This window comes from Vicugna pacos, chromosome 28 (genome assembly GCF_048564905.1).
Source record: "Vicugna pacos chromosome 28, VicPac4, whole genome shotgun sequence".
NCBI classification, from domain to species: domain Eukaryota; kingdom Metazoa; phylum Chordata; class Mammalia; order Artiodactyla; family Camelidae; genus Vicugna; species Vicugna pacos.
Genome location: NC_133014.1, coordinates 11,114,851 through 11,175,798, shown reverse-complemented (window position 1 = coordinate 11,175,798; position 60,948 = coordinate 11,114,851). Strand labels below are relative to the sequence as shown.

The following is a 60,948-nucleotide window of genomic DNA, read 5'->3' as shown; positions in this document are numbered from 1 at the left end:
TCAGTAAGAACTGAACTTTCTAAAGTCTAAGAAATAAAAATTAATGTATTGACATGAAGAATTATTATCAACCACTGTTCTCGAGGTCTTGGAGCAGCAACTTTAGTCCCCGTGCCCAGGAGCTCATGAGTCAAAGGCAGAGTCTTCAGGAAACAGCTTTTGTTTGCTCTTAAGCAGTCCTGGTGCCCGGAGATGTGGGCCCCAAAGCAGCTGGACAGGAAAACAGCCCAGTCAACTGTCTTCTCTGTAATTGTGATTTGGGGTGTCAAGATGCTTAATTCCCATAGATGTGAAAAGCAGGTATACACCACGCCATCACCCAAACATGAGAGTGCTCCTCCGCACAGGGGCCTTCCAGGATTTCACACACTGTTCCATGTTGTGTGTGGTAGTTCTCAAATGTGATGGGTAAGACAGGGGTCCATGGAAGTCTGTTCTCCCAGTTCCACAAACTGTGAGATTATTGGGTTTTCTTTTTGAGAACGCTCTCAATATGCTCTCAGAATCCTTCTGGACCGCCAGAATGACATCAGGACTCGTATTTGAACTTTTGTCTGTAAGCTCTCATCTGAGATAAATGACATTTCAGGGTGGCAGAGTGCCTACATGAACAAAGAATTCACAGTAGAGAAAGGAGATGGGGGAGCTGAATCATCCCGCAGCCTGGTAGGGTGGAGATACCGCAGCACTCAGAACCATCATCATGTCACAAGCAAATGTGTCATCAGATCCCAACTGTCAAATGTAACAATTGACAATGTGACAATTGACAATATAACAATATCAACCGGCAGATGTAACAACCTGTCACCATTTATTAGCAGTGGGTATAGTACTAAATATCCAATGCTAACTCTTCGAGTTGATATTCCAGAACTAATTAGCTTAGTGCCCACTTTAATGTTGGTTTTTGTAAAACTGCGTGCTCAAAAGATGCTTAATTGAAGAAGAAAACTTTTAAAAATTAAGACACACTGTATTAAATTGGTGCTTACTGATTGCTGACTAGCACGCCTAGTAGAGATTGTCCAAAAGTTAAAAAAAAAAAATTTGTTACTGGTGCAATTTTGCTGATCATATTTAAGCAAACATAATTTTCTACATTTGCAGCATGTGCCGAAATAAGACATCTATTATACACAGGACCAGATCTCAGCAACATCCTTCCACAGTTATACCCACAGTCAGTTATTTCATTTCATCAGAGTGTATCATCTGAAGCATGGCTGGGGGGAAAGCTAGGCTCTCTGTTCCAAGAAGACTCCACCTTACTGCAATTTTTAAAGGGAGTATGTGGCTAGTGAGCATGTCTAAGAGGAAAAGAAAGCCCGGCTATGAGACTATACAGAAAGTGCTCAAACAGTGCCCTTTTACGTGCATAACCCCCACCCCACCCTCTCAGCACTGGCCCTTCTCCCCAGAGCTAAGCCCCAGTCCCAGGCTCACCCACCGTGGTGTCCTCATTCAATGGCTTTCGCTAATTTCAGCTTACTCTTTGTTTCCTATTTTATTTTATATCTATTTTAGCTTTTTTTTTTAATTATTTAAACACATGGAATCTATATCTGGCTTTATGCTAACACATTGGAATTAGACAAAAATAATTTAATTTAATTAAGAATTATTCTTCTTTACAAGTTCCTGACCCTTGAAAGGATGTATCACACATCTTGCAATATACCCGCAACATATAAAGAATGTGGAAGACGTCATCCCGTTAGGGAAGGAAACAGAACAAAACAAGAACAAGGATGAGCTCCACGCTAGTCCCAGGATCTTGGGTGAGGTTCACGAGCGCTGCGGTGTCTTCAGAACCATCCCCAGGAGGGCACCCTGTTGTTTTTCGGTCCTGACATCCTTGTACAGGTGGCTTGTGGGATGGAGAGCTCAGGCTTGAAAGGGGATCCTCACATCACCCCCTCCCTCCTGCTTCTGAGCCCACGTTCTACTCCTTGGTTGCCACGAAGTCATCACTTCTTCTCCACTCATAAGATAAGATGAGAACAGAGTCGAGCCCACCTCTCAGCACGGATGGGCAATGACACTGAGATAAGACAGATGAAAACACGCTGAGAACTAGATATTTTAAGACCTAGTTGCCACCTCTAGGTTGAGTCTGAGTCTTGAAATCTAAATTGAAGGCAGTATTGTGCGTTGTCCCCAGGTCCGATGTGAGGATGATGGGCTGGCCTTTCTCGGAGGAGGCGACGAACCAGCCGGGGAAGGCCACGGACTCGAAGGTTGAGGTCCTGCCCATCCTGGTGTGGTAGAAGAGGTAGGGCTTCACAGGCTCGGCTTGGTTGTACAGATCCATGATCTTCTGCTCCTGAAAAGGGACAGAAGACACCAGAAGAAGGAGAATCTGTTTGGGTGGTTCAAGCGTCCTTGTACATGGTCAGTAAACGTCCCAAAGTTTGAGAAACCCTATCCAACTCTTAGAGCAAGCCTAGAAAAAACACATTCCAAAGGAACAACAGAATGGACACACGAGAAATTGCACCTTCCCAGCCCCCACTCTCAAATCCAGAGGATGGCGCGGAGGTGACACAGGGCCAATAAACCAGTGGCCACACTTGAACGACAAACTGGAGCTCTCCTCACACAAGAGGCTAAGGGCACTCCCAAGGGAAATGAAGGCGATGCTCATTTGCAGCAGGAAGCCAAGGACCCTCCCCTCTCACCAAAACTGCATCAGGGAGGGCCCCATCCTGCAGGAACCACTGCTCCGACCTCCGACCTCCGACCTTCGACTTCCGACAAAGGGCCACCCAGTCAGGGGTATATGGGTCTCTGACCAATCCCAAACAGATGAGAAAGTTCAGTGACATGAAGAAGACACAAGAGGGACTAACAGATCAAAGGACTTGCACCCAAAGAACAAGATATATAGCTCAATCAGGAAAGGTCTTCTATATTGTACATAGAAGTGTATTTGTATGTGTATACATATGTATATTCACATATTGTTATATTTAGGTAAGAGAAATGTTTCTAAGTCAATTACGTATGTCCAAGGTCTCCAGAGAGACACACAGGAATGGTCTATGATTCAGCCACATCCCACCCTGAGTTGGGGGAGTTCTCCCATACGATCCCTTTATTCAGTTAATAACTTCCAGTTAGTCTATCCAATTCTCAGGCAGCCAGAAACCTAGGCGTCATCCTGATAACCGCTTTCTTTGATCTCTCAACTTCTAAGCCAGCAGCACAGCCCGGGAACAATATTTCCAAAATATTTCCTGAATTGAGTCACTTCGCACACCCTCCCCCACACACAGCTAACCCCAGTCCACCTCCTGCTCCTTTCCTACCATCCATTTCCCGCCAAGCAGTTGAGTGGACTGCAGACTGAAATAACTGAATACATAAGATCGTGTTCCCTCCTGGCTGAAATGTCTTGAATGATTTCCTTGTAATAATAATAAAATCCAAAATCTCTAACAGAGCCCGCAGAAGCTACACCCACCAGCTCTTGCCTGCGTGGCTGAAAATGTACTTTTCAGTCCTCATCTTAATTACACGCCGCATTCGCTCTATCAGCAAATCCCGTGGCCTCAATTCAAAATATATCTGGAATCTGACCATTTTCTTTCTACCTCCCTGCTTCCCCCTCCTCCATCAGATCACATCTGGGTCACCTCAAAGCCTCCGCTGGTCAGACTTTCGCCTTCAACCTTCATACTCTGCTCTCAAGGAGCAGCCAAAATAATCCCTTTTAAACCTTTCTCCATTCATGTCACTCTTCTATTCGAGGCACTCTAATAATTTCCCATTTCACCCCGACTGAAAGAGAAAATGCTCACAAAGGTGGGCAATACCCTTCATGGTCTGCCTTCCTCTCCCTGAACTCCTCCTCTCCTCTCAGTTCACTCCTCCACGTCGGTTTCTTCACTAGACCTTGAACTTGCTCTCCCGTATCCCCTGCTGGCTAACTCCCTGGTCCCTTCTACCCTCTGTAAAAATCTCACCTTCACAAGAATGCCCACCACACTCTACAGGGGCAGCCGGACCCCAGCTGTTCCTGGCACCGCCAGTCTCTCCATCCTGCTCTATTTGTTCGTTCCCAGGAGACAGAACGCCTTCAACACATCACAAGACAACCTATTTGTATGCTTATTGTGCCCACGTCTCTTCTCCCATCAGAATCCAAGCCCCAGGAGGGCAGAGCTCTTTGCCATTCTGTGCACTGATGGTTCTCAAATGCCCACAACAGGGAGGGGGGGCCAGGAAGAGCACACACACATTTACTGCCTTGAATTGGACTGGGGTTGAATTAAATTGGACTGAAATAAGCTCAAGTGTAAGAAACAGGTTTTTTTCAAACAAGCGGTTATAAAAAAAAAAAAGAGAGAGAGAGAGAGAGAAAAACAAAACCAACTGGAGAGCTTGAGAAGTAACACCGCAAAGACCAAAAGTTCAGAAAACACAAGAGAATCATTGAGCAGACAGGATGAGAATAAAAGGTAATCGTGACCTGGGAGATGGAACCAAGAAATTCTCCCAGAATGCAACACACGCACACACACAAGGGACAGAAAATATGACAAATTAGGTGAGATACTAAAGTGAGATCTGAAAGTTCCAATGACAGATGAATACAAATTCCAAAAGGGGAGATAAAGCAGAAGGAAGGAGAGAATGTACTTAAAGAAACAATGGCTGAGAACATCTTTTCTCAATATTCAAGAAAGACAAATGTCCTTAACTAGCGAGGGGCAGGACAAATCAAAGAAAAGCCTGTTGCACGCACGCGGCTCTAAAGGAGCTAGAAATAAACATGCTTAAGACCAGGAGACGATTTCTCTTTTAACTATAAAATTAGATTTCCTAACAAATCAGCTTCCTAGGAAAAAAACTGGGGTTTTCCCACATTATTTTTTTTAGTCACTCACCTTCAGCTGCAGGGTGGGCTGTCCTCCGATGTCCTCACAACACAGACACATTTCTGGATTCTCTATTCCCAGGTAAATGGGAGTCCCTTTGCCTTGCTCAAGGGCCTCTGGATACTTGCATGGGACAATAGTGGCAGTGACTATTGGATAAGAGGGGAGATGGTGTCAGTGTCCTTTGCAAGTCAGGAAAGACCAGAATCTTCCAGGAGGCCCAGAAGAGACCTTAAGAGTATAATCGCCACTGGTCCAGACCTACCACACAGCCAGCCCCATATTCATTCATTCGTTCGTTCGTTCCTTCACACTAAGCACCAATCACCTCCCTAGGAAATGGAGCAAACGCGAAGCCTTAAACAGAGGGCAGAGCCTACCCCTGAGATTCTCACACGTCTGTCTGAACATCTGGAGGAGGGAAGCCCCAACCGCAAGCAACCTCTCTGATCCTTGGAGAGCTCAGCTCACCAGCAACTTTTGCCTAATGTGACGGTGAAATCTGCCTTCCTCTGGGCTCCAACCAACTAGTCCTCTTAGGACACCAGAAGTCAGAAGAACAAGCCAGCCTCTTCCTGAGGACAGGCCTTCGGGTCACTGAGAGCAGCTCTCTGTCCTGGGGACAGGACGGCGCTCCACGCTCTCTGCTTTCTTTGTCCTGATTGGAGACACCCATTCTCAAGCGGGTGTGGAATTCTTCCCCCTCAAGGGGGGCCCTGTTGTAATGCCACACTTTAACAAGAAGGCAGGCACCAGTGTCCCAACCTCCCAGCGTCCCAGCACCCCAACCTCCCAGCATCCCAGAGTCCCAGGATCCCAGCGTCCCAGCGTCCCAGCAACCCAGCGTCCCAGCACCCCAACCTCCCAGCATCCCAGGATCCCAGCGTCCCAGCGTCCCAGCAACCCAGCGTCCCAGCACCCCAACTTCCCAGCATCCCAGGATCCCAGCGTCCCAGCGTCCCAGCGTCCCAGCATCCCAGCGTCCCAGCGTCCCAGAGTCCCAACATTCCAGCTGCACGAATGTAAGGGGCTGCCTCCAAGGGAGCAGCTGCCCGACAACCTCTCACCTGAAGCCACCCTGTCATTCCGTGGGACGGTCACGAGGCTCTGACCCTGAAGGACCCACATCTGCTGACTCAAGTCAGAGATGTTCACAGTCTGAGGTTTATCCATTGCTGTTTAAATGGAAAAGAATACGGAAGAAAAAATGAGTAAGGCTGCTTCAGCAGATGCTAGAAGACAGATCTAATCCAGGCCTTTCAGGAAGGATGGTCCAGGGTTTACACACCAAAACCAGCAGGTCTCACGTGACCTATCAACCCAGCCTCTCTTTCCATAAAGCTGTGGGCTCTGGTGCAGAGGCCTGGGGCCATAACTGGTCTAAGACAGTCACCCAGCAGCCCCAGGAGCTCACGTGTTTCAAGGTCCAGCCACTCTCCCTGATGCCTATGCTGTGCTTGACCCAAGGCTGGGTCTGGAGCTCGAGCAGTGAACAAGCCATGGTCCCCACCCCCAAAAGCTCATGTCCGGTGGAAGATGGACAGCACTGGGTGGTAAGTGCCATATAGGGAGGGATAGAGAAGATGGGCATCCAAAGGGACAGTGCAGGTGTTCCCAGCCTCCAGATCCCAACATTACCTTCTGTATGGGGTCCTCCATGGGTAGAGCCTTTCCAATTGCCTACCCTAAGGGGGTTGTTTTGGTACCTGTGGGGACAGGGATAGAAGATCTGAGCCTCAGGAGACATCTCCAAACCCTTCCCAGGACACTGGTTCCTAAGGTCCTTATTCTAGACAGGGAGCTGAAGTCTGGCCCGATGCCGAGCCCTAGTCAGAAGACCTGAACCACCTCCTGGGGCAAAACTTCAAGGCAACCAGCCTTAGGGAGAGGATATCAAGCAGAATTTTCCTCCACCCAGAGCTCCAGCCGGGGACAGTATCCCCCCAGATGACTTTTGACCTCACATAGCCCCCAGCTCCCTGATGCCTGTGTCCCCTTCTCCCAGCAGCCCTCCCCACTCCCGCTGGCAAATTCTTCTGCCTGGAAGCAGGGGAGGGATCCGTGCCAGGGCAGCAGAGCCAGGATCCCAGGAACTCCCCAGTAAGCAGCAGCAGCCCCACACAGGACAGGACACGGACCCAGCCCGGCGTGTTTTCATCCTTCCACTAAGCCGCGGAGCATGAGAAAGACAGCAGGTTTGAGAGTCGAGGACCGTCCGGCTATCAGCTGTCAAGGACTTTTATCAAAAGTGCAAGGAACCGAATCACAGCTCCAGCAGCAACCAAGAGCGCTGATGGCTCCAGAGCGGACGGTATTTATCTGAGTTCACAGGGAGGTGCTAGCTTCCTCAATGGGGCGTGACAATCTTATGACCTGAAAAAAATTGCCAGGTCTTCCTGCCAGGAGATTCCGGGAGGCTCAGATAAAGAAACTGCAGCATCAGCATGAGTGTGACCTGTCTGGGCTCTCTGAGACGTAAGTGCAAGTCAAGTCTCACCGACACGGTTAATAACAAACCCTGGGTTTTTCAGGAAGGGGAGGCTGAGGGACTTCCCCAGGACTCAGTTCTCCTGCCATGTCACTCTGAGGCTAAGAATGGAAATGCAAGATTTAAGCAAAGGGAATCCATCCTCTGGGGCCAGAAATTTGCCCGCTGCAGTCCCACTAAGAGAGTCCTGGGACTGCAAAATTATGTGTGCTCAGGCAGGAGCCAAAGGGCATTCCTGCCCGCCCAGCACTTCCATCTCCGGTCACCCCTGAAAGGAGGGTTAGGCTAGAAGCCCCCAACCCCCCCCACACACACACTCTTTTGGCCCTCAGAGATGCACCTCCATCTCCTTGGAAGCTGCAGATATTGGGCAGCACACCTGTAACTGAGGCCATCTGGGTCCCTGGTGCCCCCAAAATACAGTGGACCCCAGAGCTGCCTGAGGACTAAAGAGGTAGGCAGTGATTTGTCTAAAAACTGAGCCCTGGATGCCAGCCCATCCCTCATCCTCTGCTCTGATAATGCAGGACATTCGTAGGTTCTTAATAAATGGTAACAGTTATTTTTCTGCATGTTTGTTACACACACACACACACACCCCAGTCCTATCTGTTGAGGTCACGTGAAAAAATTTTCCAGGACACAGGTTAACTTGACTAAAGTGAATTTCAGAAGACAGGCTGGGGGGAGGGTAGCGCTCAGTGGTAGAGCACATGCCTAGCATGCACGAGGTCCTGGGTTCGATCCCCAGTGCTCCCATGGAAAAACAAAGTACACCTAATTACCCCCCCAAAAATTAATTAATTAAATAAAAATTTAAAAATAATTACTGTTGGAAAAAAGACATTTAAAAAAAAGGAAGAAAACAAACTAGCAGCCTACTACAGCTTCAAAGTCATCTCTCTAGCTGGAAAAGAAAAAGTGCAAAGAATATGACAGAAGCTTCTAGGCAAGCAGCTCCATGAGCCCCTCTTCCCAACCCTGAAAAGAGTCTCCTTGCTCAACCTCTCACCCCCATCTCCTTTTGGGAGTTAGAGGAACACGAGCTTTTCCTGTTGAGACCCCAGTCCCATCACTTTTGGTTTCCAGTTTATCTGCTATCCTAGGAGAGAGAGTGTGGTCATGAATTCAGACAAACTTCTGTTCAAAGCTAGGGTCAGCCAGCGTTACCTCTTGAGTCCCCTCTACCCGGTTGAAGAGTTTCTCCATCAGTCAACATATCCCTTTTCTTGGGATGCTTACCACAATACAGCATCTAAAAGTCCTCACCATCTGGCCCCCCAATTCCCTAGGTCTCTGTTCCAATCAGGATCCAGTCTGGAAAGCAGAACACACACAAGGAATTGCAAACAAAGGAAACTGAACACAAGAAATGGGTTACACTCATGTTAGAAGGCCAAAGAGTCAAAAGGAGCTGCCGAAGTACCCCAGATAGTACCAAATGCAGGAAGGAGTCAAGAGGGGACAAAAGAACCTAGGAGCTCAAAGGAGGAAGCTTGGAGGATCGACGCTTCGAACGCAGGAGGCGTTCCTCTCCCAAACATGATTCCCAGATTCTGAAAAGAGAGTGTAGTCTGCTGGGTGCATGAACCACGAAGGTGGAGATGAGGGGTCAGCCCCAGTGATGTTCAGAGGGCCCAAAGAACATCACCCTGAGAGCTATATTTTCATTGACTCAAAAGCCTTTGGGTATAGCTTGAATTTTCCATGCCCAGGTGAAGGCTTGAAAACCCCACGTGTCATGGTGATGTGTGTCCTGCTTAGCCTCAGCCTCTTGTTCCACTTGATCCTGACCTTTCCCAGCTTCCCAACATTCAGAGAATCCAGCACTCCCAGAATTCTCAGCAAGCAGCATCCATTCTGAAGTCCCCAGTTTAAACTCTGGTGTGAATGAGGATCAGAGAAATTAGAGCGAATAGGAGTGATGTTGATAAGAAGGAAGAACTGACCCTTTGGGGTGGATAATTGCAGAGCAGAGAGCCCACCGACTGAAGAAACGGACCAGAACTTGTCTTGGAGCAGAATGGACGATTACATGATACCTCAGCTGTATTTGAGAAGACTATCAATTTTCGTGCTGGTCATAAAAAGTAAAGAAGGCAGTTCTGCTATGTAAACATAACCCAGTATGCCAGATTCTTTCCATGAATGTTTCACTGTCACCTAGAACAACAAAAGTTATGCACACGGTTCAGTGCGGCTGGAACTGAATTCAAGTAAGTGTTCATAAAGCCAAACATCCTAGACATGCACATATTTTTGAGATCACTAAGCCCAGATTCCAATTTCCAAGCTCTAAGTTGTCAGCATCCACGCTTGCTTGGTACCAAGGCCTGCCCGTTTGCTCACTTAATATGCCTACGATCTTAAGTTGAGGGAATCAATGGAAACCAGCAAGAGGAAGACAGTTCAGTCATCCATCACTACTGGAATCTCTAGATCTGTTCACAGGTGCACAGTCTCCACAGTGACTTATTCATGTAACCAAGCTGACAATCACAATTAATTAAACAGAAAGGACCTTGAAGCAGTAGAGATGATCTGGCCCCAAAAGCTGACAAATACACAGAATCAGATTAATAGCAGAACGAGGCTTAATCCAGGGCTCTCTGCTACAGTGCTCACCGGCTCCGTTTGGGCTCCAAAAAGGGCTAAAGCCACTGCAGCGCAGGTCCCAGCACAAGCCACTTCCAGTCAGGGCTGGCAGTCTGCCCTGGGCGTTGTTACTAGGGAAAAAAAAAAACAAACCTGGCACTCACCTTGGTTAAACTAATGGGGCAACAGGATGTGTATCATAAACCGCAAAGAACAGCACGGAGCCATTTCACTCCAACAGATTTGAAAGAAACGCCAAGGAAACCCCCAGGGCAGCCTCTGCAGCCCAGGCCTTACCCAGCACGTGTAGGATGATGCACTTGAACGTGCCCAAACCTGTGTCCTCCAGGCGGCCCAAGCCCAGTGTCTAAGACTCGCCTCCCTGGAGGCTGACCCCTCACATCTCCCTGAAGCTGGTTTCTTCATGAAACCCCAGCCTGTAGGAGATGGACCAACACGCTGTTTAACAGCTTCCCCTCCCTCATGTGAAAATGAAGGCGAAATGAACAAAAACCTCCCCCAAAATACTCACCAAAATGGCAGAAATAAATAGAAACGTTAAAGGCATTATGACAAAAAGATTCAATCACTCAGAACCAACATAAAGGTATATCTCTCTAAATTTAAAATTGCCATTGACCAAGTTGGACACTTACGGGCAACAACAGCAAAAAAAACCACAAACAGCTAATGCCTAATTGGACAGCTTGCGGTACAACATTTAAGGAGAGGTTGTAGGTTAAAAGCCAGAAGTTTGAAATTCCTGGTCAAAGCGCCAGATGACAGAGCACTTTCAGCCTTCACCCAACAATCCACATCACACAAAATGCAAAAGCCATGAACACAAAGATGATAAGCTGAACATTCTCAAAATTTTAGAATTTGGGGCAAACTTGGACCAAACATACCACGGAAGAAAGTTAAAAGATAAGATACCTGGGAGAAAATATTTGCAACATGACTAACAGGCTAATAACTAATATCCAAAATTTTTAAATAGTTCCCATTCATCAATGAGAAAAATGCAAATAATTCTATAGGAAATGAGCGATTGATGTAAAAAAAATTTAACTGAGAAGAAAATGTAAATATCCTATAATTAGAGGTAATTAGAGTTAACCATACTCGTGATTAGTAAGATGCAAATCAAAGCAATAATGAGATTCAGTTTCCACCCACCAGGAAGGCACAAACTAAAAAGATACTAGGATATGAAAATGAATATATGTATGCATATGCGAGACTGGGACATTATGCTCCGTACCAGAAATTGACACATTGTAACTGATGGTACTTCAATTTAAAAAAAATTAAAGATAATAGTCAATGGTATGAGGAAACAGATTCACTTATTGCATGGATGGATATGTGAATCAGCACACCTTTTTTTGGAAAGCAATTGCTCAGAAATCTAAAATGTGTCTACCCTTTGACTCATCAATTCTACTTAGGGTGATCTATTGGTTAAGCTACTTTCAAGCTGCAAAAGCTGGAAAAATCCAATTCAAAGTGGCTAAAACAATAAAAAATATTTTCTAGATCACATGATTGGAAGCCTAGAAGTAGTGCAGGACCAGGGTTGCTGATCTGATAGTGCTATGATGTCAACAAGGATCAGTATTTTAAAAATTTTCTCTGAACTGATGTTCATACTTAAGGCTAGGTTCCTTCCAGTCTGTAAGATAATTTTGCCTGTGATGATCAGAATTGCATGCTCAGTTAGAAAGAAAAAGAATGTCGTCTTTCCCACAGCAAAGTCAACCCTAAAAAAAATAAATATATATATATATACATTAAATTTCTGGCTTTTTAGAGTGAACTACCAAGTAATATGTGCAACTGACATGCTCATTTAATGGCGTGGCTTCCCTCTCCCATTCCCTGACCCAACACTAGGCTTCCAGGTCCTGGTTTATCCCCTGGGTTCCTGCTACTGTCTGTTAATGGTCTGTGGCCTCAAACCCTCGCAGTTCTGCTCACTTTGGTCAGATTTTTCCAGAATACACATCTGCTCTTGTCACTGCCCTCTCTAAAACCTTCAATGACTCCCTATTGCCCCGACCATAAAGTTCAAACTCTAGCACAGATCAACCCCTAGCAAGGGAGAGAGCTCAAAAGGTGCACAAGGGGAGAATCCGATCAAAGGGATTATTTACAAAAGTGAGCGGGACCCCAGAAAACAACAAAAGATGGTGAAGCTGCTGACAGCTAGAATCCACGTCACCCTCCGGAGGAGGAAGGGCAAGGGGACCTCGGGGGACAGCTATACAAAGAGATTCCAGCTGTGGTCTTTTTTATTGGAACATAGTGCTGCCAATTGGCCCCTGGCGGTGGGGTGGGATGGTTGTATGCTAACCAACCTCTCATCCCTCCCTCTGATCTCCCATTGCCTGAGTCCAACCCGGAGACAGAGGACCAGAGACCGCTGAAGCAGCCCCCGAGGTCAGTCTTACAGGCGCGGAGCAGGTAGAGGCACAGGCATGACCACCTGAAGCTCAGGGGTACCACTTACCACCTGGATTCCAGCCCATAACTGCCCGCCCACCTCAAGGTGCAACCTGCTGCAAGCTGCCGGCTCACTCTAGCCAAGAAACCCCTCTACAATTCACTCCCCAGAGTAAAACCCTCTGCGCCGTCCTCAGCAAGTCCAGGCTCTAGAGTGAGACTCCAGGTCCCTCCATAAGCTCACCCTGTGTACCTCCTCGCCACCTCCATCTCACCTTAGCTTCGCGAACGCAAAGGTTTGGTTCAGCACAAACCCCTTAAAGAGCCATCCTAAGCCCCTTCCCCCTCCTGGATGCTGCTACAGAGAGGGCATGGCCGCCAGGGAATCCAGAGGCCACCTTTGTGGTCACCCTGAAACACCGTCCGGGCTTCCAGCTGGGCCCTGGCTGAGCTACCGGCAGAGCTGTGCCTTCTCTGACCAGCAGAGGGCGCCGTGACACCGAATGACGTGTCTGGAGGCACCACCTCTGGAGGCCACACCCTGGGCTTGGAGATGCTGGAGCTCCGAGCTCCGCGTGGCGCCTGAAGGCAGGACCTTTGTCACAAGTTCAGAACTGCGGTTTTCAAATTTTTTATTTTAATGCAACCTGCGGTTTGAAATAGATTTTACTCTGCATCCCAATTCACACATCCACGTATATTTATTATCGACTTTTAATATTATTCTTAATATTATTTTGCCAAAATCTGTTTGCTGATGGTATTTCAGTGATAAATTCAAAAATAAATAGTTTAACATAATTAAATCTAGTTAACTAACTAAAGTGAGGTTTTAGTCGTTGTACCTGTAAAGTGGAGATTTTAGAATTGTTTTTATGTGACTGAAGGATTTGTGAAAGTCACATTTTTAGTTATTGAATACATGAAATTTTTTATATTAGTACAACTTATTTCCTTGTTGCATGCTTAATTTTTAAAATTTTTTCGATGAAACTTATTTTGAAACTATTTTTTACTGAAGTAAATTTTGACCAAAACTTATGAAAATGTGACGGTATAAAGTCATAAAGGCCTAACATCTCTGCAAAATGCAACAGATTTAGTTTTCATGCATTATTTATTTTCTGGGCAGCAGAGTGCACAACAGCTAATTAAAACTAGAAAGTTATTAGATTCATAAATCATACTTGTGGGGAAAAACACTTTGTAACCAACTCTTTTAAAATATTAAAAGATAAACTGAAGCTTATTAACAGTTTTAAGAGTTTATTTGAGTAAAAGTCCATTCGAATCGGGCAGCATCCAGTCTAGCAGACAGAAAGGAGCTCTGAGGAGACCTACAAATGAAAGACTTTTATAGTAAAAAGGGAGCGGGAACAAGGAAGTTTTACTAGGCAAAAAAAACTAGATTTGTTATCGCAAAGTTACTTTCCTTTAGGGGATGGCTAATGTTCCTAGCTAGTTCTGACCAGGCAATTCCTAAGTGACTGGGTTAAGTTTCCTTTTCTGGGAGAGCTGGGAACTGTAATTAAGTTAAGTCTCAGTTTGGTGATAGGGGGCATAGCATAAGCGACTCCATTTGGGGCCTGCTGTCTTGTTTTTTTAACAAACATAATAATAATTATCTCCTATTTAGAGCCATGTTCCAAATAATTCTCTTCCGTAGCTTATAAGGCTCATTTGCATGGGAGGTTATCACAGGCAAGAGCAGGACACAAACTTCATGGACACCTTGTAAGATGAATGGAACTTCCTAAGTGTCTACAAATGCAAAACAAGAAACAGTGTATTTCATGAGCTTGGTGACAACAGTGTCACATGTTCTATTGTAGCGGGAAGGCTGCCCTAGACAACCCGTGAGCATGGCTGTGTTAGCAAGCTCTACAACACAGGCAGGGAGCTGGATCTGGCCTGCAGACTATGATTTGCCAACCAATCCTGGTTCTAAAATGAAGATCTTAAATGGGTGCCACGGCGTGCTGGAGCCAGTGCACCCCAGCTTAGAAGAGCCCACGTGAGCATCTCCTCTTGACTGTAGTCCTGCGACTGCATGTCATTGAAGTTGGTTCTGCTGGGAGTCGTTACATAGTGAAAACCAACAAGAGCTGTGTTATCAGAGCTCCCTCCCAGTCCCCCTGCCCCACAACGACCGAGAACTGGTTGAACGTCACTAGGGGTGTGCCTGCAGACACTGGGATGGAGCGAGGAGGCGGCGTGAGACAGCCCTTTGGAATGTTAGAAGAAACTAAATGTTGGTTTCTAATTTATTTAGCCCTTGTAAATTTTCTAATTTTATGTCAGCTTCATTAAGTGCTATTGTCTACGTTTCAAGATATGTCCTCAATTTTGTTTAATTCATCGGGGTAACCGGGATCAAAAATGCCTGGGGTGCACCACTCCTAAGGCTGTCTGTTAACGCTCTGCTGGGTAACTCCCTCCCAAGCAGGATGCAGGACGGATTAGAGTCTTCTCTTTCCATTCCCAAGACAGCCTCCCTCTTTCCCTCTCCCCCCTTGTCCTGCCCAGGATCTCGGATGGGGGTGGGGGAAGTGATCAGCTGGGGAGAGGACCCCCTGGTTGGGGCGCTTCTGCATGAGTTCTTGCCCTCGGATCATCCTTTTACAGGCGTAGAGAATTCCTTGAGGTGAACAGCTGAAATGTTGGGTGCTATGGGTTGAATTGTGTCCCCCCCAAAGAAAGATACATTAAAGTCTTAACCCCCAATACCTATGAATGTCACGTTAGTTGGAAATGGGGTCTTTACAGATGTAACCAAGTCAAGATAAACTTCTTAGGATGTGTCCTAATCCAATGTAACTGATGTCCTTGAAAAAAGAGGGAAATTTGGAGACTGACACACAGAGAAGGCCTTATGAAGACACAGAGACACAGGGAGAAGAAGGTCATGTGACAATGGAGGTGGAATGATGTATCTACAAGCCAAGGGACGCCAAGGATGGCCAACAAAGCCGGAAGCTGGAAGAGGCTCAGAACAGATTCTCCGTCAGAGCCCTCGAAGGAGCCCGTCCTGCCAACATCTTGATCTCACACTTCTCACCTCTGGGACTGTAAGAGGATAAATTTCGGTTGCTTTAAGCTGCTTCGTGGTTTTACTCTATTCCAGCCACCCTCGGAAGGGAATACACTGGGATTCTGGGGTGTAATATGTAAGGGCCAAAACCTTTTCGCTGAACCCCCAAACCCATGATTACAATGACAGTTAGGAAAATAAAACCCAAAACACCTGCACTGGATTTATACACGTTTTCAAAGATGCATCTGCTTTGCAGGGGAAGTCCTATTAGCTGTGGCAGGAAGAAGAGCATCATTTAAATAACAGCCCTTCCCTCTCTCTCTGCCTTTCTCCCTTCCTCCCTGTGCTCTTTCTTCCTCCCTCCTTCATTCATAAAAACCTTACTGAGTGTCTACAAGTGCCGGGTGTTATGGTAGGTTCTTGCGATGCATCGGAGAAGAGGACACTCATGGAGCTTACATCCTAGCAGAGGAGGCAAACATTAAACCTAAGAAATAAGCAAATTATACGGTACATTAGAAGGACAGAAAAATCAGGCCAGGTAAGCAGGGGGGTTGGTAGTGCTGCGACAGGGAACGGCTCACAGTTTTTAAGTGGGTGGAACACCCACGTGAGCACCAGAGCCACCCCTGAGCTTTCCAACAGGAAAGCCAACAGCGCGCAGGAATCCTGTGCTTCTGCCAGGTGGGGGCGCCCTCGTCTGTGGTCTTGGTGGAGCCTCACAGGAAGCCCACGCGACCTGCTAGTGCATCACAGCAATTTGCTCCATGTCACCAAGCTGAGTGTCTCGCAGGGATGTTGATCAAAGGGTGCTGCCATTGACTGACCGAGGAGTAGATGCGTGAGCTGAAGCAGGGGGTCCCACGCTCTCCTTGGAATCTGAACCTTTTCCTTACCCATCTAGATGGTGGGGCCAAAACCTCCCTGGCTCTTGTGATTTTGGACCTGCTGGAAATGTCCGACTCTGGCTTCTAAGCACAGCCTTCATGTGCTAAGCAGAGTGATGCTCCCACAGATGTCCACATCCTACCTGGATCCTCGGAAGATACGTACCTTCAGCGGCAAAAGGGACTTTGCAGACGTGGTTAAATTAAGGGTCTTGAGATGGGAATTATCCTGGGTTACTGGGATGGGCCCAATGCCATCACAAGGGTTCTTAACAAGTGAGAGAGGAAGGTGGGGGGGGGGGTTCTCCGGAGAAAGACTCCACCAGCCCTTGCCGACTTTGAAGATGGAGGAAGGGGCCATGAGCCAAGGAATGCAGGTGACCCCTCGCTCGAGGCCAGAAAAGCAAGGGAATCAAATCAGTTTTCCCCTTGAGGTTCCAAAGGAACGCAGCACTGGCTACACTTTGAATTTAGCCCAGTGAGGCCCATTTCAGACTGACCTCCAGAAAGGCAAAGTAAGAAACTGCCTTGTTTTAACCACTAGTGTGTGCTGATTTGTGACAGCCGCAATGACAAACGAGCATGCCCCCAAATCCTTCTAGTACGTTCCTGTCTGTTTGATGTGCTTTCTGCTTCGGGAAGCCTGACTCAGCTATTGTCACTTGGAACTGAGGAGCCATAAGCAGGCACTTCCAAGGCTCCCCTCCCCTGCTCTGCTTCCAGCCGTGGGTTTCTGGTCGGCCAGCCCCTCCTCTCACTCTTCACTGGGATCTGAGCCAGCTAGGGGCAGGCACCTGGCCCTCGTGGGCAGGCCTCCCAGAAGCCGACTGGTTGCTCACCTGGTCCCCCGGCTGCCACCTGACCCAGATTCCTTGTGTCTGTGCATCTCCCACACCTCGGGTCGCCCCATTCCTTATCTGGGACCCACTCCACCCTTTTCCACCTGGCCGGATGGTCACTTTCTGATTTTCTTCCTGTCACACTGTGCCCTAGACACAGACTAAACCATTCCGTGGACTTCAGCACCCCCCCGGCCCAAGTGCCTGTCCAGCCCCAGGAGGAACGCTAACTTTGGGGCACAGTATTATCGCAGCTGCTCCTTCCTGTCGCAAGTTCCGACCACCTGGCTCGATCATGCCATCCGACACTGCCTATGGATGGCTGATGGTTCAGCAGAAGTCGCACACAGGCAGAGCTTTATTTCATCTAAGAACTCTACAACAAAGCAAGCCTTCTTTCTAAGACCTAAAGACACAAATTCCCAAAGTACTAGTAAGAAACAGATGAGTTTAGTGAGCAGCTTCCGTGTTCCTCCACCCTGGGCAGGAGTTAAGGACTTAAGGACAGGAAGGCTTCTGATGGGGCAGTTGTGCACTCGCTGACCTCACTGGGGCTCATTTCAGCTTTCCAAACTGGGTGAAATGAGAACTCAGTGTGTTTCTTTCTCCCTCGAATCTTTGTCATTCCAACAGGTTCCCAGGCATTGCAGGAGGTGCAAACAAACCATCCAGGGTGGGCAGCTGACTCCAGCGTGTTCTTGGAGCCCACCTTAGCCCTATAAAAGGTGAAGGACTGACATTCTGGTTCCTTCTGGGCATCCAAGTCAGAAAGTGTCTTCTTCTAGAAGGTGAAAGGGTTAATTAGATGCCACGGGCTTTGAGACTGAGAAAACCCAGCCTATGTGCTCTTGGGGCACAGAGCCAAAGAGGAGGGCAGGAGACCCTTCCACGCAAAGTTTGTGGAAAGGTGGGTGCTCCTGTTACGCTGACCGAGATGAGAATGTGTGGAGCGTGACAGGCATTGAAGACCCTGGCCGAGGGTCAAGGAAACCAAGCTGAAACACTCACCTTCAGCAGCAGGGATGGCTGGAGCTGCCCTTTGTCCTTCTCGCAGCAGAGACACAGCTCTCCTTTAGAGACGGCCAGGAAAATGGGGCTTCCTTTCTTCTCATAAGGTGAGCCCACGTGGGAGGCAAGTACAAAGAAGGTCTCTGGAAAAAGACAGTCAGAAAAATGGGGTGGTCCTCAGCGCAGGGAAAAAGACTCTCTCTCTCTTGTCTGCATGATGTGTCAGTCCCTCCCCTTGGCTCTGAGTCAAAGTCCCCTTGTTCATTCTGCTTCAAGCTGCCTCTTCTTTCAGGAGAAACTTTCCAGAAAGACCTCTGTTGGATCTGGTCATCGTTACAGACTAGCCATCGAATTCCTAGTGGCCCTGGTGGCCGCTGGGCTCCTCCGCCCTGCTGCCTCCCACCGGCCGGAGCTGCAGGCGTGGGGCAGCCTGAGCTGGGCCCCGCAGAGGAAGGCCTCACCCTGACCGCGGGGACGGAAAGCCCGACCACGACTGAGAGTCACCTGGGAGAACGTAGGTTTTATATGGAACAGCTCTGAGCGTCCCAGAGTCCAGGACCAGGACTTTGTGATCCCCGTCATGGATACTGAATTTCTCCGGAACTTTGGCCTTCACTCTTGGACCTGGATCAAATCAACCAGTTATCAACACTTCAACATTTCACACTGAGAACACAAAACTCAATCCTTCCTGGCCCACTGCCGGTGGTCCCAGCCTCAGCCCTCCCCTCCGCCTGCAGGCTCGGCTACCGTAGCCCCCGGGGGATCGCTTCCGCCCTAGGCCTTCTGCCTCGCTCCAGATAAGCAATTTCGTGTGTATGTAAGCACGTGGGCCCCCACTTAGACACATGGGCTCAAATCCAAGCTCTGTCACTACTACTTTAGGACTTAGACGTTCCTGAATCTCTCCAGACCTCCATGTCCTCATCTGTGAAATGGGGTGGGGGGGTGGCTGGGTCGGTGAAGGGACAGTGGCAGAGCGAGGAGTGAGAGGCGGAGGCCAGAAGCCCCCGGGAGCCCAGCACCGTGCGAGACTGAGCTGGCACTGCCGGCCTCCCACGAAAAGCTGCAGGGCTCGCGCCTGGCCCTGGAGGAACCTCGCTAACAGGCAGGATCAGCCACAACGGTGGTCAGGCGGCTTCCCAGGGCCCGGCTCCTGGGGGCGCCTTCTGGCCATTCCTGCCTAGAGGTGGGGCCACACAGGGAGCCTTCCCTACTGGGCCTCTGACTGGGCAGGTGACCCGCCCCTCAGAGAGGCGCTCAGGCCCTTGTTTGCTGAAGGGCAGGAGCCCGCGTGTGGGCCAGTGACCACCATGGACGAGTGATAACAATGCCCGATGGGATGACACAGTAACCACTGCACCGGCTGGTTCTGTAACTGAATTATCTTCCGTAGGCGATTACCACAAGAGATGAAATCTAAGGTCTCATTCTCTGCAATCAACACAAAGCCTCTCTGACTGGACTCTCAGCTCGGAATGTCCTCCTGGCCGCCTCCTGCGTGAGACGGGGGGGAGCTTCTGCTGACTCCCCTGCCACCTCCTCCCTGAAGCCCTCCTTGGCCCCTCTGCATGGGCCGGCCTCCTCTCTGGGCTGCACAGCTCTTTGCACCCATCCGTGCAGCACACGTGTCGGCATCCTTGTCTCATGTCCCTGTGGTGCTGTAACCCCCAGGGAGCAGGTCCTCTGCCTGACTTGCCCGTAATCCTCCTCAGCCCCCGCCTAGAGCCCGAAGCATCGAAGACGCTCAGCGCTGATGGCATGGATGACCGGCCCCAGCAAGATCCTACGAAGCCCTACAGCGGGGCCAGAGGAGACCGGTGGTCCTCAGCTCCGCTCACATCAGACTCTCCTCCGCAGCTCTTCCGGGCCCCAGACTCCTGAGTTCACGGACGGATGCGTGTTGATTCAGAGTCATTAACTAGATTAGCTCTAAGCCTTCCAGCTTCTCGAACATTAACCACACCTACAGACCCTGCCTTTCTAGACGCCCAGGTGCTGCTGATACAGATGGTCTGAGGACCACCCTTTGGGGGTCACCATCCAAGGCAGCGGCTCTCAGTCTTGGCTCTACACTGGAAATCAGCTGGTGGGTGATGTTTTAAGCCCATGGGTGCCTGGGCCCCACATCCCTGAGATTCTGATTCGGTTGGTCCAGGTTGAGACCCACGCATGCTATTTTTAAGAGGCCTCATTTCCACCACTACCACTGTACATCTTTAAACATTTCTTAAATCCGTTCTCCCCTTTTACCTCTGGTTCCCTCCTATCAGGCCCTCATCACCTCCTTCTCAGGCCAGCGCAGTGTCCTCTGCACTGGTGTTCTTGCCCATCTTTTCTGATTCCAAGTCCTTCTCAGGACCACTGTAGAGGTGCACTGGAGACCTTCCACCTGACCTGGGCAGACAGATGTTATAGTGACTTCAAATTCCAGCATCTGTCACATACCGTCTGTGTCACCTGGGACAGGTAACCTCCCTCTCTTCTTCAGTTTCTGCCCTGAAAAGTGGTGATGTTAACTATTTTCCCATGGGGTGCCGTAAGCTTCACGTGGTAGCCTGTGAGAAGGGTTCTAGCTCAGAGGGGCCACCACGGTGCTCAGTGGTGTGGGTTCCTGTGCGCCCCCTGCTGGCCACATTTCTGGTTTTTATAAGCACTGTGGGGCAGGCCGGGCTGCCAGCCTCGTGGCAACGGTCAGTCAGAAAAAAAACCCTGGAAGGTTTCCAGGCTCAAAACCTTTCTCCTCCTGTGCCCTCAGCAGGCGTTGTTACTTGCACCTCTCTGGAAAAGCAGAGGCCCACCTGACTGACCCTCCTGAGATTTGCTTCTAAAGGTAATGCTTCAGCCGGGTCCCAGCGCCCTTAGGTGTCCCCAGCCTCTGACTGTCCCCCTCCCCTAAGAGAGCCCAGTGGCCCATCCCCCACCCCGTCCCCAGCCCTCCCCACCTCACCAGTTCCCTGGAGAGCCTTACTTGAGTGGGAAGAGCTCACGGAGGTGACGCTGGGGCCCAGCTCCAGGGCATCTCTGGCGGGATCTGGGATCAGAGACAGTGAGGTTAGCACCTGCAGTTGGAATTCTCAGGAGCATCCGGGGCCCTTTACTGCCTTACTTCTTTCTTGTGTGTTTTGAGAAACACTGAAGCACAGAAACCGTCATGACATCAGAAACAGCTTCCCTGGTCAAAAATGGCGGGAAATGGAGATAAAACAGAGCTAACTTGGTGTCTGAAGGCAGAACTCCCTAGAGCACCTCCTTAGTGGCCACATCTGCATTGCGTTCATTCAAGGGGCGTCGTGCACCTTGCCTGTTTTACTTTGAGAATAATCTGGAAGATTCTGCCCCCGTAAAACGTTCAGTGAGAGCAATGCCTGAATGAAACACCTGGTTGTCACCACACCACTTTTGCACATTGACAGCACGCAGAATTGTGGAGGAAGAAAACCCAAACCCTGTGCTCTGGGGCAAAGGTTCTACCCAGTCTTGGCTTTGCTACTGCCAGGCTGTCGTAGACAATTCCGCGTCGCTCCACTCCAGGCCTCATCCTCCCCTGTCCCTGGAGATCTGACAGTCTGCGCTTCCGAGACGCAGGGGGGCTGCACCTTGCTGGGGGAGGTGGGGTGGCGCATGAGCTGACAGCTCAGGGATTTGGCCTCTTGAACTCCACGCATTAGATCATCATTCTGGTCAAATGGGCCATTGGGTCCTCATTGTCCCCCTTGAGCCAATGCCCAAGTGCAGGGACCACTCAGAAGCCCTGAGCAGGGGTCATTTTTCCAACCCAGCCCTAGAGGACCCCTTGTCCGCAGGGCCTTCTCCTCCCTGTAGGTCAGTTGGAAGGAAAGAGATGCATTTGGAGGATTCAAAACCATCCAGCTGGTGAGTCAGGACTTCAAAGCCCCGAATCTTTGGATGAAGATGATCTGTTTCTCTACCACGTACTACACCTGGACACCCGTGGCAAAGCTTCATTCACCCCTCAAGGATTTCTCTCTAATTCATTTTCCAGAGAAGTTCTCAAAGCTCACTTACCATGCACGGTCAACAGTGAGGAACTGGGTCTGGGCACAGTATCTCACAAGGTCCTGCTTCGGGAGTTACTCTTGGGCCCTGGGGTGGATATTTTTAAGAATCTCACCTTCTGAGAAGCACTGAGGATCATCTCTTTCCTGGTCTTCAGAGTCCAAAGTCACGCCTGGGTTCTCCTCCAAAAAGGACATTTTCAACGTGATGAAATGACTCAACAGGAACCTGGGATGAAGGAGAGGACCTGAGTGGACAGGAAGGAGACTGGTTATGGCATCTGCTGACCCCAGGAGACCTGGCTGGACACCCCTAGTGCCAAACAGACTGCAGACCTTGCTCTCTGCTTGGAAGGCCTCCAGAGCTGGACCGTCCTCTTCTACCAGTCCTCCACTGATGCCTGCCCCTCCAGAACAATGTTTACCAAACTGTGGATCACGATCTCACTTTTATGGATCTTAACATTTTAGCAAAACAAACTAGGGAGCAGGGTCTAGCTCTGTGGTAGAGTGCATGCCTAGCATGCATGAGGTCCTGGGTTTAATCCCCAGTGCTGCCACTAAAATAAATATTTAGATAAACAAACAAACAAAATTATCTCACCACCACCACCCCTCCCCCCACCCCGGCAAAGGGATAAAAAGACAAAATAGAAAACTCAAAGTATATTGTTCTAATCCTGGGACTGGCAACCTACAGCCCACAGGCCAAATCTGTCCCACCGCCTGTTTCTAAATAGCTTTACTGGAACCCAGCCACGCCTGTGTTTACATGTTGTCAGTGGCTGTTCTCCACAACAGCAGAGATGAGTGAATAAAAGACAGGTCACCTGGCCAGCCACGCCTCTACTGCTTACTGCCCCCCCCTTCTTAGAAAAAAGTTGCCAACGGTGGGGACGGAGGGGTGGGTAAAGCTCAGTGGTAGAGCTCACGCGTAGCAGGCACGAGGTTGTTTGTTTGTTTTTTAAGTAAAGTTAGTTTATTTTACCTGTAGCTCTTCCAATATAAACTGAATATAAATGCTGATACTGAGAAATATTAGGAAAAATGACTGATAGATGTCAGAATACCATCCTCAGGACCTCCATTAAAAGTGTTTTTAGTGAAAAGAGAAGAAAAGAAAAGAGAAGAGAAAGGTTGCTAACCCCCTGATATAGTCTAATCGTGGCAAAGAAAGGCAGTTTCTTTGCAGCCTCTTGTCATGGACAACTGAGCCTCCAAAGGTCCCAGGAGGTTCAGCTCCCGATGGCTTGGGGCGGGGCTGACACAGGACGCTGAAAAGGCTTGGAGGAGAGAGGTTTCCAACACCCTCCATTCGTACAGATCACAGCCCACTCGCTTCACGGAGAACTTCCCCCAACAGCAGTTCAGGACAACAGAGCGAGGGAAGTGGGCACAAACGGTTATTCCCACTTTACAGATGAGAATCCTGAAGGTAAGTGGCTTGTCAAGGATCACAGCACTTCCCAGGCTGCAGAGGTAGACCCTGTATGTGGAAACCCAAACCTTTGAGAATGGCTCAGGAGAGAGGCCCAAGGAACCTACATGGTTTTGCAAAAAGTAAAAATGACAAGGAAGAGCCCCAGGATTGGCAGCAGGGAGAGTGGGCAGAAGGAGAGGAAGACCGCCGGGCAGCTCGGGGCAGGGCGGGGAGACGCGCTGGATCTTCAAGGGCATCGATATCTACCATTTGATCTTAAGTTGTTTGCTGTTTGGCTGCATCCCCTAAACCCACAAAGCACGCCTGCCCCTGCAGTCTGGGGGACAGGGCAACGGACACGGAGGATTGGTGGCACCTGCGAAGGCAGAGAATTTGGCAGCCAGAGGACATCAGAACAAGAGACAGAAACATAGGTACCCAAATCCATGAAGATGCTGCCGGAGGCCAGAATGATGCCCACAGGCTGGAGGACCTGCGGATGTCCCTGTGAGCAGCTTATGGAATTTGCCGCCCATATCAAGATAAATGTGGGTGGCTTCCCAGAGCTTCTTGAAGGAGGAGTGCTTTTGGCCATTGAGACCCATCTCCCTCCACCCAAGACCACTCAAAATATTGTGTTCCAAGACCTCTTTCCGCAGACCAGAACTTTCTAGACTCTGAAATCAGTCTTTTCAGTCTCCAGAGGAGAGGCTGGCAATATCAGGGTTGGCAGGGTCTGCCTGGCCCTGGAGCAATGCCCGCTTATTGGCAGAAGCTCTGCTAGGAGACATCGGGCTGCTGCTGGAGCTAAGAGCAGCGTGGTCTGGGCCGATCTCAGAGGTAATATTTAGAAATTCAGGAGATCCACAGCGGGGTGTGTTTCTGATGGGGAAACAGCAAGGCAGGTGCCAGTTGCTGCTCTGTGTCCCTATCTGCGTCACATGGCTTCCTGAGTTGGGGGTGAGGACCACTCACCTGGGGCAGTTATCCCTGAGGTCTGCGGCTCTGTCTTACGCTCCTGGAGCTCTGTTGTTGTCTGCTCTGGAGGGGCTGAGACTGAATAATAGTTTGGAAGCGAAGATGCAAATGCAACAGCAGCATTCCTCTAGCCAATAACTGATGGTATCTTAGGTGATCAGTCATCGCCCATTGCCTGCCATCTTCCATACCAAGGATACAAAGAATTCCCGTGGGCAGTGTCACTCTGCCAAGGACTGTGCACATCCAGTCAACACATTTCACAGCACTTGAGACAGACTGTGTGGCTGCCAGTCCAGTCTGACAGTGACAGCGTAGGAAAGAGGAGACAGGGTCCAGGTCAGGCAGGGGGCCTTGGAGGTACAGGGAAGTCCCCGTCCTCATGCCGTTCAGGCAGGTGGGGTCCCCACATCCCAAAGAAAAATGTCCTTCTTTCATCTGTCCTTCCAATGCACTCCAGAATGTCACTGACACCTCCCGCCACCTCTTCTGTCCTCTCTTCTTCAGTGATGACGTGCAGAGCACCCCCACGGGACCGTCCTTGAGCAAGTCCACCAAGGACAGGCTTCTCTCTACAGCCCGTTGGTTATTCACTTGCAACTTCTTGCATGTTGCGTTGCGTCTGCTCATCAGTTCCTCTGTGTGATTGTGCCTCCCAGTACCAAAAACCTGGTCAAGACAGAGGAAAATCCACAAAGCCAATTCAGATAGTAGCTTCTGGGCCACCGCTACCGGCATCACAACCCAGGGACAACGGCGACAACCACTGGAGTCACCCTCGGTGTTCTCGCTGCGCAGGGTGTGGGCTAAGTCCACTACTTGCTTTATCTCACCTAACCCCCGGGTGATCCTGCAGGTGGGTGCTGGCCTCCCTGCTTCCCAGACAAAACGCAGTGCAGCCTTAGAGGTTCGGCAAACATACCCACCATCGCGTATGTAATTACGGGCAGCACAGGACACGCTCTCGGGCCTTTCTGAGCATGTGGGGGCTCCATCTCTTACGTGTGGTTACAGACTAGGGTCTCTTCTTCAAGTCTTGTGGTTGCGGAATATGGTCGGCACATTATTTTATATCGTGTCTTTCCTGCTTAGCAAGTGTCCTGCCGTTCTACTCCATATGATATCTTGAATGTTATTTCATCAATACATTTTTACACTATCTTTAATTTCTGCAAGGTATTTCATTATTTGTCTAAAGACATGGAAAAAGATGTTATTCTCTTAACAGCCAAAATAAAGCCCTAATTCGTCTGTTGCATTTCTAATAAGGAGAAGTCTCTATTTGGAGAATTTCTTGATAAACCTTTGGGATGGAGATGAGAGTGATGAAGGAAAAGATGACATAAAGATAAAACAAGTCCCAAAAGTCACTCAATCGCCTTCTAGGAAGGCGGGTGGGGGTTACTGCAAGCACTTCTGTTGTGCTGGGTTCTGGAATGAGGGAGAAAGCCAGTGCGGGCGCAGCCCAGCATTGCTCTCAGGGCGAGGGACGTGGACACGGGTGGGGAGGGGCCGTGCTGGGATGGATATGAAGTCGACTGGCAGAGGTCCTGCCCCAGGGAGCCCCAACACGGGGAAGCGAAATGCGAGCCAAGGGCTACCCCTGAGAGTGCTTCACTCTCGTATCTCCACCCAGTAGCCCAGGTGGGCGGCTGGCCTGAGGACACCTGAAGGCTGCTTGTCTGCTCACTCACCCTTCGGTTTCACTTGGGAAACCTAATCCCATCTCTGGCCTTTTTCCAAACATCAGCCTACTTGTCTTACGGGTTATGTCACTTCTGCTCAGTAGCTTGACGCAAGGCCCACACGTTAATGAAAGCGATGCTTTTGGAAATTTTCAACCTTATTTTTTAATTAGTGTTTTATAATTCTTCTTAGTAAGGGAGCCTCAGTGAAGATTATTTTCATCTAAGAAATGTTAAAACTCAAAGACCATGGTCTGGAGATATTGGTTAAGATGGCTAGGGAAAAAGCGTAATACAACAGGCTGAATGCATGTTAACAGTGGGTGCTTTTGAAAGGTAGGGTCAATAGTGATTTTCTTCTATTTTTCTATACTTTCCAATTCTCTGTGAAGGCCTTATGTACTTTGATAACCAGGACCTACAATAATCTGCCCCTGGCAAGTGCAGTCTGCTCATTAACGAGGGAGGTCAGCTCAAAGAGAAGAGAAAGGTGTCAGGGTGGGGACCCAGGCTCTGGTTGGTGGGAACCTGGCAAGAACCCGGCTCCACCGACTGCCTAGGGCCCTGGCCTGGGCTTTGCTGGGCATGGGAGGAACAGAAAGAAGAGAGAAACTCTAGGACCGGAGACATCCAACAACCCACAGAGCTGAACAGAGACAGTCACCTCGACTGTGCTGAGGTTCTGTGTCCCCTGGGTCTCCTGACAACAAGGCAGAGTCCTGCAGAAAGCCAGCTCTAAACCCCCTGCTGCAGAGGAGAGCACTTACGAGCACGCAGGGTCTGGGCCACCTGGATCCCCAGTGGGCAGTTTACAGTTCATTCACCCAGAGCCTCCTTATTTAGTACATGCCACGTGCTAAGCCGGGTGCTGGTGATACACCAGGAATCGGTCCACCTTGACCCCTGCTCTCAGGGCGCTCTCCGTCCGGGAGCACCAGGCAAGGGGAGCGAGAGAAGAGGGCGTTTTCAACAGAGAGAGTGGCGAAGCCAGGGCCCAGGGGCACAGGAGAAGCTGGCCTATTCTGGGCATTGCAAGTCCTGTGTGGCTGGAGGTGAGGCTGAGGACCTGACACAGAACTTTCTGGGCACAGATGCCATACGGATGCCTTGGGGTTCAGGGTCCTTCAGGCAGGAGAGCATCGCTTCAAGCTTTTCCTTTTATAAAAATGCCTTCCTTAATGGCGGGGTGAAAGCCAGATCTAGGCAGAGAAGGACTGAGCTGGGGGACGAGTTAGAAGGCTGAAGCCAAGGACGATGAGGGACACTTGAACTTGGGCAAGTGCAGGGCCTGGAGAGAAGCAGGTGCCCTCCTGAGGTCTTGAGGAGGCAGACTCTAGGTCGTAGGTACAGATCCCTCCTTACCTCTGGACTGGAACAAGCCATCAGCCCCAAGACAAAACGGGAAGACAAATTAATTCAGAGATGGGCTTGGGACAAGCCCTGGAGGCGTGTGGAGTTCGGGGTAGACAGTGTGACACTGATTATAGCCAGAAAAGGTGTCAATCCTCATGTATATAGCACTTACTAGGGGTGTTTACCTAAGAGAAACAATTAGCCAGCATTGTAATTCACTAGAGTTTAGTTTGGAGGGGGTTTTAATATCAGATTGCCGAAGTGTAAAATCAGAACCAAATAAAGAAGTTAACAGAAAGGCAAGTATGGCCCCCAGCTGTCCCCCATGTGGACGTAGAAGTCTGCTGGGCCAACCCCGCTCCGTGTGCTGGCCGTGTAGAATGTCTTCAGTGACCCTCCAGTGTAAATACAAGGACAGCTCTGTAGGAAGCCTCTGGGGACACTCTCTCTGTAGATTTCCAGGCCAAATCCAAATGCTTCAAGAACCAACCCTCACAGACATGCAAATTAGGGCAGAAAAGAAACTTTAAAAAAGTCCAGAAGACATACTCTACGTGAGGAAACAAGGGGGATCTGAGGGTGATGAAAATTTTTTTCCTCTCTGTGCTATTTTGAAATTTTCTCAATAAGCTTTGAACTGCTTTTAAGTTAGGGAAACAAACACGATACTTATGAGAAATCAAGTTCATGAAGAAGGGGAGAAGGTTTTCGAGGTATTTTGCCAGATGTTTCGCTTCCATGAATCGTGTTAACAGAAGCTGTAGTAATAAGACCAGCGAGACACTACTGTTGCAAAATCAAGGAAACCCACATCATACTGCCTCTTGGCCTCCCAGGCCAGCGTCTCAACCGAAGACACATGTCGTGGTCGACTGTGTGTCACAAACGAGAATGACGTGGTGAGAAAAGGCAGACAAAAAGCCCTCTGATTAACTCACGGCAGCCAACACAGACAGCCCCGGTGGCTCCACAGGGCTAGTCTTAAAAGGCAGGAAGATGTGGACAGCTTCTGCGACCACAACAGGAAGGACCTTATGCCCTTAAAGGATGACATTGAAATTATGCTCCCCCACTGGAAACGCCCTTGCTCAAGGGAGGCGTCATGCAGGTGGCTATTAGGGCAAGGCAGGTACTATGGTATCTGACAAGGCAACTGGATACAAAATAGACGAAGAATCAAAACTAAATATGGAACCCTTCCGTAACGATGCTAAGACCCAGTAACAACGGGACGGGTGATGTTCACATACACATCCACCAGGCAGTTCTCTGCCACACAAGCTGGGTGTCCCCCAATTCAACTCAAGTTTAATGCTATCTTCCCAAGACAGCGTTAGACCGCACAGGTTAGGGGCTCAGTCCCACAAGACACTCTCACCCTGCTTCAGACGCCAGTTGCAAGTCACAGGTCCCCAGGTTATACACAGCTTCCGTCCGACTTGGCTACAGATCAGGAGTTCTCACGACCCCCTCCTTCGATTTGGTTCGATTAATTTGCTGGAGCGGCTCACCAAGTTCAAGGAAACACTTACATTTCCAGGCTTATTAAAAGATATGATAAAGGATACAGATGAACAGCCAGATAAAGAGATACACACGACGAGGTCAGGGAGGGTCCCAAGAGCAGGAGCTTCTGCCCCATGGAGCTGGGTTACATCACTCTCCTGGTGTAGGTGTGTTCATCCACTTGGAAGCTCTGCGAACCCCGTACTACTGGGATTTCATGGAAGCCTCCTCACGAGGGCGTGCTCAATTACTAACTCCACTTCAGCCCCTCTCCCCTCTCGGGAGGATGGGGATGGGACTGAAAATTCATAGCCACTAATCATGGCTTGGTCTTTCCGGTGACCGGTCCTCATCCAGGAGCCCACCCAGAGCTGACTCAATAGAACAAAAAGATGCTTCTGGTGCTCTTATCATTTAGGAATTCACAAGGGTTTTAGGAATTGGGGGCAAAGAGCGATATATTTTCTATTGTCTCCCATCTTCCAACTCAATAAGACAAACCGCCAAATTTCTTTTTATGGGCAAAAGATTTGAACAGAAACTACGAAAGAGAGATAAATGGTCAGTAAGCACATGAACAAATGCTCCACATGGTTAGTCATCAGGAAAAAGAAACTTAGAGCCACAATGAGATGCATCTATGTACCCACTTAGATTAGTCTAACATTAAATAAAGCAAAGAGTATTGGCAACGATGTGAGCCACTGGAACTCACACACATTCCAGGAGGGAATACAAAATAGCATAACCATTATAAAGGACTCTGGCAGCTTCTTACAAACTGTCAAACATATACTTACCAAATGATCCCGCAGCTCTGGTCCTAGCTACTTTACCAAAGACTTGTGTACAAACGTTCATAATAGCTCTACTCGTAATTGTCAAAAACTGGAAGCAAATCAAATGTTCATCAGCTATCAAATGGATGTGCAAATTATGGTACATCCATACGATGGAAAACTATTCTGCAAAAGAAAGCGATTAACTACTGACAAACACAAAAACATGGTCGAATCTTAGAAACATCATGTCGGGCAAAAGAAGCCAGACACAAAAGACTACACTGTGTATGATTCCATCTACATGAAATTAGAGAAGGGGCCGACTGAAGCCTCAGGGTTGGAAAGCAGGTGAGTGGCTGCCTGGGGAAGGGGTGGGAGGTTGGCTGCAGAGGAGCATAAGGGAACTTCATGGGGTGACAGAAATATTCTATGACTCAGCTGAGGTATTAGATTCACAAGATTTTTTATTTGTCAAAACTCATCAAGGTGTACCTTTAAAAATGGATTTTTACTGTATGTAAATTATACTTCAATAAGGTTGAGAAAATAGAGATAAGTATGATCTCATTTAGGCATAATAAAAAGATGTATGTGGATGTGTGTTCCATGTATGGCATGAAGACAGTGCCAACCAACTGAGGGCATGGTTGGCGCAGATCAGGGGAGTGCCTTTGGCAAGAAGGATGTGTAAACCGGGACCTGGGCCTTTTTTCCTATAAATTCTGTGCTGGTTGAATTGTGTGAAAAAGCAACTTAGAAGAAAGAGAATGAGGAGGAGAAGACGAAACAGAAGTGATTTGTCCAGGGAACACCAGAGGCACGCAGGATTCAAGTCCAAGCTTTCTGACTCCATGTGTGGATGTGACCCAGGTCCCAAGAAGGATTAAAGGCAGATGCTCTCCATCATCTGTTGCTCATTTTGATGGCATGCAAAACCATGTCCAAGGGCCGCTTGGAAAATTCCTAATTGTGGAAAACATTGCTCCCTTTCAGTGGAAACACGTAATGCTGTGGTTTCTGATTTCAATTGTTAAATAAATATTTGCCATTTTTACCAATAACTTCTTCCCCAGAATAGAAAGAACTGTCTTTCTGCTTCCTCATCCTCAGCTGTCGCTCCGACACAGGCAGTACCCACAGACTCACCTGCCAGTGCTGTCCACTAAGTCTGCAGCTCAGCCCTTCCTATCCCATCAGGGGTGGTTCTCTGAGCATTCTAGAATGCTGCAACCTAGACCTCAAAACACTCTGCATCTTAGTTCCAAAAATATGAATCATGGCCAATTTTATATCAACCATCTTTTAACGTGCAGGAACTGGGCACATCTAAAAATGCATTTTCAGTTTTAGAATAGTGCCTGGTACATATGGCGCTATTTACGGTAGCAATGAATCCACATGGAGCTGAAACACCAATGCCAAATTTCTCTTATGACACTCAGGGGGTTTTGCAGGGGCGAGAAGGAACGAGTGTTTTTTTTCCCCCCTATTTCTTTACTGAGTCTACTGTCTCTTTGCTAACGTCTGTAAGCAGATCTTGGACTGGTGAACTCGAGGCGTTCCCCTGAACTGTGGCTACGTGAGCACTAGGTGGCAGAAGAGAGTCTGTTTGTTAAAGCCTCCAGAACATGTCTACCTCATGATGAAAAGACTATACTTCAAAAGAAAACCGTGGCAAACTCATTTTAAAAGATGTTTCCAACTTGATGTTCTGAAGGTAGACACATTCCAACAAGGCATTTACCGGCTCTCGGGAGCCTGGCTTTGCTTTGCCTGCAAACTCACTGTTCTTAAATCAGACTAGAGTCAAGACGGCACCTCGTTCACCCTTCAACTGCTGAAATAATATGTAGACTTGTCTCTTTCATTGCTTCCTATTGGCTTATCTCTCTATGGGGAGAAATAACCGATATGACCAATTAGCCCAAATCTGGGAATGGGGAGCAGGGACGCCTTGGTGGCAGGGGAGAATCTGAGAATTTCTCTAAGGATTGTCTCCGACACACAACCACTTCGCATTTTCTTTTGCCTTTTCCCGACTGCTCTCCCCAGCACCCTCCGCCTCCCACCTCCCAAAACTACCCCAGGAAAAACTGGTTTGTGGATTTACGGAGGGCCAGGTGACGATGTCAATGTGACAGCTTTCTAAAGGGGTTTCCAAGGGTAACCTTGATTCCACGTGAGACTCGCCCATCAAAGCTGCAACTCCGCATACAAGAGCCAGACACCCTTCCCACAGGACTAGAGCAGTCTGCCGCGGGGTGGAGAGAAGGGGGCCCAGGGAGAGCCTGCCCTCCAAGATGAGCCCTGCGATGGGTGAATGACAAACACCCACATCTGTTTAGACACCTAAGGGGGCCCAGGGAAGCTGCAAGCCTTACAGAAACTAGAAATTACAAAAACGGTAGCAAGAAGTGTCTGGACAGAAGCATACTACGTGGACACAGACACACACTTTCTTCCGTGGCCCCGGGAAAGTTCCGAATCACACCTAGAAGCTGCCTTTAGTCTATATCTCAGCAGTGAGAGAGGCTGTGGGCCTGAAAGTCAGTGGTTGGGACAAAAAAAAACATAAAGCTTCCTACAGTGAGGAATGTGGGGACCAAGACCAATCGACCAGAGACCAGCCGGGGCCGGACACAGCACAGCAGTTTCCAGCAACCACTGCAGACTCGCTGCTGGCTCTCTGCCAACAGCTCTTTGCTGTGAAGGCCGCTCCACATCTTGGGAGTCCCCCTGGGGGAAGAGGGGAAGGGTGGAACCCTGACCTGGCTGAGTTTAAACCTAAAGGGACTGTGAAATTATTGAATTGCCTGAGTTTACTTGAGAGAATGAAAAGTGAGGGTTTCCATCAGAGATTAAGGGGAGTTACGCAAACAGGAGGGAAGTTCTGCTTGTGCTCCGCTGAGTATGTCCCCGGGGGCACGGACTCCCTCCCTGGAAAATGGGCGGAATCCGAGTTCTTAGCAATGGGACGAAGGCTGACTTCTATTTCCTAACTTGGCACAGAGGGCAGGGAGATCACTGTTAAAAGAAGGAAGTGAACCCCAGAAGCCAGCTCGCTGATCAGCATCCCATTCTCTGCGCTGACATCTCTGTGAGGCAGGTCATGGGATCCCGTTTTACAAACGAGGAAACTGAGGCTCAAGGCAGTTAAATGACCTCCCTAAAGTTGCTGGCGGGGAACGGAGCTTGAATGTGAACCCAGCAGTTCTGCACCTCGAACCTGCCCTCTTTGCATCACACCTCACTCCTACTGCAGTGCGTGAAATGTTTAACTGTCTCAAATCAGAAATAACAATGATAAAAATAATAACAACTTAGAGGTAACTACCACTCTCTCCTCCTACTTCTTGCTGATATTTTCAACACCCCATGCCGGGTAAATTTCAACCCCTTAGAAGTTAGCCATGGCCTTGACATCCAGCAACCATGCTTCCAGGAATGTATTTCCATTTCTTTATTTGTAGACCTGCACTGTCCAATATAGCGGCCACTCACCGCCACGTGGTTATTGAGCACGTGAATGTAAAGTACATAAACGTAAAGTATAAAACATGTAAATTATGTCAACGTAGAGTATAAAATGCACCTCAATGTCATAGATGTGGTATGAAATAAAGAACATAAAATGTCTCACTGATTATTTTTATATTGATTATATGGCCAAGGGATAATATTTTGGATATATCGGGTTAAATAAAATACATTAAGTTTACCTCTTTCTTTTTACTTTTTTACTTTTTTAATGTGGATACTACCAATTTTTTTAATTCCATATGTGGCTCACCTTTGCAGCTTACAATTAAGTTTTTCTCAGATGGTGCTCCTCTACGAAATTAATTTGATATCTATTCTTATGTGACCCTTCATTGATTATTTTCCAAAGTCAGTGATTCAACGGAAAGACAAAAGGTTCCCAAGACCAACGTTTTGTTTGAGTTGATTTTTGCCAGTGGTGTTTTTTCCTAATGCTTTCTTGTTGCTGTGTTCCAGTGGCTCTTAGGAGAGCCAGAAGTCAAAGCTTGAGAAAGTGCAGAAGCTTTGAAGATATGAGACCCTGGTTCATATTCTGGTTCTACTTCCTATTCACAGGGAACCTGGGCCATTTACTTAACTCCAAGCCTGGATTATACCCTGCAGGAAAGGAAGGGCAAGAATAGCTAATGCTTAATGATGCTGAAAGGATAAAATGAAATAATAAGTATGAAGTGGCTGGTACCCACTTTGTTTTATAAATACAGCCCTGCTGTTCTCCGACTGCCCTCATCCTCGTTTCGAGTCCACTCCTTGAACTATATTTAAAATTCACTTTGTAAAGGCAATCGGTGTATGTGGGGAAATTTGAAATGTAATAAAGCTGTAAAAAAAAAAAGTGCGAAACTGTGCTTAGAGAAGTGAACTTCTAGCTGATTTGAGGAAAGCATGGTCATCTGTTCTGGATGCCTTGGCTTCCCCATCTGTGAAAGAGGGAGAAGGTTATACAGCAGTAACGTTTGGAGGCCTTAGGGGTGGGGCCGACTGCGGGTGTGGAGGGGGTCTCCAGGGTGATCCTGCCCCACCCACTGAAGATCTGGCAAAGGGACATCACTGGGCTCTGATGGGGACTCAGTCCCTGACGCGGTCGTCACTTTAACTTGAGTTTCTCCTATTGCTTTCCACCCTTTTTTTTTTTTAAATTGAAGTACAGTAGATTTACAATGTTGTATTAGTTTCTGGTGTATAGCATAGTGATTCAGATATATGTGTATACATATATATTCCTTTTCGCATTCTTTTTCATTATAGGCCATTAATTACAAGGTATTGGCTATAGTTCCCTGTGCTATACAGTAGGACCTTGTTGTTCATCTATTTTATATGTAGTAGTTAGTATCTTTGAATCCCAAACTCCCAGTTTATCCCTCCCTACCCCCTTTCCCCCTTGGTAACCATATGTTTGTTTTCTATGTCTGTGAGTCTGTTTTCTGTTTTGTAAATAAGTTCATCTGTGTCATTTTTTTTAGATTCCACATATAAGTGGTATCATATGGTATTTGTTTTTCTCTTTCTGTCTTACTTCGGTTAGTATGATAATCTCTAGGTCCATCCATGTTGCTGCGAATGGCATTATTTTATTCCTTTTTATGGCTGAGTAGTATTCCATGATATATATATAGAAACTCCTATCTTAGCAACATTAAAAAAAAAAAAAAAACCCAAGCCTTCATTTTCTTCTGGAGAAGCAAGCCTCCCTGTCTGGCCATATAAATCGTAATGTGAACAATTTCCAGCTTGCCGGCTGTGGCCGTCCAGGTGGGCCTCCCCTGCACTGCAGTTACCTCCTGATTTACAACTTCCTCTGTGTCTGATGTGTTCCCACTCCACTCAGATGAGGAACCAAGACCAAAACAACCTCTGGTGCCCAAAAACCTGTTGGAAGCAGAGGCTTCAGCCCCCCAAACCTCAGACTCGGGCGGCGGGAGAGCCCCGCCCTGATCTTTCCTTCAGGAACCAAACGAGATCGGGGGTTGCTTGGTTTTGGATACGAGGAGCGGTGGCTTCCATGTCTTCCCTGGCGTGAGGGCTGAGGCCAGGCAGAGGCGGTGATGCTAGAGGACAAGCAGAGACGGGGCTTCGCCCTCGGCGGTGGGAGTGAGCCCCAGCCCTGGGGTCCAGCTCACATTTCTAGAAGAGACAAGATGTTCAGCAGATGTTGAACCAGAGGCTGGGCCTCTCTGGGCACAGCTGTGGGATCCAGTCCCAGCTCCATGTTGGCCTTGGTTCCCCTTCCTGGACTGCCAGCACAAACTCCCCGCCCCCTCCTGTCCAATTTGCATAAACTGAAAATGATCAGCCCCAGGCTCCTTTTGTCATAGGAAAGGGGGGTTTATAGAATTAGACAGAGATGAGTCAACACAACAAGGATCTCACACGCAGACCATGAGTCAAGGCCGACGTTTCCCTGGTCACGCTGGGTGTCCGACCCCCTAGGAAGGGTTCCTTCTTGAATCTTCCATTTAGCCTCCCGTCTTCCATTTAGCCTCCCGTCTTCCAAGGCATGTCCAGCTTTGGCAACAAGGCCAGCACGTGGGGATAGGGTCAGATGACATGAAGACCCCGCCCACGTCCCGAGGGAAGTGCCATTTAGATCACATTGTTGTTGTTGTTTTTCACTTTTCCCAACAGTCACTGCTAGTTGCAAAGGCCTGGGGCCTCCAATTGCTAGAAGCAGAGAGGGTGGAGAGGGTGGGGAGGCCTTCATTAGGAGAAGATCACGAGTTTGCCCCCAGGCCCAGCCTTAGAAAAACAGACATCTGTGGACACCTGTGGGCCAGACACAGGGTCCCAGGATGGACGGGCTCCCTGGGTACAGCCTGCTTTCCCACATGATGGAGCTAAGTCAGCCTGGACGCGGTCCTGGCGGCACAGCGGGAAGTGATGGCATGCCCGTCAGTGTCAGCCTGCGAGCTTGCATGCATTCCTGCGAGGGTGCAGTGAACTCTGCACAGCCTCTCCGACGTCTCTTAACCCACCGCGTTCAGGTCCAGCTGCAAAGACGACCCAGGCAATGGATGCAACACTGCCTCAGACCCTCGGAACTCACCGGTGGCCTCAGTTCCTCTCTTATTTGGACAGTCACTGGGGGCTCCCTTCTGGGAGTCCTGGGAAAAACAAATCTGACTGAATAGCAGTCTGCACGTCTGTCCTTCAGCCTGTCTGTCCGTCTGCTGCTGCGGATGGCTGAAGCTCCAGTGGCCGTCATCTGGTGCAGAGCCCGAAGTGCACCCAGGAAGCAGAGCAGCTGGGCCGGGTCACCAGCAGCCCCGCGGACTTGCAGTCCTGCTTTCCCCACCTCTGCACCAGTGGCCACCAGGACCCCCACGGCCACCTTTGCTGCCCAACACCCCGATGGGATTTCATACCACCCATCAGCTTCCTGGCCTCGGGTCCCTGCCTTGCTCTCTGCCCCAGGAGCCAGCTCAACAGCTCCTGGGGACGTCGAGTCTAACCAGGCCAAGGAGCACGTTACCTAAAGCCAGACTGTTCCTCCCTGAACTCTGGGACTAGAAGACCCCAATTGGCCAACAGTCTTTCCTTCCTAGGAGTCCCGGGGAACCTGGTTTCTTCGGCAGACCCCTCCGAGTGGCCTAGGATGATGAGTGGGCTCCTGAGAACTGCACGCCAGACTTCTCCCCACAGCTGACCCCACTGCAGGCCATTCTGAGCCCAATGTGGGCACAGACGCAAAAGGGACGAGCAGCTGATGAGTCCCGTGGGCAATGTCCCCACGGTGTGTGTGTGTCTATCTTTGTGAAGCGGCCATGCCTCAGATCCACAAAGATTTTCTGAGACCTGCTCTAGGGTCGAGCCTCTTAAGCTATACACACCATAAAACCATCGAAACAGAAAAGGAACATCTCTACTGATGGCAGTTATATCTGGGCTGCAGCCAGAGTTCCTTAGCATCACACAGGACCGATAAGGGAATTAAAGGAGATGGGTGACATAGAATTTCTCAGGCTTCCATGGCTATGACTACCCTCCTAGTCTAAGCTTTCCTGGAGGGCACAAGGCTTAAGAATTGCATATTTTCTTTCTGAGACTATATTCCCAGCTTGATTCCGAGAAAAACTACATTTGCTCACTTTTTCCCCCACCCTCACCTCCCCTGGGACATCCTTTGACACCCCCCCCCGAAGAGTTACCTTGTCTAGCTAGCTTGTCAGGTTCGTCAAGCTCAGTTGTTTAAGGAAAGTAAAGCTCTAAGAAGCTTTTTTTTTAAAGCTACACCCCAGCTTTCATATGCTCAGGGCACCTGATGAAGGCATCAAGCGGGTGCCGGGGGCACCACCCATCACTCTAACCTGTAGTCCCCAGGCTGGTCCTTGGAAAGTGACCCTGCAAGGCAGACGGAGCCATTTCACAAGGACCTAGGTGGGAAGCCAAAGGGCCTCCTTCAGTGCACTCAGCGCTCCTGATCTGTCTAGATCAGGCGGAACTGGACACCCAGACCCAGCATGAGTCACCCCCAGATCACTGCCAATGTCGTCCTTTTACATAAATCTAGAATTATGGAAATGCCAGTTTTTCCCTAGAATTTCTCTCTGGGCCAGGAGAGTTTTAAACGTTTCCCAAGCACACTGTCACCAGGGCCTCCCTTGTACTTCCAGTCCACCTTGTCTCTTAGAAATGTTGGAAATTTCCCGGATGGGAATAACTCAGTGGGTCATTACGAACCTCAAAGGACGGAGCCCCAGAAAGACATGAATAGGAGATCATGGGCCAGGATTGAAGAAGCTGCCGTAACCTTGCGGGCGCTCCCTTCCTAGAATCAGGCCTGGGGTAAGAATGATAATGTGCCAAGCAACATGACTTTTGATACAGGTTCTTGAGACCCTGCCTCCCTTTCGTGCTCCAGGCCCTGAGGAGCTGTGACTCTGTGGGAGTGACCTTCGCACTGGTGGCTTGGGGTACCATTCCCTGCAACGTAGGTACCAGGAAACGAGGGCGAGTGGCGCTGATGCAGGGAATCAGAAGACAGGCTCTCAGAGCCCCCTTCAATTCTCCCTCAATTCTCTCCAGCGGCTTTCCTTAGGCAACCCTGTTGAAGTTCCTAGAACCACCCTGATCCTCACTTTAAAGAAAATGACAAGCTGGGTCTTGGTGGATCCTCACGACCTCATGGCTTAGACCCTGTTCCATCCCGTTACCACCCCCTCTTCAATTTTGCCTGGTCCTGTCCCAGGTCACGCGGGTCTCCCCAGCCTCCAGAGCCCTCAGCCATCTCTCTGTGGTCTGCATTCAGATCTGCCCTCTGGGGTTCCACCTGACTCAGAGGGGACAGGGTTTGTTGGTTTGTTTTTAATTCGGGTCCCAAAGATCCCCCAGTGGCATTTTCCTCAGGGAACAAATTATAATCATATTTATCAAGCAAAGCACTTACCAAGCACTTGCTACATGCCAGGTCCTTACAAAGCATCTTACGTAGTTTATTGCATTTACTACTAACAACATATTCTGTGAGGCTGAGGATCTTCACTGCCCAGAGACGGACTTGCTCCAGGTGTGAGATGCCACATTCCAGCTCTTTCCACCCAATCAAGCTTGTTATTTCCTCCCTGATGTGGGTCTAGCCTATCAATCACTGTAAGACATGGACATTAAAATTTCCCACAGTAATGGTGGCTTTGTCAGTGGCTTATTGTGGACCTGTCAATTTTTGCCATATATTTTTGTATACCATTAGTGTGTACATGTTTAAAATTCTTTTTCATCACTACGAGTGTCTTTAATCAATATGGCCCTGTTTCTCTTTAGGAATGCTATTTGTCATAATGCTTATTCCTTCTGTTATTAGTCAACAGCCTTATCTTGTTTAAAACTTGCTTAAGACACATTCTTTTCATTATTTGGTTTTCAGTCTTTTTGTACCCTTAAGTGTGACTGTGCTTAAATGAAGCTCTATTTTTTTTTCTTAATCTAGTCTGAGAATCTTTGCCCTTTTATATACTTCAGCTCTAATATTCTGGTGCTTGCTTCCAAGAACTTTTAACATCATACCTAATTAAATAAAATTTAAAATTTGTCAGTATTTACCCCCTCTTCCTCTCGAAAAACAACAGCAAAAAATCTCAGAATGCTTTAACTCCAATCTCTCCGCCTGAAAACTACTGCTGCCCAGAATTATAGTTCCCAATCAAAAATTAGACATATTATTATTTTAAACAGCGTTATTCAAACCTTGCCCATTTTCTTGGACTTCTAACATCCCAGGCCTTCCCAGTGGGGTCATTTTCCCCTCTCTGTAATACCGCCTTTGGAAGTTGCTTTAACAAATGTCTCTTGGTATGAACCCTCTCATCACCAACACCTTTACATGGGTTCTTGCTCTTGAAAGATGGTTTTACTGTGCACACAATTCTAAATTGACAGCATTTGCTTACAGTACTGTGAAAGTATTACCGCACTGTTTTCTGGCTTTCCCCATCACTGCTGAAGAATCTCCCATCATTCTAATTGTGGTGCCTCTGGAACAAACCAGCTCCTCTTTGCCGACTCCTGTCCTTATCCTCAGCTGTGGAATAATCTTATTGCATCTGCCCTCAAATTGTTTCTCTTATTAGCTGAGTCATGCTTTTAAAAATACGTTATTGAAAACTAATTTATCCTGATCTTTCAGATGTCTTGTACTGGGAGAAATTGCTCTATTCAACTCGTCCTCCAAATGGCTAGAAATGGAAAGCCTTTTTATTTTTCAATCCACTTCATCTGGCTGACTCCTGGTCCCCCCACTCCACTGAAACAACTTTTGTGAAAGTCTCCTAATTGCCAAATCCAGCGGACTCAGCCCATGTCTTGGGCACCATTAGTCACTTCCCTTTCCTTTTCCCTTTGTCCTCTGAGTCACCTGGCTTTTCTCCCCTCTCGACTCCTCAGTCTCCTTTATTGACAGTTCTTGTACTACCTGCCCTCCGACGGCAGCTGTCCTAGATAGATTCCTTTTGCACATCCTCTGTCACCCTTCTCCATCCCGCTTTGGTCCCTAGGAGGCTGACCCAGAAAGACTGCATCCACTGAGCTCCCTGGCTGTCTGGCTTTCAGTCGGGTCTAGCCTGCAGGAGGAACTGAGAGGAAACCAGAAGGCAGAAGGGGTGAGAGGTGAGAGCATTTATTCCCCTAGCTCCTCACCTGCAGGGTGGCCCTCGCCGTTCAGCTACTCTCTCTAAGCTCTGGGAAATGCAGTGACCACTACAAACTGTGCGTCACCAGCCAAACTGTCCTTTTTAGGTCCTTACCCCAGACAGACATGTTCAATTTCTGTCAAGGAGATTTACCTATAAATACCAAAGGCATACCAAATTCATTTATCCAAGCTTTAACGCAATCACTCCTCATATCACCCCCTCCAAAGCAAACAAACAAATTAAGCTGATCATCCCCTAGCTGCCTGATGATGTTCAGTCATGCCTTTCCCATAGGTCAACCAAGAAGTTTCAGAGTCATCCTCACCTTTGTTTCTTTAGACCCCACTCGTATCTAAAGAGCCACTAAGTCCATTCTATTCGACTTTGGAAATATTTCAACTCTATCCTTTACACTCTCTTCCCATCACCACTCACTTATTTTAGGACCTCATCACTTCCACCTAGACTGTCTGTCTCCCTGCTTTTAGCCTGGCCCAACTCCAGCCCTATCTATACTACAGTGCAAAAATAAACTTGCTTGGGCATAAATCCAGAGGGAACCTTAATTCAAAAAGATACATGTACCCTAGTGTTCATAGCAGCACTATTTACAATAGCCAAAGCATGGAAACAACCTAACTGTCCATCGACCGATGACTGGATAAAGAAGCTATAGTATATTTATACCATGGAATACTACTCAGCCATAAAAAAGAATAAAATAATGCCATTTGCAGCAACATGGATGGACCCAGAGATTGTCATTCTAAGTGAAGTAAGCCAGAAACAGAAAGAAAAATACCATATGATATCACTTATATGTGGGATCTAAAAAAAAAATGACACAAATGGACTTATTTACAAAACTCACAGACATAGAAAACAAACTTATGGTTACCAGGCAGGGAAGGGGGTGGGAAGGGATAAATTGGGAGTTCTAGATTTGCAGATACTAATATATATATACTAGATAAACAAGTTCATTCTGTATAGCACAGGGAACTATATTCAATATCTTGTAGCAACTTACAGTGAAAAACAATATGAAAATGAATATATGTATGTTCATGTATGACTGAAGCATTGTGCTATACACCAGAAATTGACACAACCTTGTAAACTGACTATACTTCAATAAAAAATATATATATACCAAAAAAACTTGCTGAAGTGCAAATCCAGTTGTGTCCCTCAGATCTCCTTTGCCTAGTACACAGTGTCCTTCATAATCTGGTCCCTGCCTACTTTCCCTATCTTATCTCTCACCATTTCCCTTCAGAGACCCCACCTGAAGTTCTTTTGCCTGACAGCCCCTATCCCCCTTGAGTACTGCTCCTCCTGTAAGACCCAGAGCAGGTAGCAGCTGCTCGTGAATGTGTTCTCCCATGCTCAGAGACTCAGTCACCTGCCCTTCCTCTCGGTCTCTTGCACAGATCTCCATTACAGCATTTGTAACACTCCACCATGCTTATTAACTATTTTCCTCTGTCTTCCCCGAAAACCAGTGAGCCTCTGGAGATCAATGACCAATTCTCACTCAGCTTCATTTTTCCGGTGCTCATCACAGTGCCCTTCATGGAGTAAGATCAATAAATGCACAGCCCTCTACCTTGAGGTTCCCTGGTCCAATCTCCCCGACATTGTAGAGCAACCGGCTCATAGGTAACTCGGCACCTGCTTTTGAATCCTTACTCCTTTCTTTCCTTCTCTCTGTATCTGAGCTGCTAGTCAGGACAGAGGTGGACGTCAGTAGGGTCCATCTCTGAACTAGTTCAAATTATTTCACACCTACTTCTTCCAGGCAAATGGCTCGGTACTTCTCAGTATTATACAAGACAGCTTTTTTTGAAGAACTCAGACTACTTCACAACAAAACTAGGTATAGCTTTGAAAGATAAGTCAAACCACTCAGGGCAACAGCCTACTCTCTCAAAGTTACAGCTCTATCACCTTGTCCAATCAGCAGTCCATCTAAAACAAGGGAATGTTTCTTTCAAAATGCAAATTGACGTCGTTAACTCTTGTTTTAGTTCATAAGAGTAGAGGTCAGTTGGAACAGTCGCCTGATGGATGGATGATTTCCAACAGAGTCAGTGGAACAGAGATTGCTTTGCCCCGGCCATTTTCTTAGGAAAATGTGCTTTATTCATTCTGGAGACAAGCTAGGTTCATATCCTGCTGCAGAGGACAGAGAGATAAGCATTTTTCGACACAAAGACGGTATGATTTTACGATCTAGGAGTTTATATTTAGATTTTGTAAATCTATGATTTTATAGATTTTTTTTTTACTATTTACATCTATTTAGATGACTTTACCATTTAGATTTTACAATCTAAGGCCGGCCTTCAGAAAACAAATAGCTATGCTGTTTAAGTATTACCGAAATAATAGCTTCAAAATAACTTTTCTAAAACCAAAGCCATCATTTATGAAGACATCCCACGCATTTGGTTAGCCTACAACTAAGTTAAACCACCCATTTAGATGAATGTTAAAGGAATGCAAAGCAGAATTCTTCAAAAACTACATAATAGAAATTCTCTGAGTATTGACTTCACTATCAAGAGTTTCCATCAACAATATTCCTATCCTCGGTTTCCAACATGGGAGATAAATCCGTATCTGAGTAAATGCTGTCACAAAACACCATTGAAAACTGCATCATCAAATACCATCTGAGTGTGGTGAGTGCCACATCCTTACATTGCTCTGAAAGTGAAAGGTTTTGTCTTTGCATCTTCCCATGCTCTTTTTCAGGCGCCAAGGAGGGTTCATGCACTTCCACGTGGCACAGCCTTGTGTTTGATATGGTTCCCATCCCCTGGTTATGCTAGAAAGAAACAGTACAATGGTCTAGGAGCCAATTAGATGTGGAACACACCCATTTAAATAGAACTCAATTGGACATTCATAACCATTTATTACGTACACACTGTGCTGTGGGAAACAAGTGAATAACAGCAACAACAACAAAAAGATTCAAATCCCCAGGAGCTCCGGGATCTAGGAAAGAGGAAAGATTGATACAAAGTGAAAACTGTGTCACAGAACAGATATGACAAATAATATAATAGAGGTGAAAAAAAGATACTCTAGGAATATGGGAAAGGAAGAGGTAATAACTCCCAATGGGTGTTATCTTGGAGTAGATGGGCTACTAAGGTAGGAATTCAGTCAGTGAATATGCACAAAGCCGTTGTCCCAGGCAGAGAAAATGATACAAATTCCATGCTTTCTCAGCCTAAATCATTTTAATAAACCCAATGGGTTATTCTCTCTCCCTTTCCCGTATTCCTAGAGTATCTTTTTTTCACCTCTATTATATTATTTGTCATATCTGTTCTGTGACACAGTTTTCACTTTTATCAACCTTTCCTCTTTCCTAGATCCCGGAGCTCCTGGGGATTTGAATCTTTTTGTTGTTGTTGCTGTTATTCACTTGTTCCCCACAGCAGAGTGTGTACGTAATAAATGGCTATGAATGTCCAATTGAGTTCTATTTAAATGGGTGTGTTCCACGTCTAATTGGCTCCTAGACCATTGCACTGTTTCTTTCTAGCATAACCAGGGGATGGGAACCATATCAAACACAAGGCTGTGCCACGTGGAAGTGCATGAACCCTACGCCATCACAAGTTGCCATAATGCAGAATAAAACACAACTCCTGGGCCAGGAATTCAGAGCCCTTCACAGCCCACCTCTACCTGTCCAGCTTTATCTGCCACCACATTCCGATGCATATGGTCTGTTACCTGCAACTGGTCCCCCATGAACTTGGGGCTAGTATGTATTCTCTAATTCTTGGCTGGAGTATTCTACACATGCTTACCAAATCAAATTTGTTAATTGCACTGTTTATTTTACCAGTTTGGGGTGGGGGGGGTGGAATCTATTTGACCTTTAAATAATCAAAAAAAAAAGATGAACTGAAATCTCTCCCTGTGGTGATGGATTTGTAAAATTTTTCACTATTGCCATACTAGTTTTGTCATCTATGTTTAAAAGCTATTTTATTAGGTACATTCAAATTTAGAATGATTATGTCTCTCTGGTGAATAAAACCTTTCATCACTGAGTACTGCCCCTCACAAGGATGCTCATCTCAGAACCCATCCTGGCCAGAACCCTTAGAGCTGTTTTTTCTAGTATTCCTCTCTAGCTTTTTAAAATTTTTTTAAATTTATTATTTTATTTTTGGGGGGATCATTAAGTTTATTTATTTATTTATTAGTTTTTTTTTTTTTAATGGAGATACTGGGGATGGAACCCAGGACCTTGTGCGTGCTAAGCATGTGCTTTAACCACTTGAGCTATACCGCCTCCCCCTCCTCTCGGGCTTTTTAGTGGTGAGTTTAGTGTTGCTGCTGATGTTCCTGATTTTGTTTCTACCTTTTTTTTTCTCAATTTTTATTTGTCTTGATTTTCCTATGCTTTAATTTTTCTCCCTCCAAAACTTTTATTATTTTTAATTAAATGAGACATTTATTGGTTAGTGTCCTTATTCCATGTCTTTCCCATGACTGTTTCAGAAGCTACTCCCTCTACTTCTATTATTTCAATGGTTATCCCTCAAGTTCTACACTGTGTAGTTACCAGAGTCAGACACTGTTGTCTTTACTTCCTGGGGAAGAACAGAAGGATCGCAGATCTTTAAGTCACTCCTGAATACGTCACATGCTCTACTTGTCCAGTATTTTAACTCTCTCCTCCCTCTTCTTTAATCCCAATTAGTTTAATTAATAACTGATTACTAATAGCATCCTTGCCAGTGGTATTCATAACAGTGGTAGCAGCAGTAGAAGTAGTATATCTACAGGCAAATTTTTTAATTTACCTGCAACTTTAACAATTTTTTTGTTCCTCATTCCTTCTTGGGTCTCATACCCTCCTTGTGGGGTTAGGTCCCTTTCTCCTGAAAGTTCCTTTACAAGTCCCGTCGGTGAATGCTCACTGGGGGAGAACTCCTAGTCTTCGTTTACATAAAAACGTTTTTTATATTACCCACACTTCTTTTTGTTGCTATTTTCTCTAAAGCAGAATGGGTCTCTTACCAAGGCATCGCTTCCACCCTTACCCTTCACAGGTAGACTGATGCTCTCGGCAGTTTGAAGATGCTGTTCCACTGATTTTCCTTCTGCTGTTCCTACGGAGTCTGCTGCTCCAGCTGCCATTTCTTTGTAAAAAAGTTGCCCTTTTTTCTCTGACTTTGACAGCTTCTCTTTGTCTTTGTCCAGGGGTTCCATGACAATTTGCTTGTGGTGTTTATTTATCCTCCCCCATGCTTGTTGGGCTTCCTCTATCTGGGGAGTCATGGCTTACATTCGTTCTGGAAAATTCTCAGCCATCTCCTTCAATATTGCCTTTTCTGTACTCTCTATTCCCTTCTACCAAAACTCCGATTAGACAAATGTTAGTTCTCATTTTACCTCCCCTGTCACTCAACCTCTCTTTTATAATTCCCATCTACTTTCTATCTATTCTGAATTCTGAAAAATGTGCCCAGACCTGTCTTCCAGTTCACTCATTCTTTCTTCAGCTGTTTAATCATCCACTGAGCTACAATATCTCAACAATTATATTTTTTTACTTACAGGAGATTATTTGGTTCTGTTTCAGATCTGCCTGGTTTTATTTTTAAATTCCATCTTTTATTTCTTCAAACATTTCCTGCATTATATCAGCACCTCCCCTGACTAAGTGTAGGCAAGTGGCTTAATTTCTGTGCTTCTCAGTTTCCTCATCTGTGAAATGGGGATAATTGCTGTACCTCTGTCATGGAGCTGTAAAGATTAAATGAATTACAATATGTGTCCCTGCCAACGCCCCATCAGAAACTAGCAATCAGACTAGGTATTTCAATTAAAGAGGGAGTTAAGTACAGACAAGTCAATTTCAAAATTATTGGAACAGCTGGAGAAGAAACACGGGGACAATGGCGCAACCCAGAGAGCAGGAAATACAGAAAACTGCGGCTGCCCTGCCGAGGCTCCCCTGAGCCCACACTGCGCTGCTTCCACAGAGCCAGTCACCTCCTGCTCATCCACCGACTACCGTCCCTTCAGGGACCTTGCACATCTGAATCCTTGCCTCAGCTCTGCCAGGAGCCACTGCAAAGGGGGGGGGGGGCACTTATCTGCGAGGACCACTGCAGCTGCCCATTCTGCCGCTGCTGCCAGAGGCACTGCCAAGGGCGGAATAGCAGCCACCTTCTCCCCACCTCTTCATCCAGCGCAGATGGCAGCGGGTGAAGGCAGGTGGGCGTGGGGCTGAGCCAGCCTCTGCACACCGTGTACAGCGCTTCCAGCAGGGTCTGCTGCATAAATGCTTACTCTGGCAGCAGCTGTGTCCTGTGTTCAGTCATTGCAAGAGCTGAAGTCTCAGAGGGTCCCCACTGTTGTGCGTTCTTTCTGTTGGCTCTCATTCGTGTCACCCGTGGTTTGTGGCTCTGTGTGTTTGGTGACTTTTGATGATGCGCCCATTCACGGTTGCTATGAGCCTGTGGGGACTGTAACCTGCAGGAAACTGGAGTGCCTGTCACCAGAGAGGACTTGTCTTTCTCTCTGCTGAGAGGGCCGGGGGGTACAAAGGACTTTAGCAGGCTTTAACAGTCCCAGGTTGAGACAGGCCCCTTGGGGGCCAGCCACGGGCCCTGAACTCTGCAATGCTAGTGTAAGTGTTTCCCCTCTGGGAGGAAGTCTGACTTCTGAGCGTGTTTACCTGCTGCTCACCACCGCTCTGACTTAAGCTCACTTTGGGAGGCAGGGGGAGCACAGAAGGAGGAATTTATAGATTTCCTTTCCTTACAGGGAGTCCAAAAATGTGTTTAAGTCTGTTTTACCTAAGACTTTTAGTTTTTGAGGAAGACCCTACAGAGTCTATAATCAGCCGTAGTGCCCAAAGCAGAAATCTATGTTTCATTCAATAGAAAAAGAGGAGCCATTTAAGAATGGAGACCAAGGAATGATGGGAACCAATCTAGGTTTCAGCAAGAAAACTGGCAGTAAAGCAATCTGATGGGAACACACAAGTCTTTTAACAACAGGGAGTGTGAGAATCATAGTCCCCAGGAACGTATGTCAAAAGCAAATTTCTAGAAAAATCCAAATTTCAGATATTCAGCCCAATAGTTCTCACATATGTATTTGTCAGAACTCTAATCCTAGATTGAACTTGACTACATGAGATCACTGTTAATATGGCCTTCACCATAAATGTAATCTACTGGCATCCTAGGTTATTAATCAATCCTCTGTGACTCTGATTATTGCTCATTGTCCCCAAACAATCGGATCCTTGACAATTCAATAGAAACAAGGAACACCTGGGCAAGCAACGCTGCAGTCAAGCATTTGAACCTTGGAGACTCCACCCCAGGCAGACACTCCCCAAGGCAGCCAGCAAAGATCCTTAACAGCGACTTGGAGGCGTGCCGAGCTCCCTCTAAGAATCTGATTCTGTGAGTCATGCTCCATGGGCACACCCCAAATTTCTGTTTGTTTTGGAAAAGTCAATTACCTCTCACCAAGAATAATTCCCACATGAAACTGATAGGAGAGTTGACGCTGAGTGTTCAAAAAGAATAACTTAGGTACCAGCGCCATCGGCAGATTTTGGCAACTGGTAACATCTGTTAGTTGGCAAGTGAAGAAGGATGGCATGTTTTCAGATATAAACATAAAATGTTTAGGGAAGAATAATGTGTAAGGATAACTCCACCCAGTTGTGTTGGTTACATTTAAAATCTGGTGCTCTTGACAGGCAGCACAGTAAAGTTGCTTGGAGAATAAGTGGAGGGAGGAGGGGGGAGCTCCCATGACAGGTGGCTGGAGTGAACTGGTAACACACAGGCAGGATCTATGTCGGAGGCAGAGCCTGCAAAAAGCTCCGATGGATGGGGTGGGCTGACAGACCAGGGATGGAGAGGGATCCAGGAAAAGCACTAAGAATTTTACATAAGCCATTAGGTCATTGGAGAACCATTTAGTGAGAACTGGGAGACTGGGGCAGGGACGGGGTGGGCAGGAGTGTCAAGGCTCTGTTTGGGACACGTTAAGCTGAAGATGCTACGGGACAGCCGGGTGATCATGCCAGGTGTGCAAGGATCTGAGCCTGGAGCACACCCTAAGCCACTCTCCGCAACACAGAACTTCCAGGCCAGCTGCTCAAGTGTTCCCAGGTAGTTTCCGACTGCCATTACATTGATAACCTGTGAACTTGAACACCAGATAAAAATCCCTCTTTTAAAGATCACGTAAAAGGGTCGGCACTTCAGGAAGCTGACTAACACTGCCTGGTTCTACCACCACCCTCCGTGACATTCTTCACGTAAATATTTCCTACCCGACCTCAAGCAGAGTCCTGCATCACTCCCCAGTCCCTCCCGAGCCCCAGTATTCCTCCTCTCAGGACCGAAACCTCATCCCTGCCTCCATTCTTGCAGTCTGCTCCCCTGAGTACCCCACACAACTGCCTCGACTCTCCTCCTGTCTACCAGTCACTCTTCTGTTCCTGGAACAAGGAAGAGAAAGAGCAAGCAAGAGAGAAAGAACCCAGAACCCTTGCTCACTTACGGCTGAACTGGAGATTTGAGAGAAGCGCTGTGTCTGTGGGAACCCCTGAGAAGCCATGCCCTTGGCATCTGACCGCCCACCTGTCTCCCCGACAGGTTCCCCACTACTCTCCTTCTTGCACTCTCCGCCAGGGCTAACCGGCCACTCTCCCCAGCACGTCTGCCCTCCCTTCCCCTCTGATCGTTACATTCCCCTCTCTCCCAATTACCACGTGTTTATACCAGCCATCGAGGTCTGGCTCAAATGCCACCTCCTCCTTGAAAAGGAAAAAAAAAACCTACAAAGTATGAAGAACATACATCATTCTAGGGGCACATTTATCTCCTCTAACTGTCACCACCACCATGGCAGATAGGTGTTATGGCACCCGCTCCAGAGGTGAGGAAACAGGCTCAAAAGGTGTAAAAGCACACAGTTAGTCGGTGACAGGCTGAAGTACAGGCCCAGGTGTGTTACGCCCAACGTCTGTTCCCTTGACCACAGCTTTATTTTACCCCCAAATCCAGTGGCTCTCAGCCCTGAACCCCTGTCACGATCACCTGATGCCCCGACCACACCTCTGACCAATCACGGAGGACCTCTTGGGGTAGGGCCCTCCACAGCACATCTTAATGCCCCCCAGGGGATTCCAGTGTGGACCCAGGATGGAAAACCGCCTACCTACTTTATCTTCTTCAACTTTCAAAGGTATCTCTTGCTCCCTCTGAACTCCCATGCCACTTCGCTTCTACCTTCAACCATTCAACTATTTACTGTCAGTCGCTGATCTCTCACTGGGTGCCAGTGACCATGCAGGGCTCTGGGGCCAGCATCAAACAAGACTGCTGATGTCTCATGCCCTTGGGCAGCTTCTTTCCAAGCAGAGGAGGCAGCCAGTTAAGTGGAATAAAGGCAAAAATGTAAAAGACAAAACTTCAACACTTTTAGAACAAAATAGGGGAGAGTATCTTTGTGACTTTGAGCCGGAGGAGAGTTCTTAAACAAGACACCAAAGGCAGAAACCGTAAATATAAAACTGTTCAATCTGACCTCATATTAAATGTTAAACTTCTTTCGTTAAAAGAAGTGAAAAGACAAGCCACACACTGGAATACATCATTTGCAACATACACATCTCAAATATACATATACAAAGGATTGGTATTCGGAGGATGTAAAGAACTCTTACAAATCAAAAATAATAATAATAACCAGCAGGAAAAAGTACACACATTTCACAGAAGAGTAAACACAAATGGTTAGAAAACATTTTAGGAGATGCTCAACCCCATTAAAAATCAGGGAAATGGCAATTAAGTTACGATAAGATACCATTTTACACCAAACCGATTGTCAGATTTTTAAAGCCTGGCTATGTCAGGTGTTGCCAAGAAGGCAGGCGTGATGGAGATGCCGAGATACTGATAGCGGGGTGTGCAAAGCGGTACTGCGAACAGTCGCAACACAATGTGATAGCCGTAAAACAGGTGGAGCAGAAAGCGACCAGGACCAGATGGCAGGTGAGGCAGGAACAGGTCCACGAACGCTGAGATGTAAGGGATGAGTAACAGTTAGCCAGAGGAAGGAAGGGCGGGGTGTCCCAGACAGAGGAAGGGTGAGCATGATACATTTCAGGTTAAAGAGAGGCGAGTGAAAGGGCTAGGTCGAAGGAGCTCGACGCTGTGTGCACCAGCTTGAACTCTAAGAGCCTTGGGAAACTACTGGGTTTTAAGCAAAGGCTTAACATTCATTCATTCACCAAAAAAGTCACAGGCACCTGCCACAGTCCAAGCCCCACGTAGGCTCTCGCTCCACATGATGGCACCTGTTTTAGAAATATCACTCAGGTGTTGGGTGGAGAACAGGTCGGAGGGTCACATGACCAGAAGTAGGGAGGCTACTGAGGAGGTGAGGTGGGGGTCGTCACCTGGACTGGACCGGGGAGCAACTGAGGCAGAGGGCATAAATGCACAGAAACGCGAGGTATTTGGGAGGTAGAAGGAACCAAACGGGGCAGTCAATTAGATGTGGGTCTAGAGTAGTAAATGAAAAGAAGGCCCCAAGGTGATGCTCTAGGCATCCAGGTGGATGGTGAGGCTTCTGCGGACTAGGAATTAAAGAGGAGGGCGGGAAGTGGCCAATAGGTGCATGGTCAAGGGGTGGACAGAAGAAGGCTACATGGGAGCCTGGAAAGGAACGGCCAAATAGAAATCAATATGGCGTTGCTGAAACTGGGGCGGGGGTGGTGGCGGTGGTGTCGTTGAAGAAAAGAATGGTCAATGGTGTGAGATGCTGCTTGAGAAGTCAAGTTTTAAAAGGTGGCAGGGGTTGGTGAGGAGGAGCTGAAAATGGTCCATCAACTGTGGGGCCAAGAATGGCCTTCATGAGAGAAGTTTCCATCGGGCAGTGGGAGGAAGCAAAACTGCTGAGGGCTGAGGAGGGGGAGGAAGAGCAAGGGAAGGCACCCTTTTAAGAGAATCAAAGTGCTAGGCAGAGAGCATCTGTTTTGCTTTGTTTTAGAAAAGCAAGACATGAGTAGGTCTGGTGAGAAGGAGCCAGCAGGGAGGAGATGGTTGAAGATGTGAGGGAGAGATGGAAACAGCAAGGCCTTGATGACTACTCCATTCCAGCTCCGACTGGGTGTCCTTCAATTCAGCTCCAACCCAGAGCTAGAGCAGACACCACAAGTTAAAAGGCACAGTCTCATGGGGAGAGGGAAGCTCAGTGGTAGAGCACATGCTGAGCATGCACGAGGTCCTGGGTTCAATCCCCAGTACCGCCTCTAAAAATAAACCTAATTACCTCCTGCCCTGCCAAAATAAAATAATAATAAATAAAATACTTTTTTAAAAGGCACAATCTCTTACCTTAGATGACAGCTGCTCTTCAGGGGTCCCCAGGCCACCCGCACTTCTGATTGGCTATAAATTCAGAAGCTCCCATGACCCCTCTGGTTTGACAACCCATGAGATTCACAGAACTCAGGAATGTGCTACCATTATTGTTATTTTGTGTTATTATATAAATCATTGTAATTTTATTGTGAAGGACACAGATCAGGAGGATGAGCCGGATGACAAGACATCCAGGGAAAGGTCTAGGAGGGAGCAGTGAGCTTTCACGCCCCTCCCGGGAACTCAGGCTGCATCACCCACCCACGACGTCACTGTGTGCACTGACCAGGAAGCTCCTCCAAGCACCAGTGTCCAGAGTTTTGGGGGATTTTATTACGTACCTATGACACATTACATCATTGGCTACATGCTTGAATACAGTCTTCATCCCCCCTCCCCTCCCAGGAGGCCAGGAGGAAGCCCCAACCCTCTGACCACCTAGGTGGTCCTTCTGGCAACCAGGCTCTGGTATGAAGCTACCTAGGTGATCTGCCACGAGCCAGTGAAGAGACTCCATGGGTTTCAAAGCTCCCTGCCAGAAGCCTGGGACAAAGATCAGATACACTTTTTATTGCATGGCAGTGAGTCAGGGGGTTCAGAGCCTGGGTGCAAGGAAGCCCCCCTACCACCCCAGCAACAAGGGAATAGCGGGGCGGCGGGGCTGCAAGTTGGAAGCATGGTGGGAGATGCTCAGGGAGGTCTCCTATGACGGGGTCTAGTTTCAAACACTGACCGTGAGAGTGGTGGGGTCAGGATTTGGGGTCAGTGGGGAGAATTTGAAATTGTTGTTGTGGACAGACACCTAGGGAAGCCTCATGGGACTGCTGGGCAGTGTGACAGCCCAGTGGGTGGCAGCACCCAGGCATCCAGGCGACAGCCATCTGTAAGGCTAGATGGTTTTCTCCAACAGCCCCTAGCAGCCCGGCTGGAGATTCAGAGGAAGCAGACTATGAATACAGCCAGGCCTGGGGTTTTGTCTAGTGAGCGCTGGGGAAGAAAAAGGGAAAGCCCGCTGAGAAGACCAGCAAGAAAATGGTTGAAAAGATGGCACATAGAAATGAAACCAGATGGATAAGGAAGCAACGTTGCAGGGCTGTTAGAGGGAGGGTGTCCTGATAAGGGTGAATAATTGGTGTTTTGAGAGTATGGGAGTGAGAAAGCAGGAAGGCTGTGGTCAGAGAGGAGGAAGCCTGTGCGCACGATTGCCGAAATGGAGCCTTTCCAGGAGGCGCCTTGTGGGTGACACAAGGAGCACCTACTCCACACGGAGAATTAACTCCTTGCATTCAAGACAAGTTCCCTGAAGAGAGGGACCATGAATAATTCATCTTTGTATTCCCAGCAGTGCTAAAAATACTATATTGGAAGGTAATGATACCCTTTGGGAAGGAAGGATGCTAAATTGTGGAGGATGCTGGGAAACTCAGGAAGCCCCTGTGCGGTGAACCCACTGGAGGTTCCTTTTGGTCAAAGGCCTCAGGGAACCAAGGAGACAAAGGGGCAGCCGCGTACACAGGGGAGCAGGATTCCCCATGTTCACTGCAGCCCCAGGCCGAGCGAGCTCAGTAGGAGTCAGTGTTGCCAGTTAACACTTCCCAGTCTTAACACAAACATACTCACCCACAGCCAGCGATCCCTGTTGGATTATCTCTACCATCAGAGATTCAATGGCCGCAGTGGGTACATCAGGGAAGGGAAGACTTCTCATCAGGAAGGGAGTGACTTCCAGGGCCAGGGTTAGAAGGGCTAAACTTCACTAATCCCCTCTTTGGTCTTTCCAACTCACCCACCGAGTGCCTCCTGGAATCCTTTATTCAGTGATAGTTCGGCCCATCTGTTGAGTGCTTACCCTAAGCAAGGTGTCACAAGAGAAAGAAGGATGGACAACTTTGTCAAGGCCTCCTAGGAGCTTACAGACTGATGGGGAGGGTCAGATGGGTTCCCAAATAGTCACACTCTAGGGGGAGGGTAGAGCTCAAGTGGTAGAGCACATGCTTAGCAGGCATGAGGTCCTGAGTTCAACCCCCAGTACCTCCATCAAAAAACTATGTAAATAAATAGAATTAATTACCTCCCCCTGCAAAAATAATAATAATAATAATAATAATAATAATAAATAAAAATAAATTTAAAAATTAGAAAAAATACAGTCACGCTCAAAGCAGCTCCCTGCCTACCAACAAGGAGGCTTGTCACCTGGGGGAGAGTAAGTTGAACAGCTCTGTTCTGGGTATTGATGTGACGAGTTTGTTTGCTTGTTTGTAGGATTTTTTTCCCTCTTGACTAGAACTTAAAAGAAGTAAGAGCAAATCTCCCTGCCCTGTGACAGTGAGCCCGAATCCTCTTTACTCTGGATACTTTAAAATAACATCTCCTAGGGAATCAACCTCTGGAAAGAGGGAGGTAAGGAACCTGCTGGAGTTCCCAGACCAGCTGCTCCCCGCAGGGTAATGCAAGAGCTAAGTGGTCCGACAATCGAACAATGTGTGCTCAGTCAGCAAGGCTGCTGTAGGCTGGGAGAAAACATTGAGAACTTACTCCCTTTTCCCCACATCTCCACTCATACTAGGCTGGTCCCCTTGTCAACAAAGCCATTTGCTAAAGGACAGCAAGCAGGGGCCCAACTCCTGGTGGCAGGAACGGTCTGAAGAGCGTGGCCCCCAACTGATGCTGGGGTTTCAGGGTCCTGGGGTTCCCCAGGGGCACGGTGTAGGCCCCGCTCTTTCTCGATCTCATCACCCAGCGTGGGTGAGAGGAAGTCAAGCCGAAGTTGGGCACTTGCGTGGGAGTCTGTGACCTGCTGGATCTGCAGCTGGACCCTGGGCCAGGCTGGTCCCTCGGCCACAGACTGACCTGAGAAGCTTAGTCAGAGATGTCTGAGCAGGAGGCCTGGGTTCCTTAAGCCCCTGTGGAGTAGGACCCTGTTGGGCTAAGGTCACTCTTCGGACTGAACAAGCAATTTCAAAAGGACCTGCCATGCGGAAGTGAGAGAGGGCAGGGAAATTTGCCAGGTCAGCCAGAGCAGCACAACGTTCCGGGCAGGACCCAGGGACACGAGTCGCCCACCCAAAGGCCCTGAACTGAATGTCTCTAGGGCCCGCATCCTTTGGAGAACAAAGAATGAAAGCTAACACAGGAGCCAGCAAGAGCCAGCAACCAGGGATTGCAGGGGGTGACCCGTCTGATCAGTTTCCAACTGATGGACAATTGTCCATCACGCTTCCTTGTCTGGGGACAGGAGAGGAACACAGCCTGCTTCGATCATCAATAGATGGCAGAGAAGAGGTCGCTGCAGACATTGAGAAGAAAACCCGTAGGAGTAACGTGCCACAGAGTGGCTGGAAGTGGAGAGGCAGGGTGAGAGCTGGGGGCGCTGGGAGATCTTAACGAGAAAAGGATAAACCAGGTTGCCCTCAGTTAGGGGCGAGACTGACATGGTCAAGGATCAGCAGAGGTTTGTGAGCTGGGGGTGGTGGGCAGGAGGAAGGAGGAGGGCTGAGAGATAAAAGCCAAGGGGTGGAAAGTGCCAGCAAGTTTGGGCTGTGGGAGGGCTCTGGCGATGGAGACCCCACCCACTAACCCACAACATTGTAGTGGGGCGTGCTGAGGTCACAGACTTCTACCCCAGATCCACAGAAATGGCAGAAGCCTCTCCCCAAAAGAGGGGCACTGAGGGTGCACCCCAAGCACGGCTGTGAACCTGTGCTCCCCAGATCTCAAGCACCCTACACCCACAGAATGGACAGGCCCCTGGCTGGACACAAATGATATCAGCCGCCTGGACTAGCCTAGGGCAAGCCACCCAGGCACTCAGGCCCTCCCGTGACTCACAGTCACACACGGTCATCCCTCATCATATCATGTCTTGATGCACGGTCCCAACTCCCAGTTCTTTATGCCTCCCTCTGCGCAGTACAATACCTTCCAGATGCCCAGCTCTGGAAGGCTTTCAGGGACAGGGAAGTGACAGTTGGGTTCCTGGACAGGGGGACAGTCCAGCAGTGAGAACTCTATAAAGGTGGAAATTTTTTTCTCTTCTTCCCTTGTCGTTTTTTTTTTAATCTAATAATTAAATTTACATAAGACAGATTAACAGGAGAAAAAAATCTCATTTAATTCCATACACAAATAAAATAAAAATATGAGACTCAAAGGCAGTCGGGCAATCAAGGTTCTACGCCTCCCTGAGCTAAGAGAGGGGCCTGGGGCTTCCAAGGGGACAAGGCAGATAAGTCATGTTTGCCCTGCCATGTGGATACATCTTTCAGTAAAAAAGTTGTTTCTGGGAAGAGCTCGCCTTCTGATAGAGGTCCCCTTTCTACATTCCTGTAGGTCATTAAGGGAGAGGTAAAAGGCTTTTCCTGATCAGCTGAGTCTCGACTGCCTTCAGCCCAGAATATCCCACGTGCCGAAGTGGTTCTTGGAGACCCTTCTTGAGGTGGCTGCTCTGCTGGGTACACGATGACCCCAACTGCTTCTGCCACATCGGCCCTGGAGAGGGGGCATTGCCCTCCCCTAAGTCCCTGAGGCCATCTTCCGGCCTTCAGCAAAGCTCTTCTGAAGGTCTGAGGAGGAGGGAAGGCTTCTGCCAAGTCCACAATCTCTGCCTCCTCCCTGAGTCTCTGGGCAGGACAGGAAGTGCTTGCTCTTCCCCCAGCCCATCCCCCAGGGGGCTCCAGGCAGGTCCGAGGCTCAGAGGCCTGGCCCAGGCTGCCATGAGGGCTCCCAGAGAAAGAAGTTTCTCCCTGTGCCCAGCAGGGCCCTCCTCCTGCCCCAGCCTGCCCTCTCCGCAGGATGTCTGATGGTACCTCTCCATTCCCCTTAGGGTCCCAAGCCAGGAGGTGACAATGGCCACGTGCGGACACCAGGTTGCCCTGTTCTTCCTGACAGTCCCTTGTGCAGAGGAAGGAGACCCTCTCCCCATGCCTTCCCTGACGCCCTCCGCTCCTCCGCTCTGCCCCGCAGCAGACAGCCCTTCCCACCAGAGCTCACAGTCTCCAAGGAGCAGCCCAGCGTGCAGCCCAGCGCACTCCCAGTTCACAGAGAGCCGGAGGGCGGCTCCCTCCCGTGTGCCCGGGTGGGTAGAGGAAAGGGCAGAAGACCCCTCCGTGGAGGTTACACGTCTGCCACGGGCTTGCCACATTCCAGCTCAGACTGTGGACGTTTGCAAAAACTCTCAAGGATGGCGACCATGCTGTGTGTGGTTTTGTTCCCCTTCCTCTGTGCACAAACACACACACACACACACACACACACACACACACACGTTTGCTTCTGGTGAGTCTCTGCTTTTGATGCAAAGATATTCCTCTCTAAGGAAGCACCTTCCTATCAGAGGAAGCTAGCTCAGGATGAACGCCGTGAGGGTGGTGTGGCATGATCACTCTTGGCTTCCGTTCATTGGGTCAACGCTCGTTTGTGGAGCCCTGTCACGTGCCAGGCATGGCCACAAGTGTTGGGATCCCAGGCCTGCAACAGGTATTAACAGTAAGGGAGACAAGCAAATACAACATAGTGAAGGAGGTCTGCAGAGGGTGTTAGGGGCACACCGCAGAGAGGGGGGCACCCACCACCCAGCTTGGGGAGGGGCTTGATGTGGGGCAGGCAAAGAGTGAGCTGAGCCTCGAGGCCCTAGGAGTTGGCCAAACCACAAAAAGGAGAAGGAGGTTCCAGGCCAAAAGAACAGCTGGTGCAAAATCACAGAAAGATGGTCACATTCAAGGGACTGCAAGCTGCGTGGAAGGGCCGTGTGTGGGTTAGAGAAGAGAGCAGAGGACTCCGTGGTGGGACCAGCTTGCCATGCTCAGGAGCCGGCCACCATCCGCAAAGGGGCTGGGGAGCCAAGGATGGGATGTGAGCAAAGGTCTGATCACCAGGTTTGCTTTATGGGGAGGTCTCTGTGGCTGGTGTGTGGAGAACGGATGGAAGGTGTTGCCATGGCAGCCAGTGAACCAATTAGGACATGACTGAAGTAACCTAGGTGAGAAAGGAGGAAGGCTTATACAACGAAGCACGAGGATGAAGAGAAATCTACAGATCCCAGGCATTTAGGAGGGAGTCAAAAAAGACCCTTTCCCAGAACTAATGGTGGGTCATGAATCAATGGACGGGTGAGACCTTGGGTGGGAGTGACTGGGATGCTTTTTGGTCGAGTGGCTTATCCAGTGAGAGAAGAGTAGGGAAGGAGGAGCAGGGGCTTCCTCTCTTTACTCCAAATGCTTTGGTATTATTTGAAACTTTGAAGATGGGCGTGTATATTAACAAAAAGCCTAAGAAGGATATTTTTTAAATGACAACTAGTTCGAATGTAATTTTCTGCTGTGTGCATCATCCGTTAACTGTGATAGATCATTTCTCGAACTATCATATAAAACATCCTTCCTTGTAAAAACCTATTTTGAAAAGTGGACCCTGTGTGACAGCTTCATTGGTTCTTTACGAAATATTGGAAGATTTTTTTTTAACCCTCTAAGGTCAGGAAAGAGAAAGAAACCCCAAGTCAGAGGTCAATGAGTTCTGGACTATATCCATCATATTAAATTTTCGGCAGAATTTTTATAACACCTTTACACAATCAGACGACCTCATTCAGTAATTAGAGGAGATCCTAGACTTTACCGATGCATCCAGCAATTCCCGAGTGACCTTGCTGAGCACTTCCTCTCCCAGAAAAGAGAAAACTCAGTTCCAGCCAACAAGGAGGAAGTGAGAGAAGAAGTGAAATTAACTAAGCCCTGGAAGGAAATGGCCAAATCACCTTCAGTTGTGTAACAATCAGCGAATAGAACACAGACACAAGGAGACACAGTTAAGGAGAGAAGTGTTTTATCATCAGTTTTAGGAGAAAAGCATTTTTAAGCAACATTTAAAAAACAAAGCCTAATGAAATGATGGTAAGAAAAGTCAGTTTTATGGATGAATATAAATAATGTATGCAATATACATCTTTATTACTAATCCAGATATTTCTGGCCCATCAATTTAGACATGCTCAATGGTAATTTGCTATCTGATGTTTAACCTAGTCTTGTTTGTATGCGTTAACTTTACACATATTTTCTGAAGTCATTATGAAGAAAGTTTGTCAAGATAGAGGCTAGGACATATTGCATTTAAAAGTTTGTTAGCTTAAACTCCCAAACCAGAAACTGACACATTGTAACTAACTATACTTCAATTTAAAAAGTTATTAAAAATAAGAACAAAGCCTCAGATTCCAGGGGCAGAAACCCTAAAGGGACTGTTTTGATAGCTATAACAAAGTCTTGAGGGAAAAGGAAGGGACAGAGGAAATCACACAAACAGCTGCCAGGAGCAGGTGAGAAAATGAAGAGGAATAAGGAAGAAAGTCAGAAAAGGGAAGCGAGAACTCAGAACCCAGCTGGAAAGTCCCCGTGTCACCCTGAAAGAAGCAAACTCACATAATATGTCACAGCCAGGTGGGAAGAGGACGGAGGACAAGGGAACGGAGTTCACCCTAATCCTAAGAGGACAATGTGGAAACACTCAGGGGCAGATACACGATCTGTCTAAACATCATTCCGAATACAACCGGATCACTGAGAAAGGAGTTTCCAGCTGGGCACTTTGGAAACACAAGAGGCGGGCAATAAATGTTTGTAACCAAAAAAAAAAAAAAAAAAGATGAAAAAGCATCTGGTGTGGGTTTGGCGAACCAATATTTGAGTCATGGTTCCAACATTTACGAGTTGTGTGGTCGTAGATACATTACCTCTATTGGTCTCAGTTTCCACATAGGTGAAATGGGTCAATACTATCTACCCGAAAGTTTATGTGACGACTAAATAAGATGATGAGAAAAAAGTGCCTGGCATTTAGTAGGTGCTCAATAAAGGACAGCTTTTTTATTTTTAACTTGTTTTTCACATTGACTTTTTCTTACTGAGCTATAGTTGATGTACAATATTATATGTTATGGGCATAAGATATAGTGATTCACAATTTTTAAAGGTTATACTCCATTTTTGGTTGTTATAAATATTGGCTATATTCCCTGTGTTGTACAATATATCCTGGTAGCTTATTTATACATAATAGTTTGTACCTTTTAATCACCTCCCCCTAAATTGCCCCTCCTCCCTTCCCTCTCCCCGCTGGTAACCACTAATTTCTCCTCTATATTTGTGAGTCTGCTTCTTCTTTGTTATATTCACTACTTCGTTGTATTTTTAAGATTCCACATACAAGTGATAGCATGTAGCATTTGTCTTTCTCGTCTGACATTTCACTTAACACAAATGGTAAAATTTTGTTCCTTCTTTCTTAAGTAGTAGTCTATCATATATTCATATACCACATCTTCTTTATCCAGTCATCTGTTGATGGACACTTAGGTTGCTTCCATATCTTGGCTATTGTAAATAATGCTGCTATGACCATTGGGGTGCATGTATCTTTTCGAATTAGTGTCTTTTTTGGGGGGGGAGGATATATACCCAAAAGTGGAATTGCTGGCTCATATGTTAGTTCTATTTTTAGTTTTTTGAGAAATCTCTGTACTGTTTTCCATAGTGGCTACACTGATTTACATTCTGACCAACAGTGTACAAGGATTCCCTTTTCTTCACATCCTAGCCAACATACGGTATTTATGTTCTTTTGATGACAGCATTCTGACAAGTGTGGGTGATATCTCATTGTGGTTTTGATTTGCATTCCCCTGACGATTAGCAACGCTGAGCATGTTTTCACGTGCCTGTTGAACATCTGCATTTCCTCTTTGAAAAAATGCCCATTCAGATTTTCTGCCCAGTCGGGTCGGGTTTTTGTTGTTGTTTTATTTTTGATGTAGAGTTGTATGAGCAAGGATGGCTTTTTTTTTTTTAAGTAAAAAGTAGTTTCTAAATTTATATCCAAGAAGAATGGCATAATACAATGGTATACGAAAGGGA

General features: G+C 47.7%; 3 protein-coding genes across 6 annotated transcripts in view; 1 reads left to right on the top strand and 2 right to left on the bottom strand.

The window, feature by feature from the left end:
* Positions 1-1,590: 1,590 nt before the first annotated feature.
* IL36G (interleukin 36 gamma) lies at positions 1,591-8,649 on the bottom strand. Of its 3 annotated transcripts, none has more exons than XM_072951477.1 (5): positions 8,614-8,649; positions 6,522-6,589; positions 5,951-6,058; positions 4,893-5,032; positions 1,591-2,326 (listed from the first exon to the last, which is right to left on the bottom strand). In XM_072951477.1, exons 3-5 carry the CDS (start codon positions 6,054-6,056, stop codon positions 2,093-2,095), a joined length of 480 nt encoding a protein of 159 aa, XP_072807578.1. In that variant the 5' UTR covers positions 6,057-6,058; positions 6,522-6,589; positions 8,614-8,649; the 3' UTR covers positions 1,591-2,092. The 3 variants fall into 3 exon arrangements, with proteins under 3 accessions (XP_072807578.1, XP_006203973.3, XP_072807579.1); XM_006203911.4 differs by lacking the exon at positions 8,614-8,649 and adding an exon at positions 7,022-7,626; XM_072951478.1 differs by lacking the exons at positions 5,951-6,058; positions 8,614-8,649 and adding an exon at positions 7,022-7,626.
* A 5,105-nt stretch (positions 8,650-13,754) lies between these two features.
* On the bottom strand, positions 13,755-24,788 carry IL37 (interleukin 37). Of its 2 annotated transcripts, none has more exons than XM_072951476.1 (6): positions 24,594-24,788; positions 22,315-22,427; positions 21,151-21,213; positions 18,684-18,803; positions 18,180-18,322; positions 13,755-17,952 (listed from the first exon to the last, which is right to left on the bottom strand). In XM_072951476.1, exons 2-6 carry the CDS (start codon positions 22,394-22,396, stop codon positions 17,662-17,664), a joined length of 699 nt encoding a protein of 232 aa, XP_072807577.1. In that variant the 5' UTR covers positions 22,397-22,427; positions 24,594-24,788; the 3' UTR covers positions 13,755-17,661. The 2 variants fall into 2 exon arrangements, with proteins under 2 accessions (XP_072807577.1, XP_031547936.2); XM_031692076.2 differs by having other exon boundaries at positions 22,315-22,446; positions 24,594-24,782.
* Positions 24,789-58,067: 33,279 nt separating this feature from the next.
* The window catches only part of IL1B (interleukin 1 beta), a 14,337-nt gene continuing 11,456 nt past the window's right edge, over positions 58,068-60,948 (top strand). The window contains exon 1 of the mRNA XM_006203828.4: positions 58,068-58,123. The gene's annotated coding sequence lies outside the window, so the exon portion shown is untranslated. The remainder of the gene's footprint in view (positions 58,124-60,948) is intronic.

Coding starts and splice junctions, on each gene's coding strand:
- IL37 (XM_072951476.1), bottom strand. CDS start 22,396: ATGTCCTTTTTGGAGGAGAACCCAGGCGTGACTTTGGACTCTGAAGAC. Junction 21,214..22,314: donor TCCTCAGTGCTTCTCAGAAG/GTGAGATTCTTA, acceptor CTCTGATCCCAG/ATCCCGCCAGAGATGCCCTG. Junction 18,804..21,150: donor CGTGAGCTCTTCCCACTCAA/GTAAGGCTCTCC, acceptor GATTTGATCCAG/GTCCAAGAGTGAAGGCCAAA.
- IL36G (XM_006203911.4), bottom strand. CDS start 7,041: ATGAAAACACGCCGGGCTGG. Junction 6,590..7,021: donor ATGAAAACACGCCGGGCTGG/GTCCGTGTCCTG, acceptor CTGTCCCCACAG/GTACCAAAACAACCCCCTTA. Junction 2,327..4,892: donor AGCCCACCCTGCAGCTGAAG/GTGAGTGACTAA, acceptor GTCCCTTTTCAG/GAGCAGAAGATCATGGATCT.